We start from the raw sequence: 72,089 nt of genomic DNA on the forward strand, positions 1-72,089 counted from the left end.
TCTATGTCATTAAGGTTTATGAAATATTATATTACTATGTTATTAAAGCTATAATATATTTCAAGTTCAATAAGTCAAAAATTCCTGAACTATTAATGAAAATTAGTGACTTTCTTGGGCTGGGGATGTGGCTCAAGCGGTAGCGTGCTCACCTGGCATGCGTGTGGCCCAGGTTCGATTCTCAGCACCACATACAAACAAAGATGTTGTGTCCACCAAAAACTAAAAAACAAATATCAAAAATTCTCTCTCTCTCTCTCTCTCTCTCTCTCTCTCTCTCTATCTCTCTCTCTCTCTCTCTCTTAAAAAAAATAAAAGAAAATTAGTGACTTTCTGCTCTGGATCTCTCCCAGCATAAATTCTACCACTCAGAGAATTTCACTGTTAATGGGTTTCTTCCCCTCTTAAGTTTTCCACTTACCGATTAGTTATTGCCTTTTGAATATGGAAGATGAGCATTTGATTTTGTTATATCTACAAGCCCTCCTATATACATTGTCTCTGTATTTTATTTTGTTTTTCATAATAATTCTATAGAAATTATCAATAAAATTTGTACACTATTTTATTTTGACAGTACAAATATTCCTACCTGGGTTATATGCTTGCCTACATTGTTTTTTCATTTAACGTTTTTTGCTACCATTAGACTTAATATTCTCATCAAAATGATTGTACAGTTCTTTATATACTCTTCAGTTTTTCCCTCCCCAAGCTAACCCCCCAAAATATAGATATGTCCTCATTACATTCAAAGACATTAGATAAATTCTCACTTTCATTTTTTTTTTAATTTCTCAGCACTATCACAACTGGAATAATTTTTTCTCCCAGCAATCAGAATTAGTTGATTTCTACTCCTGGTACAAGAAACTTAAGTTTCTTATAATTGTGGGGATTATGTTTAGCTTTTCCTGTTTCATAATGTTGATTCAGGTGCTGTAGTATACTTAAATTTTCCAATATTAGATTATATTCTTTTCAAAAAGCAACTAAAACTTATCAATAAAAAATTTAAATACTAAATTAGGAAGAAAAATAAATTTTACAGAGAACAAAATGATAGTAAATTGCAAACTTAGTTATTAGAGTCATAAAAGAAATAAATTTTATGTAATGCCTATTATAATTTTATCTAACATTTTTCCTTAAATTTTGGACTATATTGTTTGTTGATGTTCTCATAGTTTCTTCTTTTTAACTGACCACATTAAATTGTACATTCTGCAGCACAGAGCACATTCCCAATGTTTGCAATCATGACCTACATTAAGTTCTCTCTTTCCATCAACCCCTGGAAAACACCAGTTATTCCAGCACCATTCTTGAAGACTGTTGTTGCTCCATTGTATTGCCTTTGCTCCCTCCTCAAAGATGAGTTGACTATTTTTATAGGAGCTTATTTCAGGCCTCTGTTCTGTTCCATTGATCTGTGTCTCTATTCTTTCTCTGATACCTCACCAACTTGATTATTGTAGCTTTATAATAAGTCTTCGAATAAAATGAGTATTCCAAATTAATTTTTCTCTTTTAAGATTTTGTTGGCTATTCTGGGTCCATTGCCTCTCCATATAAATGTTATGGTTAGTTTGTCAATGTCCTAGTAATAACTTCATGGGATTTTCTTGAGATCACGTAGACTCTATAGAACAATTTGGGAAGGACTAACACTCTAAATATATTAAATGTACTCTATGTGTGAGAGATTCCTCTCCATTTATTTAGTTCTTTGATTTTTTCACCAGAGTTTTGTAGTTTTTCTCAGATCATTCTTGATAACTTCATCACATATATGTAAGTTGGTAGTTTAAAAAAAAATACTGTCTACTTTATTCCAATACAATCCTGCTTTTCAAGAATCCTCTGGTGATCTCAAACTTACAGCTATAATTAGATGGTTCTTATCATTAAGTTTGAGTATTTCCCCAAATACCAAGGTATACAAGATGGTTTCTGCTTGAACATTTGAAACTTCACTCAGATGGAAGTGCCTACAGTGGTCACAGGATCCTTATCTCAGAAGGCATCCAAATGGAGAACTATAAATCATTTTCACGTTTTTACAACCATAAAAATCTTCAAAAATGATTCTCCTCGATGACCTCTCAATAGTTTTGTGTATTTATAACATTCCCATCTCCTTCTCATCGCTTTGTGGAAATGGGACATCTGCAAGTACCACAGTTCTGCCTGCTATGCCCTCCCCTGTCTTCCTTGTCTAGAAGTAGTTTTATGTAGGTCACTAGAATTTTTCTACCTTTTTACTAAACTTAATTGTTAGTGGTTCATTTTTAGACTTGTTTAAAGTTTTTCCTTTTTAAACATTTTCTAAACCAGTACATAACATTTTTTAAACTAGTACATATTTATGGAGTACCATGTGATGTTTTGATACATGAATACAATGTACAATGTTTCAATGAGTTTAAACTATCCGTCTCCTAAAATTTCTCCATGGGGAAAATATTCAAAATATTTTCTCACAACACACAGAACCGTGTCGTTATTATGGTCACCCTGCTGTGCAATGACACACCAGAACCTCATACTCTTATCTGACTACAACTTAGTACTGACTGACCATCCTCTCCCTGACTACCTCCTTGATTCGTTCTCGCCCCCGTTATGATCACTGAAATGTTTCTTTTCTTAACCTTTTCCACAGCTTAATTTGCTTAATAAGTGAAAAGCTTCACACCACACATATCACATATTTTAAACAATAGTTTCAGTGAATATAACATGAATTTCTATGATTAAGTAATGCTTTAATATCTTATGAAAACATGCAAAAATTACAATAGGTTTTTGTAATTTTTGAGATTTGTGGAAGTTCAAAAACTGGAGAATTCTGTTCTTAAAATTAATTTGGTTTTGGAAATGGTTATATCAAGTCATCTTAACTTAGAGAAACTGAGTTCTGGGCACCTCTCAAAGAAATAGGTGAATATTTGGAAAACATCTGGTTGGTGTCCATAACTTCTTTGTTTTTTAAATTCCAGATATACATACATCTTTTTCCTCCCATATGTTTTACAATAGGATATTTATAAAATGTAACTCAAGTTTGTCAAAGAGATCTCTTTCCAATTCTGTTCCTAGGAATTCAGTACTATTCTGGAATGCCAGAGGATTGAGGTTTGAGAAAATCCAGTAACTGTTTCTGGCATGATTATTGATTTCTTAATAATTTAATGGGAAATCAGCAAAGTTTCTGTAAATGGTTTTGCAAAGCAATAAGTATTTAAAAGTGAAAGCAAAACAATATACGACATTAGATGCCCCACAGTGACTGGCAGCTGTTGGCCTAGTTGTGTATGTGTGTAGAGGGAGTGCCTGTATGGTACTTACTATGTGTCTCAATAACAACTAGGAAAGAGCATTGGTTTGCTAATATATAGGAAATACCTACAGAGCCTTCATTCATTTGACTACTCTGAACATTCCTTCTCCCTAGGTAAGGACTATCCCATGTGCAATCATAAACACTCACATCATCCCAATAGGAGAGAGCACACATTCAAATTGTTTATTCAATCATAGAAAATACATTTATTTTTTCATCTTCTCACTTAAAGGTTCTTTGGTTTAAAATCTACAGGTATATCTTTTCTAGTTGTAATTCCATTGATTAAAATTCTAGGTTCTGATTATCACTATCCTGAAAGTAAGGACCCAAGTGATACTTTGATTGAAATAACTTTAACAAGACTATATACTCTGCATTTAGTACAGAAGCAAAAAATAAAATGGAGAAAAAAAAAAACAACCATAATTTGAAAATAGATTAATCAGGAAAAACTTATAAATAGTACTATATTTTATCATAGACCTAAAATTATGTTTGTATATACACACACCCCTGTCTTTTTTTTTTTTTTTTTTTTTTTTTTTGAGAATGATGTCTGCCAAGAAAGCAGCATGAAGCAAGCAGGGTCACGCCAAAAAAGAGGCCATGTGGGATGCAACCAACAAGGCCATAGGAATGGGGATGCCTAAGCCCTTTGTAGGACACATCTCACCATGACATGCCCTGAATGCCAGGCACAGAACTACTGAATATGTTTGCCCAGTTGGGTTTCAGTTTTATTTTGATCCCACCCTTTTATCTCTGGCCCTATTCTCCCTTTTGGAAAGGAAACATTTATTCTGTGTCAATGTCTATTGGATATATGTAACTCACTTTTGTTCTTTACAGGGTCTCACAGCTATGTGTTTTCCTTGAATCTCAGATGAGACTTTGGACTTGAACTACCATGCAATAATGGAACAGCTAAGACTATAGGAATCCTGGAGATGGATTAAGTGCATTTTGCTTTGTGAGATAGACATGAAATTTGGAAGGACAGGAGAGAATGCTGTGGTTTGCATATGAGGTATCTCCTGAAAAGCTTACATGTTAAGCAATGCAGGAATATTCAGGGGTAATATTATTAGATTATGAGAGCTGTAATCTAATCAGTGGATTAATTCATTTGATGGATTAGTAATCTGAATGGATTATTGGGTGGCAACTAGGCAGGTAGGCCATGGATGGAGGAAGTAGGTCATGGGAGTGTGGCTTTGAGGAATCATATGTTGTCCCTAGCTCCTCTCTCTGTCTGCTTCCCAGTTGCCATGAGCTGAGCAGCTTGCCTCTACCATACCCTTCACCATGATGTTCCTCCTCACCTCAGACACAGAACAATGCAGTCAGTCAACCATGGACTGAGTCTCTGAAACCATGTGCCCAAAATAAACTTTTTCTCATCTAAGTTGTTCTTGTCAGCATTTTTTGTCATAACAACAAAAAGTTGATTAACACACTGCTCAAGTCCTTCTAAGCAATAAAACTACACAGCCCAAAACAATAGGAGTAGGAAAAAAACAAGAGGGGTTTGAATGTATTGTTACATGTGAGATACACACACACACACACACACACACACACACACATATACGCACACATATATACATATATACACAAAAATTATATATACATATTAAAAACAAAAATATATATGCGTGAGTGTGTATAAGACAATTAGAATATTTAATAAGTAGCTCCTATAAAACACCAAAATATTTATACTGATGACTTTTCTAGCGAAAAAATACTTTATAATATCATTATATATTTCATTACTCAGTCACAGCACTGAGTTGTTACAATAGAGAAATAAATGAGTGACATTGACTAAGCTATTCAGTTTAATTAATGTGTCATGAGGGATGTTTCACTCATAAATTTGAAAAATTAGCCACATTTAAACATGTTCTATGTGAATATGTTCTTATGACTTTCTTTGACAGTCTTTCATCCATTGCTTAATTTTAAAATATTACATTTGTATTTATTAAGGCCACTCAGAGCAAAATTATAGTTTTAGACATCTAAAATAATTGTTGAAGATAAACTTGGGGTATAATAAGATGGGATCGATATAGATGATTTATAATTTTCTCTTATAAAATGCCCGTGTGATATATAGAGCTAGGTCTGAACTTTTGAAATTAAACTTCTATCCCCAGAGGCAGGAAAAGAACTACAGAGATATAATTTTATCCTACCAATTATTTATCATATACACCTATACTTCATCCTTTTTCGACATAACACTCAGAAGTAGACCAAATGCCTCTATAAACTCATAACATTTATTGACATAATTTTATATCCCTCAAACATTCTTATGATTTCAAGATCCAATACTAAATCCTTTCCAGATTTCATGTCTGAATCTGTCTATGAGGGCATTGCTGCAGTTAGCCGCAGAGCGTGAGTGTAAGGGGCAACACTCCTCAGGATCAAAGTTTCAGCAATGATTCATGAGAATAGGTATATAGATCCCTCAACCCACTAACTTTAGAGGTCAATAAGCTGTAGGATTCTGTTTTATATAATTTCCCCCACAAAATTAAATTTAGGGGCCATTTATAATACCTGACACCACAGTGGACACTTATTAGTTGTCTTCCCATTCTGATATCACTTTTCCACTTCTGAACCATTTCCAATGAAATTAATTGCACTTCCATGAGGGTTTTCATGTCAAAGGTTAGCTCTTATGTTTATAAAATGTCACTTAACATTCTATATTTTTGTCAATTATCTAAAGTTACCATAAGAAGGAAATATTTGTTTAAAATTCTTTATTTTAGTTTCTTTTGAAAGTCTATTTCTTCATTATTCTAAGAGTCAAAAATAGGTTAGTCAATGTACTGGAATAGATTAACAATGCCACAAGGAAATTATATTCAAACCAATAAAACTAAACAGGGTTCACAATATGGTACCATGAGTTAATGTCACACAGATTTAAGTTTTTCTAAAATGTTATTCATATGAACAACAAAAAATAGATGGGTAAGTGCAAAGAAAAAAAACTAGGTTTGGAAAAATAATAAATGTCTCTTCCTGGATATACTAGTTAAATATTTAAAGTCATGTATATACTATGCACAATTAAAATACTTAAAAGCAAAATAAGTAGCTCCTTTAAAACACCAAAATATTTACAGTGGTGACTTTTCTAATGAAAAAATACTTTAAAATATCATAATATTTCATTACTCAGTCACAACACTAATTTTTGGTGAAGGAAAGTTTTTTGGGGACTCACAGTTTCAGAGGTTTCAGTTCATTGCTCTGTGCCCAAGGTGTGGCAGAACATCAGGGTGTGAGAGTGTGGTCAATGAAAGTTTCTCAGAACATGGCCACCAGGAAGCAGAAAGAAACTCTACTCACCAGGTATAAAATGTTGATGTACCTCCTCCAGACACATCCTACCTGCATAGTTACTGAGTCCCTATTAGAGGGTTAATAGACTGATTACATCAAGGCTCTCAGAACCCAATCATTTCACCTCTAAACTTTCTCCCTTTGTCTCACACATGAGCCTTTTGGCTCATTATCTAAACCATAGCACCTACATTCAATACTAAAAATGCATTAATTTGTATTTATTTTTTAAATTTTTTTCTTGAATATGACATTTCATTTTCCTTGTAAAATACTGTGAAATGTACTGACCTTCATCCTATACCCAACAGAGAAGAAAAAGATGATAGTTACTACATAGGAGATACCCAGTAAATATAGTTGGATAGAGGCATGATTAAACAATTGAATGATTGCACTGCATTGAAAAGTATAAACCAAATTCAAGCATTGTATGGATATCAGATTAACAATGCCAGGATGCCAATAAATGGTGGCAGAGGAGTAACAAAGTGTTGGGTAACTTCCCTGGACAGTAGTAAAAGATTCAGCCATGAAAACTGGATTAGTCCACTTGCCTAAGAGGGTTCCTGTGTGCCACCCTTTGAAAGGCTTCCTTCACTTCCTTGTTTCTCAAAGTGTAGATAACAGGATTCAGAGCAGGTGTGACCACTGTGTACATGAGGGCAGTTGTCTTGTCTGTGTCTGGAGTGTGCGCACTCTTGGGTTGGAGATAAGTGAACAAGGCAGTGCCATAAAACAGAGAAACAACCAGGATGTGAGAGGAACACGTGGAGAAAGCTTTGCGTCTGCCAGTTGCTGAAGGGATTCTCAAGATGGTTCCAAGAATGCACAGATAGGAGCACAGAATGAGGAGACAGGGACCCATAATAAAGAGCACAGAAATAGCAAACAACACAATCTCATTGTGGGAGGCATCAACACAAGCCAACTTCAGGACAGGCATGACATCACAAAAAAAATGCTGAATCTCTCCTGTTCCACAGAAGGGCAGAGTGAAGATCCAGGTCATCTGAGCTGACTCCACCACCACCCCAGTGATCCAAGACACTGCAGCCAATTTCAAACAGACAACAGGGCTCATCAGGAGAGTGTAATGTAGTGGGTGACAAATAGCCACAAAGCGGTCATAAGCCATGGCTGCTAGCAGACAGCATTCTGTCAGTCCGAAAATGGCAAATGCATACATCTGGGCTGCACAGCCTCCCACACTTATGGTCTTGGTCTCCACCAGCAGGTGCACCAGCATCTGAGGCACCACACTGGTGATATAGCACATCTCCAAAATGGAGAGATTCACCAGGAAGAAATACATGGGGGTGTGCAGGAAAGGGGTGACCCAGATCAGGCAGATGATGAGGAGGTTTCCACACAGGGTAAATAAGTAGACAATTAGGAACACAACAAAGAGGACAGGTTGTAACTCTGCTAGAGAGGAAAAAGCCACAAATGTGAATTTAGTGCAGAGAGACTGGTTTCCACTCATTGTGGGCTCAGAGCCAGACATCTGTGAAAACAAAGAAGGCAGATAGTACTTAGGACTCCAATCATGTAACAGTCATCTACCAAACCTCAGCAAAGAGCTCTCTGGAATCAGTGGCCTGAGAACATACACACCTGGATTCCCTTTGATAAATCTATCTCAATTACTGCCCTATTAAAAGGGATGCATATTCCCTCCAAATATGAATTGGGAAGTTATTGCTATTTTCACAGAAATTTAGAGGAAAAAAACACCTTTAAGTTATATATTCTGATTTTTTTGTGTTTATCTTATCAATATATTAATTATATATAAAACTGTATTGTAATTAAACATGGAGACGTAATGGTAAAAGAGTCCAATAAAACCTACATGTGAAAGAAAATATCAAAGTGTTATATTCTCATCTGAATTCTACAAACTTCCTCAAAGCTAAACTTAAAAGCTTGAAAGGGAGTATATTTTCAGTCACTTATTTATACTTTCACGTACCTAGTTTCACTTTCTTGATTTGAACTGAAGAAGCCAATGACTAGGTATCTATGGTCAAAAGAAAACCAAAACCACAGAATCTGTTTCTCAAAACCTTAATGTTATTTTACAGGAAATTTTGAGTAGGAGGACATACCTAGAACCACAGGTAATCTCTCCTCTCCTTGTTGAATTTCTGGATCCTCTGTGATTCCAAGTCATAGCATGATAATGAAATAGGCAGTATTTTTATTCTTACTAGAGACCTTAGGGATTATGGCTTAATTATTAGTCTCAAGGGGAATTCCTTTAAAAAAATTAATGCTCAATGTCATTTTGTTCTTGAAACTATTTCTTTTATTACTGACAGTTATATAAGTTGCTTTTTTTGGTTTTTGTTGCTGTTGTTTGTTTAGCAACTATTTTCCCCCATTTATTCATGTTTTAATTGGTGCCTTACAGATATAAATAATGGTGGGATTTTTGTTACATATGCACACATGTATCTATGGGAGACATACTATATATTTCAACCAAAGTAGAATAGCAGGAACTTTACAGAAGATTGAATAAGGAAGCAGAATTGAATTTAAGAGATTTATAAAAACATAAAATAATGCCACTCTTATCACAATTTTTTATTTTGTAAAATACAGGTATTTATTTAAAATGTCTATTATGCTTTACAAATAATGGGTTTATTATCATTATTTTAAAGTGAATTAATATTTGCATTTTATCAATTCTGCCTTAATTTCTATTATGGTAAATATCAAAGGATATAATCTAATAAACAAAAGCCATTTAGAGTCCTCACCAATTTCTAAGACGGCAAAGAGATCCTTAAGAACTGTTGTTTTACCACTGTGAGGATAAATTACCTACTACTTCATGCAATGACATCAAAAGAATCTAACAAACATATTAACACAATGTTGCTTCATTTATGTAAATTTAAAATGTGAATTACTGACATACAGGATTAGATACCAGGAAAGCAGTTATTTTGGGCACAAAGAGCACTAGGGATTATTAATGGATTAAGGATGCTCCTGGAGTGCTGTTAATGTTGTAATGTTTTTTTTTTTAATGTAGGTGGTGGTTATACATTTACTTTGCTAAAAGTCTCATACTGTATATTCGTATCTTGAATACTTTTTTACTCTGTATATTGTGCTTCAATCAATTTTTTAAAAAAGTGTTTATTGGCAAAGATTGAGAAAAATTATTTAAAAACTGTTCCTCATTCTTAATTATCCCCTTTGCTTTAATCATAAATCATTTTTTTTCCACTCCAAGGTCAATATGGCAAATTCATAGAATAAAGAGAATAAAAATAAACATGAAAGTAGGGAAGTGCATTTTGAAGTTATTATGTGAGAGCTGCTGTCTTCCTCTTCCACTATTCCTTCAGGCAACAAAAAGATGGAAGTTCCTTATGGTATCTATCACTTCCAATAAAACATTTATGAGGAAAAATTGTGCTTTTTGTACTTCTCATGATGCCTCAGGCATGAGGCATGTGTTTGGTGGAGCAGTGTTCTCTGGCTGGCATGAAAAGTCTGCACCAATGAAGTGTCAAACTCATGGCCCAGCAGCTCAGAAACATGGCAACAAAAGAAACATCATGCATAATCAGTGATATTTTACCAAACTTACCTGTTAAAATTGTGATCTTAAATGTCCCCCAAAATCTCAAGTGTTAAACACTTGGTCACCAGCTAATGGCACTAGAGGGATGTAGTGGAAACTTAGGAGGTAGGGCCTGAATGGAGGAACTAAGTCATTAGGAAGCATTCCCTTAAGGGTTACATTGGAAACCTAGCCCCTTCCTTTTTCTCCCTTTGCCTCCCAACTGCCATGAAGGAAGCAGCTTTGCTCTATCACCTACTCCCTGCCATGATGCTCTGACTTGCTATAGGCCCAAAGCCATGGGGCCAACCAATTATGGGCTGGAACAACTGAAACTGGGAGCCAAAATAAACTTTTTCTCCTTTGGTTTTTCACAGGTATTTTGTCCCAGCAATGGAAGGCTGTCCAACACACCTCCAAAAGATCTTGGACCTTTAAAGCTTTATTTCTTTGATATATTTTTATAGCAAAATATTGAGAAAATTAAAAAAGATATGAGATTTTTCTGCCTGATCCCCACCTGGATCCTATGTTGTGTTTATTTCTTAATGTGGTTATGAAATCAAAGGAATATAGTATGTTAAGAAAAAATAATATGGGAATATGATGGGATACAAGAGAAAAGAGATATGAGAGAAAAGTTAAAAGTTCTTTCATGCTGTCTCAGAACTTGTTTTGAGCCTAGCAACAGGATAAGAGACAATTATACTCAAAATTTTCTTGTAAGATGAGAATATTCATAATTTTGCTGAAAAGAAATAAAATGGTAATTATCTTGCCTAAGATCATATAACTAGGGAGTGAATATTAGGATATCAATGGATATTATAGGCATTTGTATTTGTACTTTCTCTTGTATTCCTTTAATTATCTTTTCTGCAGGTTGATAGTTAAATACTGATGCTGAGTTTTATTGATTTGCTAAATATCAGCATTATTGAATAAAAGTCCACTCATGATTTTAAAAGAAGGGAAGCATTTATTTTATGTTCAAAGGCACAGACAAATAAATATTATATACTATTACAGTGTAGGGAGTCATGGAAGAGGAAGAGAGGCATGATTTGATAGTTTTCTGGATAGTGGAAATGGTAGAAATCTATTTTCAACCCAAGTAACTATAATTATTTTAATAATTTTTAGTTTCTGATTATTTCCTGGAGACCCAAAAGAATATGTTTTAATATTAGGAAGATGTTGTTATACTTTGGCATTAATTGGTAGAATCTCCAGACTCTTTGTTTATCCAGCTTATCTTATCTAAAAATCCATTATCCTACATCTTCACCCATCTCTAGTGTGTAAAGAAGGCTCTAACCCCATTTATACTATTCTTTTTTTATAATTTTACCCCAATTTTCACAAGCATCATAAAAATTTCTCTCCTGGGTTGAGGATGCAGATCAGTGGGACAGTGCTTGTCTAGCATGCACAAGGCCCTGGATTAAATCTCTAACAAAATAAAGCTAAACAAAAACAATAAAAAAAATAAAGCCCTCTTTCCTAGTTTTCTATAACTCATAGTGAGCATAAACAAATATAATTTATCCTTAAGCTTATTACACATTTCATATTATACTCATGCAGGCAACTTGTTACCTAAATATATTGGTAAATTGTAATAATTAGCAATGCTTTCTCTTTTATAGTTTTTTATTGGTTCTTTTTAATTATATGACAGCATAATCCATTTGATATAATTATAGAAGCATCTTATTCTAGTTAGAGTCCCATTCTTATGGATGTACATGGTGGTGGGATTTACTCTGTTGTTTTCATATATAGACATGGAAAAACTATGTCAGATTCATTCCAATGTCTTTCCTTTACTTATTAACCCTTCCTTCTCTCAATTCCCTATTGTCTAATCTATTGCAATTCTATTTTTCCCCTCACTTCACACCCCTTCCCCATTTGGGGTTAGCTTCCACTTATTAGAGAAAATATTCTACCTTTGGTTTTTTGGGACTGGCTTATGTCACTTAGGATGATAGTCTCCAGATCCATTAGGGATGCTTTCTTAAGCTTCTTTGATTCCTCAAGGCATACCATACATCCTCCATGGGTCTATAAAAATTGTTTAACATATACTAGTTTTTGAAAATGAAGATATTAAAAAATATTAACTGATGATGAAGTCATCAAAAGAGCTCTTCCCTCAAGAGATGAAACTATTTATACCTAAGGGGTTTCGCTTAATGGGATTTAGCTTAATGAGATTTATAAATTCTCAAGTATATAATCAACTCCATTTGAGTTGGATTGGCTTTTAATGGCTGCTATTATTTTAGGGTCATTAATATCATCACCTGCAACTGTCTAAACTCTTGCCTAGTGAGTAAAACTCTCTTCTGCTTTCTCCTAGGTAAAAGCACATTTCAGTTCTGCTGTAACTCAATCTGTGTATCAATTAAGAACCAAAGAGCTAGCTGGAAGTCACTGTCCAAACTTAATGGTAAGTTTCTCCTTTATCCTATTCCCTTTCTGTCTTTCCTTTCCTTAATTATTTTTTTGCTTCTGTTGTCTTCTCTTCTTTCCTATTTCATGTTTCTCCCTCTCTCTGATTCCATGATCAATTTTTCTGGCACTTTATTATTCTCATTTCATTTTCTGATTGTATCTCACAAAAATTACTAAGTCCATTAATTCTGTTTATGTCACATTTACTATGGAATAGCAAAAATTTAGCATTGGAATAGAAGATGGTAAAAGTGAGGAGGAGATGGCAGAAGAAATGAAGAGACAAAAACTTGAAGAAAACACTGACTTACAGGTGGAAAAAAATTAGAGAAGTCTGAGGGAAAGAATGCTGATTAGTTGAGTAGACATGGCAAAAGAAAAAATAAGTGAAGACCTATGGTCACAATTACATTGAATTTCTTATAGTACTTATCCTAAGTTAAAGTTACATGCTGTTTTCAATTAATATGAACATTTATACATCATCTTTTTAAAATAACTTAAAGGAGTTTACTGAGAAAATTATCTATGATTATCATTTTTGAATTTTAAAGATTTTCTTGTGTTTTTTTTTCTGTACAGGAAATACAATTAACATCCACATTTAGAATTTTGTTTAAGGATTTAAAACATTATTATTTATAATTATTATAATATTGAAAATGGACTATCGAGGCATAGTAGTTTCACACAATTATAGTTTCTTTATGGTATATTAATATGTGCATAGAATACAATTTGATCACTATTACTCCCCATTATCTATCTTTACCCTCTCTATTCCATTGGTCTCCCTTTTACTTTCGTGACATCCTTTTTTTTTCCCTCTCTGACTTCCACATATGAGAGAAAATATATGTCAACTTGTCTTTCTGAGTATGGCTTATTTCACTTAATATGATGCTGTCCAGATTCACCATGTTTCTGCAAATGGCATGATTTCATTCTTCTTTATGACTGAGTAAAATTTCATTGTATATGTATATGCCACATATTCTTTATTCATATATCTGTTGTGGACAACTAGAATGATTTCATAACTTAGTTACTGTGAATTGTACTGCAATAGAATGGGTGTGCATGCATCCCTAATGTTGACTTTTATTATTTTGAATGAATACTGACAAGTTGCATAACTGGATGCTTTAAAAATTTTTAGCTTTGGAGGAATTTCTATACTGATTTCTATATTAAACATAATAATTTCATTCCCACCAACAGATTTCTTCTTCCTTTGTTGTTGCATCCTCACCAGCATTTATTATTTGTATTTTTAATTATTGCCATTCTGACTGGTGTAAGATGGACTCTCAATGCATTTTTTAAACTTGCATTTTCCTGATGGCCAAAGATGTTGAACATTATTTTTATATAGTTGTTGGTCATTTGTACTTATTTTGAAATTTTAGCCATATCAGTTAGGCAAGAGAAAGAAAGAAAATGGACACAATAACCAGCATTCTTTCCCTCAGACTTTTCTAATTTTTTTTCTACTTGTCAGTCAGTATTTTCTTCATTTTTTTTGTCTCTTCATTTCTTCTGCCCATTTATTGCTTGGGTTATTTACTTTTGCAGGTTGAGTTTTTTGGCTTCTTTATATTCTGAATATTAATTCTCTGTCACAACAGTAGCTGGTAACAATTTGTGTTCCATTTTCAAAGCTATCTCTTCACTCTGTTGTTTCCATTGCTGTGCAGAACTTTTTAGCTTGATACTTTCCCATTTATAGATACTTAGTATTATTTCCTGAGATATAGAAATCCTATTCAGGAGCCATAATTCTACCTAAATGTTGGAGTGTTGACACTATGGTTTTTTCCCAGAAGTTACAAAGTTTCTGATTTTATACCTACATCATTGATTCATTTTAAATTGACTCTGTATAGGGTGAGAAATAAGATATAATCTCATTATTTTATGTATGGTTATTCAGTTTTCCAACATCCTTTGTTAAAGAGGCTGTCTTTAGTCTAACATTTGTTTTGGCATCTTTATCAAGAATTAGATGTTTGTAATTATATGGATTTGTGTGTGCATCATCTGTTCTGTTACATTATCTGAATGTTTGTTTTTATCTAGTACCATACTGTTTTTCTTACCTTGTCTCTGCAGTATAATATGAAATAGGTTACTGTGATGTCATTAGCATTGCTCTTTGTTAAGAATTGCTTTGACTACTTTGAGTTATATGGTCTTCCATATTACTTTTGTGATTGTTTTCTCCAGTTCTGTGAAAAATGTCATTGATATTTTGATGGGGATTGCACTGAATCTCTAGATTGTTTTTGGTAATATGACCACTTACCACCCATGAACAGAGGAGTTCTTCCAATATTCTAGTGACTTCTTCAATTTCTTTCTTCAGTTTTCTATAATTTTTATTGTAGATTTTTTTAATCTCCTTGGTTAGTTTTATTCTTAGGCATTTTTATGGTATTGTGGATATAATTGCTTCCCCTTTTTCTCAGCAGATTCATTATTGATGTATAAGAAATGTATTGATTTTTGTATCCGCTATTTTACTGAATTTGTTTATCTGATCTAAAAGTCTTTTGGTAGAGCCTTTATTGTATTCCAAGTTAAAGGTCATATCATATGCAAATAAAAACAATTTAATTCTTCCTTTGCTATTCGTATCCATTTTATTTATTTCTCTTGGGTAACTGACCTAGTTAAAACTATATCGAGGGATAAGAATAAGAGGGATAAGAATGAACATCTTGTCTTGTTCATGATGTTAGAAGAAATGCTTTCAATTTTTCCCCATTAAGTATGCTGTTGATTTTGTGCTTTCACACATAGATTTTATGTTTCTATCTCGATATTTATTCAAGGTTTTTATTATTAATGGGTATTGAATGTTGTTGAAAATTTCTTTCTGAATATACTGAGATGATCCTGTGTATTTTTACCTTGATTCTATTTATGTGGTGCATTATATTTATTAATTTACAACTGTTGACTCATTATTGCATGAAACCAACTTGATCATGATATACGATCTTTTTAGTGTGTTGTTGAATTCTATTTCCAAGTATCTATTTCAAGATTTTTGTATCTATTTTCAACAATGGCATTGGTCTGTAATATTTTTCCTGGATTACTCACTTTTGTTATCAGGGTGAAACTGGTTTCACAGAAGGTGTTTAGAGGCATTTCCTCCCTATGTATCTCATGGGATAATTTGGGGAGCATTTGTGTTCATTCTTCCTAAAGGTTTGGTAAAATACAGGTGTGAATTCATCTGGCACTTGGCTTTTCTGTTTGGAGTTTTTCCTTTTGTTTTGTTTTCTGCTTCAATCTCATTGCTTGTTTTTCTGTTTAATATTTCTGTCTTTCTGGTTCAGTTTGACAGATAAATTTCTTGTGTTTAGAAAATTATCCATTTCTTCCATTTTTTTTTTCAGTTTGTTGGAGTAGAAGATTTCAAAATCTTCCCTAATGATTCCCTGGGTTTCAGTACTGCCTATTGACATAGTCCCTGTTTAATTTGTAATGTTATTCATTTGGATTTTTTCTTTCATGTTATTGTTTCTGTCTTGCACTCACAGTCAATTCCTTGAGGTAATTACAATTAAATATCATCGTTCAGACTAAGGATAAACAACACAACATTCTAGTCCCACATACTGAAAAAAATGAAATCTATTTTTACATGCATAAAAAATCTCACAGCAAAAAAAATAACTCATAATTTAAAGATCTTTATAAGATAATGCTTTTATTTGTAGAAAATATGTTCTTAGTCTGTGTAAAACTAAATAGATTTTGCTGGAATTTTTCTTACATAAATCATTTCAAAACAATTGCCTCATTAGTGTATGAAATCAATAGCAGTTTCAGTATTTGGACATTGTTACCTTCACACACTACCATGCACACCTTTATATATTTTTTTCTTCAACAAATTGCCAGAACAGAAGATCAAGAAGCAGCAATGCGAAACCATACAACAGTGACAATATTTATCCTAGCAGGACTGACAGAGGACCCCAAATTGAAGATTGTCCTGTTTATCTTCCTGCTTCTCACCTACCTACTAAGCATCTCAGGCAACCTGATTATCATTACCCTCACTCTGCTGGATTCTCATCTCAAAACCCCTATGTATTTCTTTCTTCGAAATTTTTCCTTCTTAGAAATTTCTTATACAACAGTCTGTATCCCAAAATTGCTTGTTAGCATGGCAACTGGTGACAAAACCATTTCCTATAACTGTTGTGTAGCTCAGTTATTTTTCGCCTTCCTTTTGGGTGCATCTGAATTTTATCTGCTGGCTGCCATGTCCTATGATCGGTATGTTGCCATCTGTAAGCCTCTGCATTATACAACCATCATGAGCACCAAAACTTGTATCCAACTGGTCCTCAGCTCTTGGATCGCTGGTTTCCTCATCATTTTCCCAGGACTCATAATAGGTCTAAACCTGGATTTCTGTGATGCCAACACCATTGATCATTTCTACTGTGACACTGCTCCTCTACTGCAAATCTCCTGCACAGATACACATTTATTGGAAATGATGAGCTTCATCCTAGCTTTAGTGACTCTCTTGGTTACTTTCTTTTTAGTGGCTCTGTCATACACATCTATTACCCTAACCATTTTGAAACTCCCTTCTGCCAACCAGAGAAAAAAGGCCTTTTCCACATGCTCTTCTCATATGATTGTCATCTCCATCTCATATGGCAGCTGCATCTTCATGTACATTAAACCCTCAGCCAAGCAGCATATAACCTTAATGAAAGGAGTATCAGTGCTCAATACCTCTGTTGCCCCACTTTTGAATCCTTTCATTTATACTCTAAGAAATCAGCAGGTGAAGCAAGCATGTAAAGACTTGCTACAAAGAGTTCTGTCTTTATCTAACAAGTAGAATCACAGTGAGGTTTATAAAGGAAATTCATTATCAGTGAAATTTGCAAAGGAAGTAGCTGGATTGGATCCTAATTTTCTTTTCTGTTGCATTATTTAGTATATTACCATATTTGGCCTTTCACTTCTTCCTGAAGTGTCATGAAATTTACATAAGCTATTTTCCCCCAATGGTTTTCCTTTCAAAATAATAAACATTCTTTCTTCTATTATAAGTATTCTCACATATGACCCTTTTCTCTCTTTCTTTCATTGAAATGTATATATTTTAAATGTTTTATCAATTTAATGTATCAGTTCATTGAAAGTGTTATTTCCATATGAATGTAGTAGGTTTAATTCTTATTATCATATTTGATTTTATGTAAAATCTTAATGATTTCAAAATAGTTATATGATGTAACATCTTTGGGATTTCAGTTTTCCCCAGATTTTATTATATCTTGGTACACATTTTTAGTTTTCTTTTTGAATATATTTGAAAGTGGGAAATTGAGATTTAAAATAATAATAATAGTAATTTTTATCTTGAACATTTTTTTAAATATCATACTATGCTCATGAAATAAAAAGTCATATGATACATTTGTGTTATATTTTATTTGATATAGGTAAGAAAATATTAAATCATATAGCTATGAATTGAAAAAGAAAGGGATATTGCAATAGTAGTAGATAACATGTGGGTCTGAGCTACCTCCTCTCCCAGCTTAATGCACCCTCTGACCTTGCTGATACTCTGTCCTGATATACAACATTCATCTTTTAATGGATGACTTCAGGAAGAATCTCATTTCTCTTTGATGATAGAATTTTGCTTATGCTTAACCAGCTGTATGACTAGATGGACAGACAACATCTACCTCAAGTTGAACAGCTAACATCACATGGGAAGTTGGTCAAGCATTCATTCTTTACTAAGTCCCAACATCAATCTGAAAACAACCAATTGAAAGCACAATAGACATCTACAGAGGATGTCCTGGTTTTTCTTAGAAGTCTAGGTGTCACCGATATGAACCTCCAAATTCTACATGGAAAATGTGTCTGTCTACATTCATATGTCTGCTACTCCAAGCAGCATTGGATATACTAGGTGCCAAACAATCTTACATAGAAGCCAAGACCCTTTGCAAAGCCTTCTCTGGTTCTGGATCCCACCCAAAAGTACCATCTTTATCTGTCAAAGAAGTATGTGATTATTACTCCAAAATCCAAAGATGCCCAGTAGGTGGCGTAACACTTTCTTAGTAACAGGAGAGACTATATGTATTCATTTAGCACTTTGGAAGGGCCATCTCAACTTTCTCCTAACCAATGGATCTCTAGAAATTTCACTGAAGTAATGGATCCTTTAATCATAAAAGCTATTATCTACAGTTTAGTAACAAATGTATTTCAATGGTACCTAGATTCCTATTTGCTAGGTCCATTCAGAAAATTATCATCAATAAAATGGAATGGTGTTGTGTTGTGAAGAGGTGAAAAGCAATCAATTTCCTAAAGATTAGAATTCCCTAAATATTAGATCTTAATATAGTACTGGAGTTGATATGGCAGGGTGGAACAATGCTGCTGTGCTGCATTGTTGTTTCTGATGATGTATAATAAAAGATATAAAGAAAAACATTCTTAAGAAGTTTCCATGGGATATATTGATTTTTCCCAGCAACAAAACCACATCTTGAGTAGCAGCTGCCATGGAAGCCAACACCTGACAGAATTTATGATAATTTAATGTCACCCTCCAGTATTTATCATTCTTCTGCATAGGCCAAATAGGAAAATTGAACAGAGAAATGATAGGAATCAGACCTGTATCTCTTAAGTCATTAATGGTGATACTAATCTCTGTGATTCCCCTCAGAGTGGTACATATATGATTCACTATTATTGTTGATAAAGGTAATCCCACTGACTTACCCTTGGCCTTTCCTGCTGTAATACCACTTTAGCACTCTAACAGAAACCACTTCACAAAGCAGAGTTTTAAGGATATTGTCAAAGTTAAAAACATTTTAGAGAAGTCCTGTAAATAAATAAATACTCAAAGCATTCTCACAATGGAATATACTATATATTTGAGCTTGTGAATAACAAGATTACACATCTCATACATATTTCTGAGTTTCAATGTCTCAAAAACAAAATATTTAATATTAAATGTGTAATCAACACTTTATTATTATTTCCTAAATCATTTGGAAGCTGAAATGCTACATGCATATGACTTTGAATATTATTAATATCTGTTTTGCAGATTCAAAGAATTTCTGGCTGATAAGAATTTCAGGTGAACAGAATGCTATGCTAATTCATATTTTCTGCAATTTTTATTAGCTGCTATACTAGTTTTCCTCCAGATAATAGGCTATTTTCTGTTTATTTTATTTTTATTAACATGTATTAGTTGTTCATATTAGTGGAGTTCAGTATGATATTTCAAAATACAGGTATAGTGTGCACTGAGTAGGCTACTCTGGATTGACTTTTAAAATGTGTATTTGCATGCATTTGTGTGTTTTAAAGGAAGTCCTCTCTGTTATTAAAATGGCTAGCTACATATATAATTTTTTAATCTATCTTTTGAAATTGAGCAATCATCCTGGGGTGAAAATATGTTTGGGATAACTATGATTCATGTACTGAGGATGGTATTTAAAACAACAAATGAGTGCACTCATGCCTCAAACAGCTGTCTGTCTTAATCACAAAGTAACAAATTAACTACCTCACTAATATCAGTTTACCTAAGATATTTTGGATGACTTTTTAAATGTAATTATGGCCAGGCTTGCAGGAACTATCAGATTCTACATTTTAAATCAACTTTCTATTTCATGGTTTCCAACAACATTCTTTTAGTATCTCTTTGATGTATTAATTCTCCATTATTACTCTTTGGAAAAGTCAATTCAAGAGTACCAATTTGTCACTAGCCTTAAACTTTAATAAAAGTATTTCAACATCTTTAGAATTGATTTTTATGTGAATGTTTGACATATTGGAGTAAAAATATCTATAGACTAAATTTAAAGCAATCATACCACAATGAATTGGTCCATGAATTCAAAAATATCAATCTAGACAAAAAATATTCATAAAATGACAGCTTGTACTTGCTATGAGGTCCCTGCTTCAGGAAATCAGATTACAAACACTGTGTTAGCTTTACATCACTGTGACAAAATACTTGGGAAAAACAACTAAAAGGAGGAAAGATTTATTTTGACATATGGTTTCAGAGGTTTCAGCTCACAGTCAGCTTCCATCGCTATAGGACTGAGGTGAGACAGAACATCATGGTAGATATGACATGGTAAAGCAAAGCTGCTCACCTCAGGACAACAGGAAGGCAGAGAGAGGGAGGGGAAAAAGGAGAGGGACAGGGAGGGATAGAGAAAGAGAGAAGGGGAGAAAGCAAGGGGGTCAACACGATATAGGTCCAAAGGCACACCCCCAAGAACCAATGCCTTCAACTAGGTCCTACCTCCTACATTTTCCACCACTTCCCAATAATTCATTTACCTAAGAATCACTCAATGGATTCATCCATTGATGAGGTCAGAGCTCTCATGATCTAATCACTTCCCAAAAGCCTCACCTCCGAACATTGTTGTTATGGGAACCCAACCTTTTTAACACATGAGCCTTCTGGGGACGTTCCAGATCAGAACTATAATGAATACTCATGTCTTTATTTGATGAAAGAAAGAATTAGAATGAATATAACATAGACCTGTAAAATCATTAATACCACAAATAATATTAATAGGGGTTTATTGCACAATACCAATAAATGAATGAGCAGGTATAAGAACAAGTTATATGAAATTTTCTAAGGAGAATTGCTTCTAAGACCTCAAGCTTGAAACATTCCTTCATCTCTTTCACAGATTAGCTCAGTGAATGTTTGACATATTGGAGTAAAAATATCTATAGACTAATTTTAAAGCAATCATACCATCTGTGTATGAATCACCATGTACTATTTTCCCATCAATATTAAAACAAACGCATAATTATTCTGTTTTTTCATAACTTTCTTATATCAAACATTGACTATGCATTACGTGATTTTGCAAAAAGACTAAATTTAAATTTGAATTTGAAAATAACCTTGGTGTGAATTCACCAAAATATTATGCTATTATTTATAAGTTAAAGTAAATGTCCTTAGCTTGTGAAGTTTATTAAGTTACAGACACAGAGATCAAAGACCCAATGTCAATGCATCCATGTTTTAAAAAACAAATTACTAAAAGTCATATTCTCAATTCTGACCTTATTCCAAGCTTGTGCATTAAAAGTGAGGTCTAAATAAAGAAAAATAGCAATGAAATGCTAAGAGGTAACACACACATACACACATATCTAGATTTATTTAAGAACATTAAATTAAAATTTTGGTTTCATTAAATAAATAATTGTATGGTTTCAGTGTACAAATGGAAATATGAATTACATAATGTAGTAAATATATTTAAGCTACAACTGTGTACAACTGTGGTCTTCTACATGCTTAGTAATAATAAGCCTAAGACAGTTTCACTTTTTTGAAAAAATTATCTTACTTACCATATCTTGGAAGGCTATTTTCACTTGCTTGTTCCTTAGAGTATAGATGAATGGGTTCAATAGAGGGGCAATGGACGTATTTAGAACAGCCACTCTCTTATTAAAAGTTGCTGCATCTTTAACAGGATTTATATACATAAAAATGCAGCTTCCATAGGAAAGCAAGACCACAATCATGTGAGAGGAACAGGTAGAAAAGGCTTTTTTTCTCTGGTGAACAGAAGGGAATCGCAAAATGGTCCTGATAATGTATGTGTAGGAAAGAATCACCAGCACCAAGGTGAAGATGAGGGTGACCGCAGCAAGGACAAGCTGAATCACTTCTATGAAATATGTGTCTGAACAGGATAAGTGCAACAACACAGTGTAGTCACAGCAATAATGATTGATGATGTTAGATGCACAGAATGGCAGCTGGAGAGTCATCATATGTGGCACAATGACAACTACAAAACCAGAGCACCAGGAACAGAACACGAGTCCAATGCAAAGTCTCCTGCTCATTAAGGCTGTGTAATGCAGGGGTCTGCAAATGGCAACATAGCGATCATAGGACATGGCTGCTAAAAGGTAAAATTCAGTAGCTCCCAGGAGGATTGCAAAAAAGTACTGAGTGAAGCAACCAGCAAAGGAGATAGTCTTATCTCCTGTTCCAATATTGACTAGCATTTTTGGAACAAAGACAGAAGTGAAAGATATTTCCAAAAGTGCAAAATTTCGGAGGAAGAAATACATAGGACACTGTAGGCGAGAATCCAGCAGGGTCAGAATGATGATGGTCAAGTTTCCCACAACACTAAAGATGTAAGTTAGTAGTAGAAAGAGGAAAAGTGCCACCTGAAGCTTGACATCATTAGTCAATCCAAGAAGAATGAATTCTATCACTGAAGTTTGGTTTTCCATTGTTAACTTCAGGCAAGTCAAGGTGGAGAATACCAAAAATGTCAGAGACTGAAATAAAACTAAAAGTTCCAATTTTTTATTGAAATATAAAATCAAGCCACAAAACATTTAAAAGATTTTTAAAATCTGATTTTTTACACTTAATTTTGAAAATGAATGATACCTGAAATAACAATAAATTAACATATTTACCTATTTTACTATTGAACAACAAAAGTCCTGCTTCTTAGAGACAGTCTCAATTATTTCTTATACATTGTATCAATGTTCATTTTTTGCCATGTTATTTCTTGTTTATATTTTCCTTCTCTTTTTTTTTGTATTCTGATTTTCCTAAGTTATTGGCTCTTACCACATGAGCACAGACATGTCTAAAACAAATTTAAAGAAAGTTTTGAGAATCTTTTTCAATTAGACTAAATTGATTAATTATCCAAGTAAGCATAAACCAAGCTATGAAATAATACAAATAAAATTTAACTTGGTTGAATTTTTATTAAAATTTTTTATTGTTTTGCATGTTTTGCTTATTTACACTTTGTTGTTTTGAATAACAATAATTGCAGGCCTACTGAAGTTCAAAGGATCCATAGAGTTTTATGCTAATTCTTAATATAATATTTAGTACTTATGATATTTAATGTAATATATGAATTAATTAATCCTCAATAAAAGAGAAAATTTAAGTAAATTTTTTAAATAAAAGTGAAAATTTAAGTAAATTTTCTCAATAAAAGAGAAAATTTAAATAAATTTTTAAAAATTTAAATTTTTTCCTTAAAAAGTCAATTCAAGTTCAGTTCTCCATATAATTTTCTATAACAAATCCAATAATAATAATTGTTTCTTCATTTTCTTTATCAACATGTACCACCACCTTACACTGGGTCATAAAGTCAAATTATTTTCTAGTTATTTTAAATGTACATACTCACAAGTTTGACCTTAAAATAAATAAATCACCCACAAAAATAGGCTTCTATTGCATTCTATCTTTTTTAAGGACCAGAAAGTTGTACAGATTCAGTCAAATTTTTATTGCAAAATATAGTTTGACTTCTCTTTAAGTACATAACCCTATTTTGTTGAATGGTATACAGCTTTTATTCAAAAAACCCCACCTAAGTTCATATCTGCAATTCTTCAGAATTTTCTTTTTAATATTTTCCATTACTCGCCATGAAAAGATATTAATAAGAGAATGTTTCTTCTTGTGAAAAAATTACAAAGTTTCTTTGCATTTAACAATTGGTTCACTACATATATTATTGTCATCTCATAGTATAATATGTAATAGGTGAACAATAGCCACACATTTTATCTTTATGAAGGAAAAAACTCCACAAACATTTAAAAGATTTTTAAAATCTGATTTTTTACACTTAATTTTGAAAATGAATTATACCTGAAATAACAACAAATTAACACATTTACCTATTTTACTATTTAATGTGAATAAAAAGGCAGTTTTTGTCAAATTAGGAAAACTTACAGCCTAGTAGGAATATATCTTGAAATTTTCAATATCGCTAATATTACAACATGACCAGTTTTTAAAAAATATTTTTCAGTTGTATATGAACACATTACCTTTATTTTATTTATTTGTATGTGGTGCTAAGGATCAAACCCAGTGCCTTGTGCATGCTAAGCAAGCACTCTGCCACTAAGCTACAACCCCAGCCCACAACATGAGCAATTTTCATTTTTATAGAGAATAATCATTTTTATTAGAAAGTCACAAGTTAGTGGTAAGAACCAAATATATTAATATTTTTAAAAGCTAACATATGCTATGCAGTTAACAAATCCTGCTATTATGTAGAATTATAATACACAAACAAAAATGGAAAGTTATATAATAAAAATGTAAATTGTTACATTAATAAATAATACAAATTACTATACCAACAATATAAATTTAACTGTTAACTGAAATCAGGATATTTATGTTTTAATATGTTATCTCATATACTTTATAGTGAGTATAGCATAAGAGGAAAATTAAAAATTATGTAGAGATAATGAATTTTAAGAAAAGTTTTATATTTTGAGAATTATTAAATCAACTCACACTATGACAAATAGTTTATTAATTATAGTATTCTCAAAACTCAGTCAAGTAAATCTTGGAGACTTAATCAATTGGTAATAATATTTTTTGCTTCTACATAAAATATCTAGTGTCACATGTAATTTGAAATCCATTTTTTTGTTTTGTTTGAGACCCTAAATATTAGTTGCAATTTAAAACTCTGACTTAGAAAGAAATCAAGAAATTTAATTCACTAAATAATATTATTATTGTGAAATTTTTCTTGTTTAAATAATTTTTGATAGAACAACCTTATAAATGATTCTTCAGTTTACTGAATGAATGAATGAAGGATCAAAAATGAGAGCAAAACAACATTTTATATTGATAAGTGATCTTAATATATTCAATTAAAAATCAACAAAAAATTTACATAAGTAAAATTTATATTAAGCATTATTTTAGCATATTAAGGAATAATAGTCCTTCACAATAAAGATAAGTTATATATATGCAATAATATATGGTTGTATGTATAGTGATATATTATATATGTAATCAAATAATAAAAATTATCTAATTGAGTTTATTTGACAAAAAATAATTGACTTCCAAAGCTCTACTGCTAGGACACTGACTTTTTAAAAAAGATAAACTTTCTTCATGGTTAAATGGACATGGAAGACATTTCCCAAACTTTTCAGGACAAAATTTATTGTGAATAATTTATCTCAAGGTGAAATCATAACTCTCATGTTTAGTTTTTGTCTCCTTCTATAATGGACCTTAAATACCTAAGAATTACCTTTCAGTTTGTGAAACATTGCTCTAGGTTAAATTTAGGAGAAAGACTTAATAAAACATAATTGTCAAATAAGAATGAAATTAATGAAAGGCAGGAAAAATGTAATTTGATTTTACTTCTTTCTCTCTAATTGTGTGAGTATGGTGCAACATTTCCTGTCTAAAATACATGCATACAATGGAATTTTACTCAGCAATAAAAGATAATAAAATCATGGCATTTCAAGGTAAATGGATGGGGTTGGAGAATATAATACTAAGTGAAGTTAGCCACCCCCCCAAAACAAATGCTGAATGTTTTCTCTGATATAAGGAGGCTGGCTCATAGTGGGGTAGGGAGGGGAACATTGTAGAAATAGATGAATTCTAGATAGGGAGGGAAAGAGAGGAGGTGGGGATTAGCAAGGATGGTGGAATGTGGTAGACATCATTATCCAAAGTACATGTATGAAGACAGGAACTGGGTGTCAACTTACTTTATATACAAGCAGAGATATGAAAAATTGTGGTATATATGTATAATAAGAATTGTAATGCAAAAAGTACATGTATAAAGACACGAATTGCCTGTAAACATACTTTGTATACAAAAATATGAAAAATTGTGCTCTATATGTGTAATAAGAATTGTAATGCATTCCACTGTCGTGTATTTAAAAAAATAAAATCAATAAGAACAACAACAAAATACATATATACAATAAAAATTTTGCACTGGATTTTATTTATATTTCTACAAATCAATTAAAAATTTTTTTAAAAGAATGTATGTGCAGTTATGTTGATTAAGATTTTTAAAGTTGATAAAACAGTTAAAAAATATGAATTACTAGTTAAATGAGGCCACTGTGGACCCTCTCCTACCTCAGTCAGATGAACTAGTTCTGTTTGGTTCCAAATGAGGTCCTTTTGTGGTTGAACTGGTGCATATACAGGTTTAGCACCCATTGGGAAATGGTCCCTGGGCCATCAAGTAAAAATCTAAGCAAGCTATTTACATGAAAGTGAGATAAATATGAAGTTAGCTTTGAAAGTTTTAATTTCCATATTAAAAAGTATATGTGAGCACTTCAGAAACAAATTTCCCTAACAGTTACTGTATGGTGGTGGTAATGTAAGGAATTGTCAAATATTTTTTATAAGAAAAATTTTAAAAAAATCATAAAAACACAAGCCAACTCAACAAGTTGCTTTCTTAAAAACCTAGTAGTTATATTATTAGGAATTTATTATTTCCATCAGTGTTTCAAATATATAAAACTTTACTTCCAGTTGTAAGCTCTTGTATAGTTTCATGGAGAACTGGTGGTTTCCAATGCTGTAGAAGCAAAATACAAAGTGGTACTGCAACTTCTTTTAGTGATTTAGAATGACAGAGTTTCTCAAAGCCACATAAACAGCAATAAAACACAGCAACCAACTTTAAAGAACTAATACTATCCAAAGTGAGACCCATTTGAGCATCAAGATTCATAATTATAGTATCAAATTATAATTCATACAATAAAATAAATATGCCTGCATTGATTCTTCTTGAGTAATTAAAGAAACAATGGCAAAAGGACAGTTTCTTATAGTGAAATATCAATTAGGGAATTAGAAGGAAAGAAGAAAAAAGAAAACAACTCTGAGGCAAACATTGCATTAAAATTATTGCATATAAAATCTAAAATTTGTTAACATAAATTTGAAGAACAAGATTTACATTCCCTCAAACTTTCTCCCCCAAATATTGGCAACTATAAATAGTTTGTAATGTGGAAAACTGTCAGACATCACCCTAACCAAGTGCTCACAATTTTCAAATAATCAATAATAGATATATTGTCATCATGAACCTACTGGTGTGATGCAAACAGAATATTTCTATAGTAATTATGGCAAATGCATAACATCATTCCAGTCTTGTAAAAACTTGAGACCAAATCAAGCCAACAAACTTTCTACAAAATATATGATCAGTAGTCTTCAAAAATGTCAAACTCATAAAATACAATACTGAAGAACATATTGGAGAAGAGTAAGGAGGGGAAAAAACAACTTAATGTAATATGAATCGTGGAAGAGAAAAATGGACATTAGTGGTACAAATAGTGAAATTGAAATAAGAACTTTAATCAATAGCATTTTACAACATAGTTTCTTGTTTTGACGATCATATTATTATGTTATTATATCATGAGGGAAGTACAGTGAGAAGTATATGGATATTCTGTAGGGTGTTCTCCAAATAATAAACTGCTAAAAAAGTTTCTTTTTTATTTTCTTTATAATGCTCAGGAAATAGGAATAAAAAAAGGCAAAAGTCATAATTTGCTTCAGAATGTCCAAGAAATATCTTTCTGACTCAGCAAGCATAAGTCAAGTTAGAAATAAGAAGAAGGCAATCCTAAATTGTGACTTACAACCAGACTGTATCTTCTCCTGACCCTTGCTTACTATTTCTACTTAAAATTTACCAGTCTGGCTATTTTTGTTATTATACTCTATGAAACTTCTTAATCTTCCTATTCCTTAGTCACCCAAGCTCATTGCCAATTCAAAGTTAATTGCTGTTAAACTGAATAAAGTTTGGCCTAAAGTTGCCTCCATACATAGTGAACTGTACCTTAATGTATAAACACACTTCAACCTAACTTTACAGTATGCACTTAAAACTTGTCAGAGTCTCATCCAATCATGGACTGAAGGCTGCCAACACATGTCTAAATAGGGCAAACACTGGACTTCAGCCAATCAGGGTGCATTTCACTTCCATTTCCTTGACTATAAATATAGCTTGCACACACTGCAGGATGCTGCATTCTGAAATGCTCTTGCAGCACTGAGTGCTTCCCAGTTCACAACTTTTTTTTCTGCTCTATAAACTCTTGCTCAGTTTAACTTGTCTGAGGTTCTTGTCTTCACATTGTTCTTTCTGGGATGTCTTTTACACAGACAGCACATGACTAAAGTGTCTCATGTCCTTTAGGTCAGGATTGTGCAAGCCTCAGGAGCAGCTTTCCTAGCCATACTTTTCAAGGCAGCCACTGCTACTTCACTAATACTTGAACTTGCTTAATTTTTATACAAAGTACATATTTTTGTTCACATCTTTCCTTAATTATTTATCCTTTTATGTGTTTATTGTCTACCATATTCACTAAATTGTAAGCTCTACTTTTGTTTAATGCTACATTCTAGGACTTTAAAATGTATATTTGGAGTGCTATGAATATATATTAAGTGAATCTAATGTTTCCTGAATTGTACTGTATATATTGTCTCTGGGTTTCAACTATTCCAGCAGGTCATGTTGGCATTAGCCTTTTTTAATGGATCAAAAGTCTTTAACAGAACTGTTTCATTTCTCAGGGAAACCCAAAAACACTTGCACAGTTTGAATAAACTCCAAATAAATATCTGATTTCTATCAAGAATTTCAAATATATTAATCTGAAACGATCTCCTAGTTCTCAGTTAAAGAAATAGACTTCACTATTTCACTATAAGAGTACACATTAAAAGAAATTTGTAATTTCTGCTTGAAAACTTATTATGACTAATAGTTCTAATCAAATCATGTGGTACACATGCAAACATAACAAATAGTTTTTTTAGGGGGAAAAAGTCATTTCCAGTTTGGAGCTATTGCAAGTAATATTAATACTTTTTACACGTCTCTTGGTACACAGACACATTCATTTCTCTTAGGCAAATACCTAATAGTGGAATGTCTGGGCCATAGAGTAGAATAAGTGTATTTTTAGACACTACCAAACTATTTTCTGAGGTGGTGATATCATTAAATATTCACTACAGTTCTGTATGAGAGTTCCATGGTCTCCACATCCTCACCAACATTTATTATAGGCAGAAATCTCCTCCGTCTTTAATTTCCTTCAGCATTTGTTTCTTTTATTTATTTTTTGTGTATGGTTGTTGAAACTATTTTGTGAAATATATTCATAAGTATTTCACCTTTTTTCATTATTGCAGCTGTTAATTTTATAATTTTACTTCATTAATGTGCTTTAAAAGCAGCACAATTTATATAGTAACATAATTGATTATTTTATGTTGACTTTTTAGCATACAACTTTTCTAATTTGTTATTATTTCACTTACCTCTAAGCTTCAGACGTTCCCCGCACAGGCCAAATGCCGCCAAATGCCCCAGTCTGGCTGGGCACAAAATAACTGAGCCACCACAGAAGCCTTGTAGATTCCAACAGCAACTCTTTATTCCGGAACTCTCACCAGCACTGTACACACACTTCCCGTGAACACCCTGCCTCTCCTGCTCCGCGCCAATTCTCTCAGAACCCCGCCAATTCTCTCAGAACCCCGAGAACTCAACGGGAACTCAAGGAGCTGGTGCCTGAGGCAGCAGGATATGCCCTATTCCCAGCAGGATCCACCCTAAACCTGGAGCTGCCCTATTCCAGCAGGATCCACCCTAATCCCTGAGCAGGGTCACTTTTCAACCAAAAATGCCATGCGTCATTCTTACTTGGCTATGGCTCTCAGCAACTTCTTTTTTTCAAAACTGGATATTTAAAAGAAACATTTTTCTTTTTTTACTTTTTGCAGAATATCTTAAGAGTGCTAAACTGAGAAGCTGTTAGATATCATTGCCTTGTTTTAAATTTTAAGGAGAAAATCTTACATACTTCACCATTAAGTATGGTGATGGCAATAGGTTTTCTGATTTTTGTTTTAGTTTTGTGTTTTTGTACTGGGTTGTTTATCAAAGTTTGAAGAATTTTTCTTTGTATTCTGCTGAGAGATTTAAGAAAACAGATGATTTCTTTCAGTGGTTTTTGGATCTACTAAGATGAGCATGAAGTTTTCTTTGTTGTTCTGTTAATATGATGAATCACATTATTAAATTTCCAATATTTAATAAAATTTACAATTTTAGGAGAACCTATTTGATAATACATTCCTCCCTTTATATATTGTTAAATTTTATGTGCTTAATATATTTTGCACTTCTGCTTATGAGGAATGTTTCATTCTAGTTTTCTTTTCTACTAATGTTTTCTCATCCTTTTACTGTAAGAATAACAGTTATCATAGAATGAGTTTGCAAATTTTAACTTGATATTTTTTCTTCTTTAAATAGATAGTAGCATTCACCAGTGAAGTCATGTAGGATAAGTAAAGGGTTATGGAAAATAATATTTCTACAAGACAGCTCCCCAGGAAAAACAGAGAGACAGTGTGACTCAGGAGGAGGGAGGAGAAATTAGCCAAGCATTAAGCCTCTCCCACTACATCCTTTCCCAGTAACAATGGTTCCTGAGGGAAAAAGCAAACTTTCATCCCTTCCCAGGTTCATCCCCAACATCTCAACCAAAACGGAACATTCCTTCAACTTCTTCAAACACAATGGTTCCTGAAGGGAGGAGGTGAATACTGAAACACTAGGCCCTGGACTTTTACCCTTTGCAATTGTAGATGAATTACTGAGGGAAAAACAAATAGTGAAGTTCTAGGTACAGTGGGTCCTAGAAGAAGGAAGGATAAGCACTGAACATTGAGTTGTGAGCTTTTCCCAGTGACAAGGAGTTTCAAACTTTTTACAACTGCCTTTCTGAGTTAAAATTTTAACCTGCACAACTAGGTCCCTGACTGTCCAAACTGCTTGTCTCCTGTCTCCAATGATTAATACACCCTCATTGTAAACTATAAAACCCAGACTCCTTCTGGAAGCCAAGGGTCATCTCATACCCAGAAAATGAGCCCTCCCATGTCTGATCTTGACTTTGCTGCAGAATAAAGGAAAGCTTGCTTCCTGTCTCCTGCCCCCTAATTTGTGGGCCATGTACTCACAATAGGAGTTGGGAGTTTTAACAACAGGAGTGTTACAATAGGAGTTTTAACTAGTAATGTAATCTCATATGTGACTGTTCAGTTCATATATTTCTTCTTGAACTAGTTGTACCTAGAGGGAATTCCCTACAAATGTCAGTCAGTCAAGTTTGACTGACAGTGTTCAGATCTTCCCTATCTTTATAATTTCCTAATTATTCTATCTATTAATGAGAGAAGGGTGAGGACTGTGATATCTGCCTATAATTGTGGATCTATTTATTTTTTCTTCGTTTGAGTCTTTCAGTTTTTATTTAACATGCCTTAAAATTTTGTTATTAGGTGCTTTAAACTTTTAGGAAATCCTCGCAATGAACTGACCTCTTTGTAATTATTAAATGACTCTCCTTTTCCTAATAACGTTTTTGGCTCTGAAATCCACTTAATTGGTGTTAAGATAGCCATTCTAGCTTCATTTATTTTTTTTTCTTGAATATGTTTCCCAGAACTTCTGCTATTTGATTTTTCCTTCTTAATTGAAGCTCCACACGCCACATACCAAGACTTGTTATCTTTCATCTTTTAATAACAGAATTCTGATAGATATGAGATAATATTTCATGATGGTTTAAATTTACATTTCCCTAATTAGTATTGATGATGAACATTTCTTTTTCATATATCTGTTAGCCATTCTAATCTTCTTTTGAGAAAAGAAGGTCCTTTGCTCATTTTTAAATTGGGTTGTTTTCTTGCTTGTGGGTTGAGTTCTTTATATATTTTGGTCATATTATAAAAAGAATCACTTTGGGCTGTGGATATAGCTCAGTTTGATACTGATAGAGTGCTTGCCTCACATGCACAAGGCCATGGGTTCAATCCCCAGCACCACACACACACACACAAAAAAAATCACTTGCAAATGTTTTCTCCCAACCTGTTAATTGACTCTCCAATCTCTTGTTTCCATTGTTGTGCAGAAACTAAGGTTTACAAAAACCAGGGATTACATATAACTACCATTAAAAGGAAACTATAATCTAATTTCCTTTATATTGATTATTGTATCATAGTGTTTAGAAATCTTGTAATTTCTGCATAAACAATCAGACTAATATTTAAGACAATTTTGTCTTCATTTTCAGTTTTTTCAGCTTTTATTTTTATGTATTACTGCCCTAGATAATATCTCCAACAAGAAATTAAGTAGAGTGAGAAAGCCATCACCTAACTTTAATATTAAGGAGAAAGTGTTCAATATTTCACCAATAAGGATGACTTGAGATGTAATTTTGTTTTGTTTTAAGATGACTTGTTTTCCATTTCTAGTTTGCCTTTGTTCTAATATTTAATGAATGTTGATTTTTGTTTTGGCTAATGCTTTCTCTATATGTATTATGATGTTTAGACACAGAATTAAAATTTTATTATTTTTAAAAAATGTTAAATTGACATCATTCCTTGAGTAAATACTAACTTATGACATTTTTAAAATTTTCCATATTTCTAAAATTGACATATTTTAGATTTTTATTCTATATTTATGGCAGATATTATTCAATAATTTCTAATTTTATAAAAATTTGTCATTTAGATGTCAGAGTTGGAGTATATAAGATTGTCATATACATTATATTAGGCTATTCATATTTTCTTTTTTAAATCATACCTATTATTAATATTATATCATGTATATTATTAAGGATGTACCATTAGTTCTGTGGTAATTATCTGACATAACTTTCCTATCTACGTATATATGAGTATACTACAGTGAATCTCACCATTATGCACAGCCATAAGAAGTTAATTTTTTAAAAAGTGGCAGAAAAATCAATAGAAGGGAGGTGTTAAAAGGAGAGGGAAGAGGAAAGAGAGGTATGAGGATCTGAATTAGAACAGGATATATTCCAGACTTGTATAATTACATCAAAATGGATTCTATTTATTCATGTATAAATAAAATAAATCAATAAAAATAACTATTAAACATTAAAATAAAATAAAATATTTTTTAAAAAATTGCATAAAGAGATTCTAATCATAGAGACTCATCTGACAAACCAAACACAAGGACTTTCTGACATTCTAGAAACAACTGCTGAACTTTCCCAAAGTGGCAAGGTCAGGAAAGGCACAAAAAGACTGAGGAGCCATTGTAGGCTGGAGACTACAGAGACCATGTAACTGAATACAACAGATAATCCTGGATTGGACCCTGGGCCAAAACAATGACATCATTGGGAAAGTTGGCGAAACTTGATTCTGGCCCAAAGGTGAGGTAATAGAGTTGCCTCCTGGTTAGTTTTTGGATTTTTAGGATCTAATGTGGTATGTATGAGGATGTTTCTGTGAAAATAAACTTATTTTTAGGAATTTCATAGTATCTCTATCATATTGTAAAATGTTTCAAGAGAAAGAGAAATAGGAAAGACTCTGATAAAATGTTAACACTTAGGGAAAATTGGCAAAGGATATTTAAAATTATCCATAGCATTCTCTCATTTGACTGGATTTTGTAATTATATGTAATTATGTAAAAATAGAAATATGTAATTATGTAAAAATAGAAAATGTATATAATTGTAATTATGTAAAAATAGAAAAGTTAAAAGATGGGAAGTCAATAACTTACATTAAAATATATCTCAAAATAGTGCTTTTTAATGTTTTTAGAATTTTTTAAAAAACAATTAGGCAATAACTAAAACACCTACCATTAAAGTACTTTGCAGGATAAGAATGAAACTTTACTAGACATTATCAAGGAAATAAGTAGCTCTAACATAAAAGAAATGGTATAGTAATTTTAAAAACTCCTTAAAGAGTATCTGCAGTTGAAGCTTTGAGTCAATAATAGTATCATGCATGTTATCCTTACACAGCTTAGCCTGGGACAGTGACGATACCTGTAAACATGGGAGGGAGACTAAAAGAAACAAACTAGTTGTATATTCTGATTTATTTCCACTTCCCTTGGAGAAATGAATTTCCAGTCAATGTAAAATGCTGTAGAATTCTGAACCTCATCACAAAATCTTTCCAACTTTCATCCCCTAAGTCCACATACAGAAGCCTGCAATCCGTGACTGACTCCACCATGTTCTCATTCTCTGAAATGTATATGCAGTTCTTTCTTTCTTTGAAGTGGTTACAAAGCCAGTGAATCACTAAGATCAATGCAACACTGGGATTTAGAAGGGAAGTAGAAACCTAAATTGATATGCAAGAGAATTTTATATTCAAAATAAAAGGTAGAAAAAGATCAGAAACATGCATATGGGATTAAAATTCAGAGAGACAGGGGCTGGGGTTGGGGCTCAGTGGTAGAGCACTTGCCCCTCACATGTGAGGCATTGAGTTCAATCCTCAGCACCACATAAAAATAAATAAATAAAAATAAAGTTATCATGTTCATCTATGACTAAAACAACTATTTAAAAAAAACTCAGAGAAACAGATGAAAGCAGGGAGATTTCAATTTAAACAGTATCCCAAATTTTAGTCAGGAGAAATAAGAACAGGAGATCTATTGTATAATATGGTGACTGTAGTTAATAGCAATACCTTGTATGTTTGGAAATTACTAAGAGATTAAATTTTAAGTGTTTTCACACAAAAAATGACAAATACATGAAGTAATTCATATTTTAATTGATTCAATTTAACCATTCTACATTGTATATTTATTTAAAGATAAGTATTGTACACAATAAGTATACCCAATTTTTGTCAATCAAAACATTAAAATTAAAAATAATATTAAAAATAACAATCACATTGCACTTTAAGTAGCCAGTGAAAATTTTACAAGCCTGAACCTCAAGACAGTATAGAACCATCATTTGAATTTTTCAGAGGGAGCCTCTTCTCAGAACATGATGCCTTAAAATGATTCTTTAACTGAGACTAGTTAAAGCTCTGATAGACTCTTTAGTGCTCAGAGTAACTAGGAAAACGTGCATGGCAGTGGTTGAAAATTGACACAAGAGACAGCTTACATAAATCTTATAGAAAAGAAATTTTAAAATATTTAAATTTAAGTGAAAATTATTAGAACTGATAATAAATTAAGGTCTTATTTGTTTTACACAGGGAAAAAAAAAAGAAAGAAAGACAAATACCAGAGCTGCTCTATCTTCTCTATAGGATCTTTCATAGTAGGAACAATTTCTATCAAGGATTCAAGGATGAGTCTGACAGATGTGACTGATAACTTCATTATCTAGAGTAGACTAAATATCTTTTACCACTTAGCCATTTCTACAAAATAAGTCTTCCCTAACCTTAAGGTGTAAAGAATGTTAATTTATCATTGCTCCTGATTTAGGGGTCAGCTAGGCAATTCTACTCATCTGGATGGGGTTCTCCCACATTTGGGGAGAACTATTGGCTGTAAGCTAGTCTAGAAAAGCTCCATTGAGATGAATCAGCTCAGCTTCAAGAGGGTTGTCTCCAGCAAGATATTCTTTGTTCTGGTGAAAATTATGTGGGTTCCAGAGAGAGAACAGGTACATGCATAGTTTCTTGATTTTTACACTGTGGATGGTGCAACATTTCTCCTGTCCCATTAATTTTTTTTAAAAAAATTATAACTTATTTATTTATTTGTTTGTTTATGTGGTGTTGAGTATCGAACCCAGTGCCTCACACATGCTAGACAGGCAATCTACAACCCCAGCCCCTGTTCTATTATTTTTGTGAAAGCAAGTCACATTTAAAGGGAAGGGGAAATAGATACCATCCTGATGGGAAGACCAGCCAAGACACACGGCAAAAGGTACAGCCATTTTTCTATCCATCTACCACACAGCTCATGAAGAATCATCTAATCATCTAATCAGGAGGCTTTAAACAGCAGAAATTTGATCTGAAGATGCAGCTCAATGGTAGAGTGTTTGCCTAGCCAGAGTTCCTGGGTTCCATCCTCATTAACCTCCTCTCCTCCCCACAAACACACAGAGGGGGAAAAAAAACAAAACAAAACAGAAATTTATTCTTCACATTTAGAAAACTAGGAGTCTGGAATGAAAATGTCATCAGAGATCAGATTCTTCAGGAGACTCAAGATAAAATGTCCCATCCCTCTTTCCAGTCTTCTGGAGGTGACTGATAATCCTTGGTGTCTGTGGTTTACAGTTGTATCTCTACAGTTTCTGCTTTCTTTCACCTTCACTTGCCTATCTTCTCTGTGTGTCTGTCTCCAAATATCTCTCGTTATTTACAGTCATCAGTCATTGAATTTAACACAGAAGGAATGCTTCTTTCTCAGCTAAACTCCTTTTGCAAATTTGCCATGAATACTCCCAACCCACCTCCCAACTCCTCTGCCATTAATAATACATATGTTATTAGTTGTTGTTGTCAAAATTTAGTATCTTATAGTTTTAGAATTTTTTCATTTACATATGATCAAAGAGATTCCCAAATAGTGTCCATCTTGGCCATGATTAATAAGAAATGAATGAAATAACCAGAAATATATCTGAGTTTTCTCACTCTGAAAATTAAGTATTTTTTTCCTCTATCAACCATTTTCCACAAATTTGCCCTTGTTGTATATAAAGAGAACAAATCCAACTTCTCTGAAATTAAAAATACCATCATAGCATTTAGGCCCAGATTCAAAGACCCTTTGAAAAATTGTTTCTGTTCTCTCTTCAGATGCTGCCAAAACACACACACACACACACACACACACACACAAAAGTAGTCATGTATGATTCATGATGGAGTCCTGTCTTTACATACTGATGTCATGTATGTGTGTGTGTCTACATGTAAATTATTTATGCCTTTAGACTCATATTGTACCTTCTGGAAGACTTCTTCTGTGTGAGCCATTTTGAACTTACAAGTAATATGTATTTCTCCATGTGCAGTTTTGTATCCATCAGGATTCTTCATTGTCAAAAATCTGAAATTGCATCTTGCTGACTTAACACAGGAAAGAAATGCTGGAAAATACTGATAGCACACATAAAATGGGGAGAGAAATAGAAGAATTGGTAAAACCAGAACCACATGCAAAGTCCAAAACCACACTTCAGAATTGCTATAAGCAGCACTGCTTTGGCCACAGCTTAGGTTTGCCTTTCCAGCACTGGGCATTGAGGAGCACCATAGCAGGGATTTCTTCATTGCTTCTGGACTCTGGGAAATATTGGCATCACATGAATCTCTACTGCCTCATTTCCCTGCATCCTTATGCAAGAATATGATTGTTGAGTTTAGGTGACATACCCAAAAATTTTCTGTAAGAAATCTGGTAAAATACATATCAGGCCTTCACATCTTCTCTGTGGGAAATGTCTCTGCCTTCCACTAATGCTCATAAAATAGGAGATCAGAGGCTAAATAGCCCCATGTGGTCACTGCCCACTCCTTGCTGAATATACTGAACTGTCACAGCATGAAGAGAACTAACATGAGTTCACACTCATGGAGAATAAAAAAAAATATCTTATGATCATACTGGTACTGATTGGTTCTAAATTCAAATTTATGAATCTTCAACTACCAAGTGTGTGGGTTCATCCCACAGTGAAATCCTATTATAACCCTATTTTATGTAACTTTCTATTTACTTCATTATCTGAAAAATCCACAAAACCGTCAGGATTCATTTATAAAGTTTATAAGTGTGTATATCTTTGTGTTTTTGCAGCCTTTATTTTAGCACTGAAGAATTTTGCTTTATCACTGTAATTACATCATTTTATTATTTTACTTGTACTTAGACTTTGTCTCCAAGTTTAGAGCTCCATTAGGACAGTTTTATTTAGTGTCTGTTAAAGTACAAGCATAAAGTAAAGCTACATATCAGATTATATTCACTAATGTGACTTGAGTGCCAGTGAAATAAATTAAAGATGGAATTTTTTAATGTATTGAAATTATGAACAAATGTTTCCTCTTACTTCAGCAGGATTGGATACTGTGTAATCAAATTGATCTTCTAACCAACTTTTATCTTAGCTGTGCCAGGTTTGGCCTTTGAAAGTCTCATTTGACACTCAAGGAAGCTTCAAGGAAACATTTTCAGAATTGCTTGTAAATTAATATTAAATAATATTATTTAATATTATGAAAGCATACATTTGAAAGTGGCTTATGGAATTTTCAAGTACCTTATAAAGTGTTTTTTGGGATTGTTTTGTTTTGTTTTGGTTTATTTGTTTTCTTACTGTAAGCAAAAAGTCAATAGTATTATTATAAAAACAATGAAGAAATTATCTGCTCTAAGGAAAACTCTAAAGTTTCTGTTAGTAATAAAAATGTAAATTAGATGCCACTTATTTAGGAAAATAATTTAATGAATAAATCTTTTCAATCATCTCTCTGGACATAGTGTAACAATACTATTAATAAGCTGCTAGAACTTTCAAGAAAAAAATCAAATAATTTGAACCTAAAAAGTGAGTCCCATAAAGACTTTGTGGTTCTGTGATTTTATAATTCAATTTTAATAAAACTAGTTGAAACATAATTATGCTACCAATTTTCTGTTAAAAGCCTCAGAGTTTAAATTACACAGGAGATTCAATAGGTGCATGATTTATGAATATTTTTTGCTTGCATCTAACAGGAATAAATTAATTTTATTTTTCCATCAGTATTGTATGTATAACTAAAATGTAACATTTTAATATGGAATATCTACTATGTGTTTTCTTTATTACTGTAAGAATAACATCAAACATTTAGCTAGTATTTGCTATATGTCAGGTACACTCATAAGGTCTTCTCACATACTACTTACTCTATGTTTTACTGTGCTAGTTTATAACCATGTACAAATACACTAGTAAATTGATTTTTACAGTCTCACCTGTTTCTCATGAGCCCCATCCAGCTGGTAGAAAAGCATTGTGATAGAGTCCTCCCAAATGGTCATTAAACTTAGCATTCATTTAAGAATATTTGTATTACGCTTTAAAAACTAAAAGACAGTTAAAGAAGATATAAAGGAACATGTAGTTCCTACCTCAAATTTCCATTATACTCAATAAATATGTACCTTGCCATATCACAATCAATCTAAAATAGCAAAAGTTACAAATTTTTAGTGACTTACATTTTCTGGAAAATTGACAAAGAATTATGGAGGGTGATTACTAATTAAAGAAAAAGTCATACAATTAATAGAAGCATTGGTTAATAATGACACAGAAGAAGAGATATCATTATGCCCAAGTTGTATATTCAAACATGATTATACTACTTGAAATATGAGATTTTTGAAAATTAAATTTGACTCAATATGAATTTTTATCTTTGCTGTTACTTTCAAAGTCAAGTTCTCATGTTGGTAATGATTTTGTCATGATGAAAATGCGACTAAATTTTTTATTTTATTAATTAATTTATTTATTTTTGGTACTGAGGATTGAACTCAGGGGCACACAACCACTAAGCCACATCCCCAGCTCTATTTTGTATTTTTTTAAATTTAGAAACAGGGTCTCACAGAATTGCTTATCACCTTCCCTTTGCTGAGGCTGGGTTTGAACTCACGATCCTCCAGCCTCAGCCTTCAGAGCGAATGGGAATACATGCATGCGCCACCATACACACATTTTCTAATGCTAATTTGTCTTTTCTGAAAAATAAAAGATATAATAGGATCTATCTCTTGACTTATTTCAAGGGTGCATGTTAAAAACTGTGCCTGAACAAATCATGTTTGCTGTTATTATCTCTTTTGCTTTACTATGCTTTTATGTAAATGTTTGTCATTTAAATTATAAGATCAGCTGACTACCAAATAATTAATGACTGATTTAGCCAATGATCAAAAGTCGAGAATCACGTCACCCAATACTAATATTATTTATATTAAATAACCTCTTTAAAGAGGTTATAATTTAAAGAGGTTATAATCTTATAATTTAAATGTTAACATGCAACCCATATAAAGAATTTGCATCATGAATTCTTGGCAACTATAAATTTAAGATTTAATGAAGTGTTTAAAAGTCACTCAAAACATGCTACAAGATTCATCTTTATATAACATCAGCTGCAGAATACGTAGTGGTTAGTATAAGGTATTTACATTCACCTTTGTAATTTTTCTTACCCTTTTCCATCCTGCTGGCTATTCCACAGAAGGCTAATCTTTACATACTGTATCAAGGAATATTCTCATCCTCCCTCTCAGATCTGGTTTGGCCATGAACAATAGACTTGAGAGAGTCAGAACAGAACACTAGGAAGTCTGCCTTTCTCTCCCAAAAAACACAACTCCTGCTAGGTAGATTTTTTTTTATACAGATGATCCTCCCCAACTTGATATGCTATTTTGACTTTGCAGTGGTGTGAAAGCAGCATACATTCAGTAGAAATCATGATTCAGATTTTGAATTTTGATCTTTTTAGCAGACTGGAGATATGATATATAATACTCTTTTCTGATGCCGGGCTGCTCAGCAACCTGCAGCTCCCAGTCAGCCATATGATCCTGAAAGGGAGCAAGGAATACTCTATAATGTGCTGTACTGCTAAACTAAGAGGTTCAGTAGATTGGGTGTATCAGATATTCTTTCAATTTATGATATTTTCAATTTACAATGGTTTTTTCGAGACTTGTTCTCATCAAAAGTTCAAAAGCATCTGTTGTACATTTACCTGGTTAATACTCCTTCTCCTTGCCCACTAATACCAAAGGTGTGAAGTTTCTACTGGTGGAATAAGAGCAACTCTTCCACTCCCTTTTGATCTTTTCAAGTGGACACCACTGCCCCTACTTTCTTTAGAGACACTTTACATGACAGAACTTAAAACACGTCTAACTTCTGCAAGACTTTCCGAGTGACTGCTCTCTTAACGGCTCCTTTGACTTCATTGTTCCTCAAGCTGTAGATGATGGGGTTTAACATAGGTGTGATGACTGTGTAGGACAAAGACATTAGCTTCTTGCTCTCAGGAGACTGGTTGGATTTGGGCCGCAAATAGGTCAGGCTAGCTGTTCCATAGAAGAGGGATACCACAATGAGATGTGAAGAACACGTAGAAAACGCCTTCTGGCGACCAGTAGCTGAGGGCATCCTCAGAATGGTCGTGATAATACGGGTGTAGGAAACCAAAATAAGGGAAAATGGAAACATGATAAATAATAGGGTGGAAGCAAGAGCTTGCATTTCGTACATGGTTGTGTCCTCAGTGACAAGTTTCAAGACTGGAGGACCATCACAAAAAAAATGGTCGACAGCATTTGGTCCACAGAAGGGTAGAGCCATCATCCAAGCTGTCTGTAGCATAGACACAGGGACACCAGACATCCAAGAGCCTATGGCCATCCACAAGCAGAGGGACCTGTTCATTATAACTGAGTAACGGAGAGGGTTACAGATAGCCACAAAGCGATCATAAGCCATCATAGAGAGAAGAAAACATTCCGAGCTACCAAAGAAGAAGAAGAAGTACATCTGTGTCCCACAGCCCACAAAAGAGATGATTTTCCTTGGTGATACTAGATCTACCAGCATCTTGGGCACCATGACCAGGGTGAAACAAACTTCGAGAAGTGATAGGTTTCGTAGAAAGAAGTACATGGGTGTTTGAAGAGCAGGATCCATACTGGTAACTGTGACAATAAGAAAATTCCCCAACAAGGTGACCGTATAGATGGCCAGGAATAAAATGAAGAGGGAAACTTGCATTTTAGGGTTGCTTGTAAAACCAAGAAGAATAAATTCAGTAACTCTGGTGTGATTTTCACAAGCCATACCAGAGGCAATTTCTCTCAAATAATCCAGTTATGTGCATCAAGAGGCATCCAATCAACAGATATAATTTCAAAATAACAGTAAAATTCTTAAACATACCTCTCTTCTCAGTTGTCTTACCCTTCTCTTTTAGTAAAGCACTGAGAAGTTTTACAGTAAGATAAAACTGTAGGGAAAGGAATATTTTGTAGAAATTTTATCACCTTGGTGCAGGTTTTCTCTCATCAGTAGTTAGGTCTGCAGCTCATATTCTTCACTAGAGACATGATATATTGGAGGAGTAAATAGAAGAGTTTAAACACATTAGAATTAAAATAGAATCATTTACTAATTTTTTAAATGATATCATAGAGCAATAGGGATAAATAATGAGCTAGTTTGCCTTTTAAATTTTGATTATATAAATTATGTTTCTACTAACTGAAGTGCATTTTACACCATTTTGTCCAGTATATGCACACATATACTAACACACACACGTGTGCACACACACATGAAACAAACTTAGTAAATGAACATAATGTATACTTATGATTTTGATGCTTTTTTGTAGTCCTTAATGGGCCTTAAGGTTTATGTGATTTTTAGTTATTTTCTCTAACATGATTTGACTTCACTGGGACTTCATTTTTTAAATATGTACATGTTTATAGACATAGGTTTAAATTGGGATTTAAAAAATTCTGAAAATAACTAGTAATAGAAAAGTCAACACTCATCTTAACTGATAGGCACCAAATATCTCTGCTCATGTTCATCCATCTTCTCCAAAACTACATGGTCAGAAGGGGGACCTAGTCACTTTCTAATGTATTTCTGCTCATAAAAGAGCAAATCAAACTAGTATGAACTTAATTAAACACTGTATCTTATTTAGATTAACATATCTAACCAATAGTAGAATTACACAAAAAAAATTATAAAGGTCACATAGCAATAGAATACCAAACATTAGCAATTGAAAAAACAGGTCTTTGTATTTGAAATGAATGAATTTTGAATTTTTAAAATATTGAGCGTAGGTAAATATTGTGTCAATTATTATACATTTTTTCTAATTTAATTCAGAAAAAACTTTACAGTCAAAATAATATTTGAAATCAATTTTACCTCTTGATAAAAGAAGCTGAAAACTCACAGCATATAGGGTCTTCTAAAATAAATGCTCATTGGAAGGATTCTATGCTTTCATTGTACTGTAAAAATATGCTATTTGGGAACATTTTACCTGTTTGTATATTGAAAGTTCTCAAATCAGTGTCCTCTACAGCACAAGAAAGGATCAACTCGAATGATCTCAGGCTATACACTCCTAAAATACCCCATTATTTGTTTCCAAAAAAAGTTGGTGAAGATGTCAAGATTTCATAGTACACTTACAATAATTTAGTGTATCCTAAAATGCCTCAAATTTTACTGCATCTCAGAATTCTGATGTCAGATAGCAATACTAAGATGATGGCTATGATTTCTTTCATATGTGGAAGCTAGAGAGGAAAAAGTAAATAAAAGGGCAGGGATCTCATGAAAATAGAAGGGAGACCACTAGGGTAAAAGATAGAAAAACAGGGGGATTGAGGTGGGGAGGTAATGGATAATGAAACAGACTAAATTATGCTATATGCAAGTATGAATGTATCATAATGAATCCTAATATTGTGTATAATTATAATGCATAAATAAAAAGTTTTAAACAAGATAAAACTCATATGAAATGCTATCTGAATAATCTAACCTTCATATGCTTTCATAGAATCAGATTTGAGCAGTTTTAATTTGATTTATTGGGACACAATAATTTTGACCTTAAAATATTAATTTATGCTAATTATTAGTTTAAAATATTACTTTTATTTTTAAAAGTAGGATAAGTAGGGGAGCAATTGCTCTGAGGAGGCATTAAAGGACTTTTTGCAGAATAAAAGGTCCTATTTGCAAAAACACATCTCTAAGCCAGATTACAGTCCACATGGTTCTTATCAGCACAAATATTTATTTCAGTTTTATCTTTCATGAGAAACTGTTTATCTATTTTAGTTAAATTAAGGTGTAAGAAGAATCACAAAGTGCTTCAAGAAAACTGGGCAATGTTTGGGGTGGTTCCTTGGCACCCAGTGTTAATAGAGTCCAGCATCTAAATAATGAAATAGTTCCATCACTACCATTATGTGTTATTTTTGCATTATTCATACTTTATTTTCATCCCTTTAATGCAGCACTGTGCTCATGTGTATTCACTTAACATCAAATTGAACATGGTATATCACAGATGAAACTTTAGAATGACAGGTGGAGAAGCACACAATATTTAAGCCAATGAAGGTAGTATACTTATCTCTTAGTTGTTTTATGTACAAGGGAGTTTAAATGATGCCTTATAGTAAATATTGTCTTATATCTAAAATCCACATAAAAATAAATTAATGTAACCACTTATTATGTAATGTAATGTGAGTGTAGGAATAATAGTATAGAAGCCAAAAAAAAAATTCTTATCCTTCAGTAATCAGGTCTACAGTGTACCAATCTTATTAAATATGAAAAAGCTACACACAAGTTGTCAATTTCTTGATTTTTGAAATTAATGCATATATTCTACCTTGCCTGGCATATTTAGATTTAATAAAGGTTTGGAGAACTAGAGATTCATAAAATCACAGAATGTACCTCCAAATGTCCTTCTCAGTCTTTCTGTGGCTTAAATACCTTATAACACTGAATATATCCTTCAATCAAAAAAAAAGAGATTCTGCAGTATTAATGTTACAATCACTACTGCAAATTTGTACTGATGGCTTTTTTAAACTTTCAAAAGTTGTTTAGCTGCCATATGTATCACATAGCAAAATAGAGGCTGTTTTACTTGTTGTGTGGTGTTTTAATAATGTGACAGTCATTTAGTTAACTCCACTAACTTAGTTGCCTAGGTACCAAAGGGGTCAAAAAAGATTTTTATGTCCCATTAAGCAATCCAACTTTGACTGGTTTTTCCTAGGAAATATATTTTTTGCCTATAATTCTAGATAAACATCTTAAATGTATACTCATAAAAATCATAATGGATTAATGTTATTACATTATCAGTATTCAGGATGCAATGTGAAGCTAGATCGTCATTAAATTTGTCTAAATGGAACAACATTTCTAACACACTATATGTAGATGAGTAAATAACCCCAGTGGCTATAATCTATAAAATTACTTAAATACATAACAATTGTTATGTATTAACATTCTATAACTTTTCAGACAATTTAAGGGTTCCATTATCTTTTGTCTATTTTTGTTTTAATAAAAAATAAAGTCATTACTTTTTCTGCAATTAAACAGATTTATTATTGATTTGGAGGGGAAGTATTTGTAATATAAAATGCAAGTGTGTCTAAAAATTGAAGCACAAAATAAAGCATAAAGAAGTACCTGGATATCGCTTACCAAATAAAAACTCATACTTCTTCTTTAATTAGAATTCTGCTCATTTTTTAAAATGTGACATTTTCTGAAAAAACATTAACTGATCTTGAAATGTATAGCTCAAATCTTCAGAATGAATCAAACAGTCTATCCGTGGAAACTTGCTTTCCATTGGCACTAAACGGTTGATACGTTTTAGTAACAGTATTTAAAAATGTGACTGGCCTTGGGGAAATGATCCCTGGAACATTAAAATGACTACTGTTAATTAAACAACTTTTTATCTCATAGGGGAGAATGTAAAATGTTCATAGAATCATCCATATTTTCTGTGTAATGATGGCACTTCAGTACCTGTTTGAGGATACTGAGCTACTGGACACACTGTTTAAGCCTCTTGGGACTATCAGTATTAATAAGCTGAGAACATGTGAAGAGTATAGAATTTAATTTTCCCTGAAAGATTTTCACACATTTTTCTGGGATAAATTCTGATTCAATACTGATAACAGATTGAGAGCATGCACTTAAATTTTGCAAGATTTTCAAATTTTATTTTTTTAAATTTTATTGGGGCATTCTAATTATACATAATAGTTGGATTTATGGTGATATATTCATACATGCACAAAGCATTATTTGCTCTACTTCATTCCCATATCTCCCCTTTCTTTCTCCAGGTCCCCTTTCTCTGCTTTCACCCCCTTCATTTTTCTCTGTCTAGCTTTCATATATGAGAGAAAACACATAACCTTGGAGTTTGGCTAATCTCACTTAGCATGATGTTCTTCAGTTCTAAATCTTTACCATTTTCTTGCAAATGCCATAATTGTAATTCATTTATTTTTTTTATTTTAAGCATAATTTTGTAATAATCCTTAAAGTTATTAAATGCACTAAACTCAGCTAATAATTGGCACATATTTTGTTGTTGTTTGAGACCTTTAGTAGGTTAACTATTGGTATGTTTTACTTGGTGAACAAAACCAGGATTCATATATTATTACATGGCAGTTGTACCTTATAATGTCTAAATGGTTAAAGTTACAAAGAAGTATTGGAAGTTTTTTATCCTTGGCCATTTTTATTCTGAGGCTATTTTAATCTAGATAAATAACATTAAATTTTGAAGTATAATGAGCTAACAAAACTATAGAAATAACTCATTTCATTTTATTTATTGCATAATCAAATATATTAGGTATATACAAACAGTATAGTCACAAATTAGTGCAGTGGGGTAATTAAAAAAATTCTAATGAAATCTTTAGAGGGGAAGAAAAGCCATGAAATACCCCCAGGAGTTTAAGGTCAATATATGCATGAACAGGGGCCTTCACAAAGGCTAGATAGGATGGCTTATTACTTTCATTTTACCTCCCTCCAGAAAAGAAATGGATGCTTCCTAAATGTGTAAAATTTAAAGGAAAAATTCCTTTATCTTTATTTTCTTGGGAAACCAAATAAGAGTAGTATAATAGGTTAATTATTTTTACTTTTTTAAATTCTCCATGGAGTACATGTATATATATATATATATATATATATATATATATATATATATATATATATATTTAAGTTATATATATATAACTTAAATACGCAAACACACACACACAAATGTGTGTGTGTGTATGTGTGTGTATCCCTAGCCATTTCAAAGTTAAGACATATTTGGAGCTGGGGATGTGGTAGAACATTTCCCTAGCATGCATGAGGTCCTAGGTTTAATCTCCAGCGTGGACCAAAAAAAAAAAAAGAAGTATTTATTCTGTCTCCATTCACATCAGTCCCAAATACATAATTATACACCATACTAAAGGGAATGTTTATAATACTGAGCAAGAAAAATCAAGTAAAAAAACAGTCCATTCCTGAACCATGAATCAAGCTTTTATTTTATTTGTTAAAAATCAAACAAAATATTATTATAACCTCAGCAAGAATTCCATGAAAATCCCCTTCTGAAAAACAGTTAAAACTTCAGTGGAGCCAGTTCCGCATTAGCTACTCCTAAATAATAATCACACATGTATCCTTCACATAACACAAGTGCACACACATACACACACACACACACAAAAAAAAAAAACAGAGCACAATCATCACTACAGAGCAGCACATTCCTTTATCAAAAGTTCCCTTGGCCAGCCGCAGTGGTGGGGGCCTGGTGCAGTGACTCCGGATGCTGAGGAAGGAGGGTAGAAAGTATGGTAGACACCAGTCTCAAAAAATTTAAAAGGCTGAGGATGTGGTTAAACACCCCTGGGTTCAATCCCCAGTACCAAAAACAAAATAAGTGAACAACAAAAAAGTTTCCTTAAGTTAAAGTGTATGATTCATTCATTGATTACATATTACTGCCACCTTGTGGGTGATTCATCTTAATTATTTTAGCTAAAACTTTTTCACATCAAGATTTTGTATTTCCCTGGGAGAAAAAAAAGTCGATGATTCTTTTCCTATAGACATTTTGGTTCACCTACCAACTGGTAGACAGACTGTTAAGTGGTAAATTTGAAGACTAACAATAGAAAGACTCCTATCCCCAAAAGACTGCATTGTCAAATTCTCCTTTGGTGAAATTCATTTTTGAGAAAATAAAGGATGAAGAAATGTCAGCAAGAGAGGCTATTTAATGGCTTCATGAAACACATCAAAAAGTGACCTCACTTGTTCTAGTATTTGGTCCACAGACTTGAGTTTCAGAAAATAAATTTAAAGTTATTTCAAAGTTTGTCTTCCATTTGGGAATAAGGAACACAAGTCAAACTCATCTAAAAGTAGAGTTTAAACACTAAAACTTTATAAATAAAAAGGGTATATAAAATACCATTTTGTACTTTAAACTGGGGAATGTATATTTTTAATAAGCTGACTATCCATTCTCTACTAACTTGAAAGTTACTCTTTTTTTTAAAGAGAGAGATTTTTTAATATTTATTTATTTATTTATTTATTTATTTATTACTGTTGGTAGTTCAAAACATTACATCTATTTTGATATATTTCACAGTTTGATTCAAAAGGGTTATGAACTCCCATTTTTACCCCGTATACAGATTGCTGAATCACATCAGTTACTTCAATTACATTTCCATTGATTTACATATTGCCATTCTAGTGTCTGATGAATTCTGCTCTCTATCCTATTCTCTACTATCCCCCCTCCCCTCCCCTCCCCTCCCCTTTTCTCTCTCAACCCCCTCTACTGTAAAACACTTCTTCCACTTGTATTATTCTTTCCTTACCCCTCACTTCCTCTTGTATGTAATTTTGTATCACCCTGAGGATCACCATCCCTTTCCATGCAATTTCCCTTCCCTCTCCCTTTCCCTCCCCCCTCTCATCTCTATTAATGTTGATCTTCTTCTCCTGTTCTTTGTCCCTACTCTGTCCTTAATTACTTCCCTTATATCAAAGAAGTCATTTGGCATTTGTTTTTTAAGGATTGGCTAGCTTCACTTAGCATAATCTGCTCTAATGCCATCCATTTCCCTCCGAATTCTATGATCTTGTCGTTTCTTAATGCAGAGTAATACTCCATTGTGTATAAATGCCACATTTTTTTATCCATTCATCTATTGATGGGCATCTAGGTTGGTTCCACAATCTTGCTATCGTGAATTGTGCTGCTATGAACATCGATGTAGCAGTGTCCCTGTAGCATGCTCTTATTTTTTAGTTTTCGGTGGACACAACATCTTTATTTTATTTTTGTGTGGTGCTGAGGATCAAACCCAGCACCCCACACATGCCAGGCGAGCATGCTACCGCTTGAGCCACATCCCCAGCCTGAAAGTTACTCTTTAGTAGTCAATTCACTCAAGTAACTAAAAACATCTAAGCATAACACCACATAGCCCACTCAATAAATGGGTAAATAAATGAAACAGACATTTTTCTAAAGAAGAAATTCAAATAGCCAACAAATATATGAATAAAAAATGTTCGACATCTTTAGCAATCAGGGAAATGCAAATCAAAATTACATTAAAATTTCATCCCACTCCAGTTAGAATGACAATCATCAAGAATATAAATATTCATAAATGCTGGCAAGGATGCTGGGGAAAAGGAACACTTATACACTATTTGTGTGATTATAAATTAGTACAGCCACTATGGAGATCTGTACAGAATTTCCTCAAAAGACTAGAAATCACCATATGATACAACCATATCACTCCTCAGTATTTATCCAAAAGAATTAAAGTGGGCAAACTATACAAGTGATACATGGATAACCATCTTTATAGCAGGGCAACTCACCAGAGCCCACTCATGAAGTCAACCTAGATGTTTGTAAAGAGATGAATGGATAAAGGAAATGTTGTGTGTATACACCCTGGAGCTTTATTCAGCCACAAAGACCAAAATGATGTGATTTATAGAAAAATGGATGGAACTCAAGAACTGTATGCTAAATGAGATAAATCAGACTCAGAAAGTCAAGATTATATGGTTTTGCTGATATTTAGAAGATAGAAAACGGAAAGGCAAAGGAACCTCATGAAAATAGAAAAGAGACTAGTTAGCTAGAGGAAGGGGATCAGGAGGGAGAAGGTAATGAAAGTGGGGGGAAGAGGACAATGAAACTGTGAGTTGTACACATATAAATTTATTACAGTGAATCCCATTCTTATGTAAAACTACAATGCACCAACTAAAAAATAATAAAATAGAATTTAAAATACTGAATGCCCTTATGAGAACTTTCTCATACAGGCTTTGGAAATTTGTGTTTATCGTCAATTTACAAGAATAGTTAATATCCCTTTTAAAATATCAGAATATTTTTGTGTTCTTTCCATATTCTGTCCCTCAGACAGCATTAAATAAGCAATTCAGTATACAAGTACTATAGAATTTTTCTTTTAATATGCTTACGACAAACAGTCAAATCCTAACCATCAATAGTAAGGAAAGACAGTTAAGTGGATATAAGACCAACTGCAAATATAGATGATTTGGATGTCCATTGACATTTCATTATTTTTGCCTAACTATATAATTTTAAACAAAGTAATTAGCAATTATTTCCTTTAAAGCAAAGTGGTGACTATCCTTGTTTTACAGGAAAATTTTGAGGGTAATCAATAATTCATCAGTTAATAAAAAATAAATGATTCTAGTCAAGCATCTACGACAGAGCTCTAGCACGATGAAGATCATAAGCATTAGGTTCATTTTCCCTTGGTAATCCTGTTCTTTTTTCATAATAGAGACCACTGTATCTTCAAACCAGATGAATATAGATAAGCACCAATTCTTCAAAATTATTCCTAATAAAAATTTTTGTTAATAATAAGACTTATGGATTCAAATAATGTTCTAAGTGTTTTTTGTTTACTTATTCCTTTTTCCTTTTCAGTGCTGGTGATCAAACTCAGGCCTCCTGCATGCTGGACAAGTGCTCTGCCACTCAGTGTCATCCCAATCCCTGTTTACTCCTTTCGTTTTCACAAAAGTTTACTGAAGCAAAAAATATTCATATTTCCACTTTATAGATGAAGACATGGACACAAAGGAAGCTTTTTAATTGCCCCAAATCAGTTATTAAGCTGAGAATGAGGGTAAATATTTAAGCATTCTGACACCAAAAACCATTTTTTATTTATTTTGTAGTCATTCTTTTTAGTTATACATGACATTAGAATTTAGAAATATCATGCATACATGGAGTATAACTTCCTTTTCTTGTGGTTGTACATGATGTGGAGTTACACTCATCATGTATTCATATAAGAACATAGGAAAGTTATATCCAATTCAGTCTGTCGTGTTTCCTATTCCCAATGCCCCCCACCACCCGGCTTCCTTTCATTCTCCTTTGTCTAATTCAGCGAACTTCTATGCTTCCCTCCCTTCCCCACTTATTGTGAGTTAGAATCTGCATATCAGAGAGAACATTTGATCTTTGATTTGAGCGGGGATTGGCTTATTTCACTTAGCATGATAGTCTTCAGATCCATTTATTTTGGCAAATGACATAATTTCATTCTTCTTTATGGCTGAGTAATATTTCATTGTGGATGTATACCACATTTTTTTATCCATTCATCCATTGAAGGAAATTACTCAATGGCATCTGTTCCATAAGCTTAGCTATTATGAATTGAGCTGCTATAAACATTGACATGCATATGTCACTATAGTATGCTGATTTTAAGTCCTTTGGTATAAACTGAAGAGTGGAATAATTGGGTCAAATGGTGGTTCCGTACTGCTTTCCAGAGTGGCTGCACCAATTTGCAGTCCCACCAGCAGTGTGCTTTTCCCCCACATCCTCACCAACACCTAATGTTGCTTGTATTCTTGGTAATCCCCATTCTGATTGGAGTGAGATGGAATCTCAGTGCAGTTTTAACTTGCATTTCTCTGATTGCTAGAGATGTTGAATTTTTTTATATATACTTGTTGACCAATCATATTTCTTCTAATGTAAAGTGCCTGTTCAGTTTCTTTGCCCATTTATTGAGTGAGCAAAAACCATTTTCTAACAGCTAAATTACATTGACATGAAATTGTTCATATTATTACTAATTTCCAAAATTATCAGTTTCTGATTTCTTTTCATTTAACAGTTAATGGCTCAACATATATATCCTTCTCCTTCTACATTTAGTGCAAATAGCAAGAGATTTCAACATTTTGCTGGGAAATTTCCTCAGCTAAACATTAAAATTTTATCATTTTCAAGTTTTGCTTTCCACACAAATGCAAAATGTAGTTCTCCTAAACTTACTGCCACTGTGTAACAAGCATCCCATTCCTGCATCTTCCAATAATACATCCCTCATTTCCTTCCAGTCCTCACCAGCAGTGTCTTTAATAACTATATCTTTATCAGTGAAGTATTCATGGAAATTTAGGTATTCTCACAATTTTTGTTAACAGTTTTTTTTCATCTACTACACTGAAATTTATCTAGGAGAGCTGAAGACAGTAAAAGTAAAAATACTGTACATGTTGTATTAAGGCAAACAGCTGACTTTGAATCCCAGCTCTACTCCTCTGTACCTATAATATTTTGGGAAATTAATAGTTCTGTTTAATTTTCATGGATTTTATAGTGGAGATAGCAATAATAACTGTTCCAAACAGTTTTTACTAAAATTAAATAAAGTAGTATGTATGTACACATTTATTTTAATATGCAATTATATAGAGAGAATTATATTATATATATACTACTCATTTAATTCATATATGTATAAATTGTCAAACATTTAACTAAAAATTATAAGCACCAAACTATTAGCTTCTGTTATTAGTCATAATATTACTATTATTGTTACAAAGGTGATATTAATATTATAATTAATAAATGAATTTAAATTCTCTCAAAAATTTTTTGGAATAAATTACAATGAATTCTATCTCAAGTCAAACATTTTAAGTAATAGATCTCAATATGACAAACATGTCTATTTGTAAACATGAGGAATAGTGTTTGAATTAATATTTAAATTCCAAAATTAAAAGTTATACAGGTAAGATTATACTATTATATTTCCAAAATGTGGGAAAGAAAAACTCTCTTAGCTGGCTCCTTTGCACCAGCCATTAAACAGGTTTATGGTTCGCTCATCATAAAAACAGCAAATAGGGCTGGAGTCATAGCTTAGTGGTGGAGCACTCGCCTAACGTGTGAGGCCCTGAGTTATATCCTCAGCACTGAAAACAACAAAACATAGTGAATGACAGTCATAACTAATCTCTTCCTGTTCTTCTTTTTCTCTAGCTACTTATTCTTTCTCTTGTCCTTCATGGCCAAATGTCTCTAAATTGTTGCTTCTGTTAGTTTTCTTAACTTTTTAAGTTTCATTTACTCAAGAATAACTTCAATCTGATTCATGCTTTTGCCTGTCTTTCAAATTCATGTGCAAGTAGAAATCAAAGGATTACTGAAAAGTATCATTTCACAACTTCTCAGAAATATTTGGCACAGTTAATCATCCCTGTTTAAGTATTCTCCTTGCCTTCAAAAACAGCACATTTCCACAATCTACTCTTTCATATCAAGGATCCCCCCTCCTCCTCCCCCTCCTCCTCCTCCTCCTCCTCCTCCTCCTCCTCCTCCTCCTCCTTCTTCTTCTTCTTCTTCTTCTTTCTCTCTCTCTCTCTCTCTCTCTCTCTCTCTCTCTCTCTCTCTCTCTCTCTCTCTCTCCCTAGTAGGACCACTCACAGCCTCATGCATTAGAGAAGGAAAAGAGGTATGAGAGGTATCATAATGGGATCTGGAGCTTGTTTTGTTGGCCATTATCTTACCAAATATCCAAGGCAGATCTAAGGCAGCATGATGAGACTTTTCTATCTTTAACACCTCACATCCAGGCATATTCCCAAATTATTATTTTTTTAATATTATCCCTTGATTTTAAAACAAGATTGAGAAACAACACAGGGTCCAGGTGGAGTTAAAGCAAGAGACCTAAAACAATAAAACAGCAAAGATTCCGCTCAACTGGAAGACTGCCACCTGGCCACTTTGGTATCGTCATACCTCTGAGTCAAAAGGCTATAGAGGAAGTTATGGTGTTGGTTGGTGATTGACTCAAACTATTTGGCAAATGAAAAACAATCTGACTTTCAACCTTGAAAAGGTTAAGTAAGGTTTAAGAGATAGGAGATGACATTATCCATAAAAACTACTACCCCAAGTATTGGTGCCAATTAAAAGAGAGCAAATTTGTGTCTCTATGATAAAGAAGTGGTTTGAATATAGAATAAGAATTTATCTCAATAATTATTTTTCTATCTTTCATTTTCTGACTCTGGGGAGTCAGAAATTCGAAAACTCCAGGGTAGAGCTGTATATCACACAGACATTTTACACAAGAGAAATATAAATTATGTCCTGTCAACTCCTTTATTATTGTTCAACTTTGCCATGAATCATTGATTTTTTAAAATCGATGCTAAAACTATTATTTTTCTTAGAGTAGCCTTCACAAAAACATATGTAACATTTTTTTTTACTTAATCAGTGCTGAAGACTGTTAGTGGAAGTTCCAAGAATATATTCACATGGAGCATGTTTAGATGTGCTTAATTTTTCAAAATTATGAGTAAAACATTCCTCATGTCCCACTACTTAAACTGAATTGGTTAGACTATTTTATTATTTCTTTCTCTATTTATGTTCACTTAGTCCTGTGAGTAAACAATGAAATATATGATCAGGTTTTAAAGTATTTGTTCATCAGAGAATCCATTATTTTAAATATTTGAGTCTTTCATACAAGGTGGTAAGAAGCTACTAAATTTACCCTTATAATTAAAAACCTCCAATACCCTTGAAAATGCACATTGAGGAATATCTTTGGACCTCTCTTTGTTTCTTTCTGCATACTTTCATTGACTTGAAGCAGTTGGTTATTTCCTTTATTTGTTTTCCAATACAAAACGCCACCTTTGTAATAACATAAGAGAGATTTGGATTTGAAGATTTTCTCTATGGAATTCTGTTCAAAATGCTCTTTATCTTTTAACATGCTTTAATATGATTCACTAACAGGCAAGGCAATTATTTTATTTTTGGCAATGCTAAGGGGTAGTGGTGATTACTATTCCAACTGTTGTTAACAATCATGTGGTACATGTCCAGACACTGAATAATCACACAAGAGCAGTTGTTATTTATTTTATTAATACTGATTAACTTTGATAAAAAAATTGTTTTAAGTTACTTTGAGACATTAATCTATACTCAAAAATTAATTTTTCAAGAGAATTTATTGTATTTCTTGCAATTGTAATTCTACTTCCAGCCATATTTCAGTGTTTCTCATGCTCTGACTCCTTATAATCAAGTAAAGAACATTAATTAAAATATTATTGAGAAGCAAGTTAAGTCCTACAGACAGGTATAGTGTGCATAATATTGGCTTTCAGTCCTGAAAAACAATTTTTGTGGTTGTTGTTACTATTTTTAGTGCATTTTAATTGTACAGAACAGTGTGCTTCACTGTGACATATTCTTTAAGCATGTCCACTCCCCTTAGTCTCTCTTACCCTCCTTTCATACCTCACCATGACCCCCTTGCTCTTCCCTAATAGTCTTTATGTTTTGGCATTTTAACATCAATGTGATGGAAATTTCCTTCTGTTTTTGTCTGATTGGAGTTCTAAATACCTCCAATACCTGGATATCCATCTCATTCACAAGATTTGGGAAATTTTGTGTTATTAATTCATTGAACATGTTTTCTATGCCATTAATCTGTATCTCTACTCCTTATTCAAGACCTCTGAATCTTAAATTGTCCTAGAGATCTTGTAAAATCTGTTTTGAGACTTTTTCCCCCTTTATTTGTCTGAATGTTCTAGTTTATCTGCCCTATCTTTAAGTCCTGAAATTCTTTATTTTGCTTGATCTTGACCATTACTGAGGCTTTCCACTGAACTTTTTTATTTGATATATTGAGCTTCTTATTTGAATATATCTGGTTCTTTTTCAAAGTCTGCATACTTTATTGAATTTCTCACTCATATCCTTTCTTCTCATCCTTAATCCATTCAGTGTTTTCCTGAATTCTCTTAAAATTCATTGATCTTTTCCATAATCATTATTTTCATCCTTTATCAGATATTTTATTCACTTTGATATCTTTGTATTCAGTTGCTAGCAAATTATGAGTTTTAAGAGGAATCATGTTAATTCACTTGGAAAATTAAGAGGCCTAGTATAGCCAGAGCAATCCTTAGAAAAGTGAAGCAGGAGGCATCACAATACCAGAACTTAAATTATCCTACACAGCCATAATAACAAAAATGGTCTGGGATTGGCACCAAAACAGACATGAAGACCAATGGAACAGAATAGAAGACACAGAGATAAACCCACATAAATACAGTTATCTCACACTAGACAAGAATCACCAAAAACATACATTGGAGAAAAGATAGCTGCTTCAACAAATAGTTTTGGGAAAACTGAAAATTCGTATGTGCTAGAATGAAATTAAAAAGCTATATCTCACCCTGTAAAAAACTTGAAGAGAATCAAGGACCTAAGCATTAGACCAGAGATCCCTTGCTACTATGAGAAAAAGTAGGCCCAACTCTCCATCATGTCAGCATCGAAATCAACTTCCTCAACAAGACTCCTAAAGTGCAAGAAGTAATATTAAGAATCAATAAATGGGATGGTATCAAACTAAAAACATTCTTCACAACAAATGAAACAATAACATGGAGAGATTGCCTACAGAATGGGAGAAAATCTTGGCCACCTGCATCTTACATAGAGAGTTAATTCCAGGACATACAAATAACTCAAAACACTCAACACCAAAAAAAAAAAAAAAAAAAGGATAACCCAATAAACAAATGGGCAAAGGAACTGAACAGAAGAAGAAATATAAATGATCAACAAAAATGAAAAATGTTCAACATCTCTAGCAATCAGAGAAATACAAATTAAAGTTACATGATATTCCATCTCACTACAGTTAGAATGGCAATTATCAAGAATACAAGTAACAATAAATGTTGGCAAGGATGGGAGAAAAAGGCTAACTCATACATTGCTGGTGGGACTGCAAATTGGTGCACCCGCTCTGGAAACCAGTATGGAGAGTCCTCAGAAAACTTGGAATGAAATCATCATTTGACCCAGTTATCTCACTTCTTAGCATGTACCCAGAGGATTTGAAATCAGCATACTATAGTTACATGGCCACATCAATGTTTATAGCAGCTCAATTCATAATAGGCAAGCTATGGAACCAACCTAGGTGCCCTTCAACAGATGAATGGATAAAGAAAATGTGGTATATATGCAAAATAGAATATTACTCAGCAAAAAAGAATGAAATTATAGCATTTTCCAATAAATAGATGGAACTGGAGACTATCATGTTACATAAAGTAACCAAATCCCAAAAAACAAAAGGCCAAATGTTCTCACTGATACGTGGATGCTAACACATAATAAAGGTAGGGGAGGAAAAAATAGAAATGTATTGGATTAGACAAAGTAGAATGAAGAGAAAGGAGGTGTGATGGGAATAGGAAAAACAGTAGAATGAATCAGACATAACTTTTTTATGTTCATATATGACTACACCATCAGTGTAACTTCACATCATGTGCAACCACAAGAATGGGATCCTAATTAGAATCAGTTATACTCCATGGATGCATAATATGTCAAAATATTCTCTATCGTCATGTATATCTAAAAAGAACAAATAAAAACGAGGAGTCGTTTTGGGTTTTTATTTTCATGTTGTGTATTTCTATTTTGAGATTTGTGCACCCATTGGATTGGGTTTCTCCCTTACTTCTGTATGAGGAATACTGGAATAACTGACAGCTCCATAGGCACTTCCTGTATAATAGCAGAACCTATTACAGCACAGCCTTCCCTTGTCAGTGTGTCCTGGGAGATCGGACTGTTGTGAACTATTGAACATACTTCCAAGTGAGTTTTGTAGTATACTTTCCCTGTTACTTCTTTGGTGTTTATTAGCGTATTTTGACACAACACATACTCTGTCAGAGCCTGAGGATCCCACTTTCCCTACAGACCTCACCAGAGTAAAGTCCTTCTAGTGGATAAGGCAAATTGTTGTGTATGATGGAATATATGGAAATACCAGCTGTGATTACTCTAGTATTGTCAAAAAGGTACATTCTGAAAGGATACAATCATGCTGAGTCTCCTTACAGGTGCAGTGCCAACAGTCTTTGTGCTCTTTCTCTGCTATTGCTATTGGAATGGATGTCCATAAACAGATCCTTACCATTACCAAATGGGGCCTGGTCATTGGCTGGATATTGTTATCCCCTCTATTCTTTATGATATAGTGTTTGCCAGAATTCTAGAGGGGCTTGATTGTGTGTGGAACAAGGTGTGCTGTCTCTTAGCTGCACAGCGATATAGCTGAGCAGCAGGGAATCTACCCAAACATATTTAAAATGTCTTGATCAATCCCCAGCACCTTGACCATGGTGTGGGAAGCAAGAACAGTCAGAGGGAGAAAGTGAGCTATGGTGACAATGCCCCAGAGAACTGGAACTTGAATATTATTGTTGCCTTAGTGATTATTTATTTATACTATTTTCTAGTGAGAAATTTGTAATAGTCTTATCATGGTTGTTTAAGAAAAGCCAAGAATAAAGTATTTCAAGTGCTCAGAGAGTGAAGGAGATATTTGATTATCAAGAATTGATTCTATATTAGAATATAGGATCAAACTGATACCCCATTGCCATTTGTCCTCAGAAAATAATTGCAAAAATGTGGGGTTTTTTGTATGTGTATATAGTACACATATATATGTATATATTCACTAGGCCAATGATAAATAATATGACACTGGTATCCAAGGTTTTCATATTGATTTTATTATGATAGTTTTTCTTCCAATATTCTTGTCTTTTTCTGAATGCCAGAACATTGTTTTCTTAAAATTATCAACTTAAATGCTTAAAGGTTAATTTCCACACAAATCATGAGAAACCAATCAATACTGGCTGTTTGTAAGAAAGTTCCAAAAAGCAATCTCAAAAAATCAATCTATTGTAAAATGTGTGTGTAGATCTGGAATGTAAATAACAAAAAAATATGGACACCAATGGCATATTTTCTTACTACATGCCTACTTCTTCAGAAGTTGCGTAGGACTCAGTTTCCCTATATTAAAACTACTTCACTTAGCCATTTTCACAACCAAACTGATTTCAAGTACCAGAAATCTTCAGAATGCAGTTACTTTCACAAACCTCCAAAATAATAAAAGTTGATATATTTTTATTGCACTTTTTCAGATGTTAGATCATTTTTAAAATCACGTAGTGCAATTGATGTTATATTCAGTGAAACTTAAATATGTAAAAAATGTGGAGTGAAGGCAAGACTGAAGAGTGAGTTTAAATTCTAAAGCAGATTGCAAATGAAGCATCCAAATGGCATCCAAATGGATGCCTGCTAAAATGTAGAAATTCTATTGCCTTACTTTCCCCCATAAGAGTGAATATTCAAATTGCCTAATGTTTAAATCAGAACTTTAATTGTATAACCCAGATTTTGGGAGCATATGTGAACATAAAGGATAGTATCATTTCACATCCGAATATTACTGAAAGTTGAAGGTTCACTAGACGAATGATTTTAGAAGGTTTGGGTCAGGCGCAGTGGTATGTGTTTGTAATCCTAGCAACTCAGGAGGCTGAAGTAAGAGGACTGTGGGTTCAAGGCCAGCCTGGGTAATTCAGAAAGACCTCATCTCAAACAAAGAACAAAAACTAAAAGCTGGGTTAGGAAAATACTGTCATTTGTCTGAGGACAAATGACAATAGGGTATCAGTTTGATTCTATATTCTAATATAGAATCAATTCTTGGTAACCAAATATTTCCTTCACTCTCTGAGCACTTGAAATATTTTATTCTTGGCTTTTCTTAAACAATAATGATAAGACTATTACAAACTTCTCACTAGAAAACAGTAGAATGAAATAAGCAGAACTTGAAAACAGGTTAACAACTTAGCTACAAATATTTTGAAATGTTCAAGATCGATTTGAGGAAAACTACAAGACTATATGATGAACAAAATCAAAGAACTAAGTAAATGAACCCTAAATAACCTTGCTTATGGCAATGTCTCTTTAGATACAAGATCAAAGGCGCAATCTATGAAAGAAATAACTGATAAGCTAGAGTTCATTAAACTTAAAACTTCTACTCTGTAGAAGACAATGTCATAAGAATGGGAAGACAAACCACAGACTGGTAAAAAAAGTATTTGTAAAAATACAGATTATAAAGACAATCATGCAAAATATACAAGGAACTCTTAAAACTACAAAAAAGAAAACAACAACTTGATTAAAATATTAGCCAAAGACCCTAAAAAAAAAAAAAACTAAAGGGATATATGAAAAATCTCTGTTCTCAATTTTACCACAAACCTAAAATTGTCATAAATGAATATGATATATTTCAAATGATAAAAAACACTCCCCCAAATTCAAACATTTTCTGTGATAGTTGAAGGATATACAACAGGACCCACAAACTTCCTACAGCTGTATCTGAAAGAGTAAGGAGGTTAGAGGCAATGAATAACAAAGCCAACAGGAGTCTTAGGTATAGACTACTATAGGGACCATAGAAATGGAGTGTTGGACCTTTTATATGGAGGTTAACATTGGATAAAGGAAGAATTAAACAGAACAATACTGCAAGGAAATGATGGGAAACCGAATGGCTTTGGCGGAATAATCTGCAATAATTCTCGGCTACAGAACTACATTGTCAAGTGGACCTCACCGAGTAAAGAAATTTGCTCTTTTCCTATCCTTCCTCTCTGAGTTTTGCATTCACTGGAGAAAGTAGGGTCTAGAAGCCATAAGGTACTGGCTTGATTCTGAAATAAATGAGCCTGAAAGTTAAAATTTTCAATTGCTGGAATTTTAACAACTAATATATATCTGAGAGTTCTAGAAACTGATAAAGATAATTAAGGAATTAGAAGAGGGTATCAAAATGGCAAGGTTGGAAAAAAAAGTAGGCTTTTTATAATTTTGTTCCTAAAGAAATAATAATTCTGTTACAAATGTCTTATTGTATTATTTGCAAGTCAGTTATACAAGTGGTATTTATGGCATATATTGACTTAAACAGAGATTTGAATGACTACAATCATCTATCCTCATGTTATTTCCCAAACATGAGAACTCACCAAATCTATGAGTACCTCATTTTTTAATGGAAAATTGGTAGTCACTCTTAAAATTAATATATTGATTCACAAATGCATGAAATGCAATATATAAAGAATCTGTGTATTTTATCTGTTCATTCTCTTTCAACATTACGTATGTGTGTATGTATATATGTATGTATTTTTTTATTTTTGTAGGACTGGGAACTGAACCCACAGCCTTTCATATGCTAGGCAAATGCTCTACCACTGAGCTGCATCTCCAACCCTTCTTATTTTTTATTTTGATGCAGGGTCTCATTAATTTGCTGAGTATGGCCTTGAACTTGTGATACTTGTGTCTCAGCCTCCCACTGGGATTACAGAAATTTCCAAGTATTTTAGTAAAAATTATCTGAAGTTTATGTTTAAATTTGTATAACAAATCCTTCAATTTTTAGAACAAAATGTTTTTCATTCTTAAGGAAACAGCTGTATTTTTAAAAACTGACACTTCAAAACAATGAAAAGAGAATACAGAAAGAAATTGCAATGCAAATGTTTGAAATAATAAAAAATGTAGAAGTTATTATTGGAATTTTTCTTATAAAACTTTTAAAAATATTTAACATTTTTGAAACCTATTCCATTCTCAAAAGCAAAAATAGCTGGGCATGGTGGTACATGCTTTTAATTCCAGTGGCTTGGGAGGCTGAGGCAGGAAGATGGAGAATTCAAAGCCAGCGTCAGCAATGGTGAGGTGCTAAGCAACTCAGTGAGACCATGTCTCTAATAAAATACAAAATAGGGTTGGGGATGTGGCTCAGTTGTTGAGTGCCCCTGAGTTCAATCCCTGGTGGTACCTCCTGCCTCCTCCCCCACCCCCAAAATAAACAAAAACATACATACCCACCTCCTTCAGTAAATGATCTGTAAAAACCTAAAGACCAATTCCTGAATGTGGCTCTAATTTATGTTCCAATGACATATGCAATACTCCTCTATTTCCTTTTGAGTTTAATACCATGACAACTAATATCCCACAGTACCAATTACAAATTGGAAATCAGTTTCTAATTGATACCTCGTTTGACAATTAAAGGAATCTCAATATAGACATATTCAAAGTAACCCTGAAAGTGAACCCAACCCTGAAAAATACATGAAAAAAAATGCTATTTTATATCTTAGCATAAATTACTCCACCATCCATTGTTATGAAAGAACTATTAAGGATTATTTTTGTAGTATGCTTCTTTTTGTCACATATAATTCCTCTTACATGAAATAATGATAATTTTACAACTGAAACTGATGAAAATCTATCTACTTCTTATTTCCTCTGGCATAGTTCAAGGGGTTCTCATTTTGGACCCTTCAATTAACCTCCCTATGTCCATTAGGATAAACATCACTCAGTCTTTTCCAGCATGGAGTCAGGGTAATAGTTTCAAAATACAAATTTCACCAACCTGTTTAAGTGCATACGATGGTCTCTGTCACACTTAGAATAAAAACCAAAATTATAATCATGACCCCAAAGGCCTTTTTTGCCCTCATCAGTTGAGTCCAGTACTATGATCTCTTTGTTACAATTTTGATGAATTAATTTCAGTTGACAATTCAGGAACTTTGAACTCTGAGATTAAATTGACCAGGGCAATTATGCTTCTTAAGCATAAAAGAAAAAAATGGTGAACGTTAAGGAAAAAACAATGTAAATGTGGAATATTAATTCAGTCATATGGTATTGTTGTACCAAATCCTTCCCTAAACCCAAAATCAACTATTCAATATGTATTTTTAATTTCAGGAACTGTTAGGAAATTAGAAATATACAAAATACACAGGTCATTTGCTTGACATCTACCCACCAAGAATTAGAGAAAAGAAATCTATTTATATATCATTATGCTTTTGTTTCTATGTCTTGTATTATTCCTAATGTATGAGGCTCTTTTTAGAATGCTTACCATTCCTTTGCCTTGTTTCTCATGGAGAAATACACCTTCCCAATTCTCAAACTACATGTTAGCACCTCAGAGCACCAGGGTGGGCATGGACCAAGGCCTCACAAAAGAGGTTGGCTCAAATCTTGACACATGACTCAGACGGTTCCAATCAAACTAATTGTTGGGTTTTTATTTAACCAAACAGGAAGAACATAATATCTTTCCCATTAAACTTGAAGTTGGAAAGATATGACTTTGACTCATGATGACATAGAGGCCTGTGAACTCAATTTTAGTAATATACTGGAATCTTCTGTTGTATGAGATAATAATTCTTATGATTTGCTTACATCAGTCTGTGGAGGTGTTTCTGCATTAGTCAGTATCACATTACTACAGTGAAATATCTGATACAGGCAGATACTTATAAATAAAGATAAGTTTATTTTGGCTCACGAATCTGGAGGTTCAAGATTGAGCATCTTCACTGGTTTGGGCCTCTAGCAAGTGTGGCACATCATGGTAGGAGTGCTTGTGGTAGCATCTCTAGCTAGGAAGCTGAGAAGAGAGAAAAGGCAGAATCCCACAAATCTATTATGCATACATATATCCTTTAAGAATAATTCAGGTGGGTCAAGATGGTGCATGCCTGTAATCCAAGTGAAATGGGAGTCTAAGGCAGGAGGATTGCAAATGTAAAGGCAACCTCAGCAATTTAGTGAGGCCCTGAGCAACTCAGCAAGACCTGTCTCTATATAAAAATATTTTTTAAAAAAGTACTGGGAATGTGGCTTAGTGGTTAAGCACCCCTGGGTTCAATTCCAGGTTACCCCCCCCCTTAAAAAAAAGAATATTCAGGAATGATATAAATTTATTCAAAAATAAGTTCCATATATTATGAGATGAACAATCAAGAGTTATCCATTATTTGGCTGAGTTTCTAAGTATTTTAATTTTATTTTATAAATTTTTCTACTGTCCTGATAAGTGCTGGATAAATTACATAATGCAAGAATAATCTTGTGATCAGATTGTCAGAACTGAAGAAAAACTTTCCAAATGCCCAAACAAAAATATATGATCAGTGCCTGGACTTTTCTTCCTCCAGTGCTGGGTATCAAACTCAGGGCCTTACACATGGTAGGCAAATGCTCTACCACTGAGCTACACCCTCAGTCTGGACCCTTTTTAAGATGAAGATATATGCATTATCGTTATGTTTTAATTTTTTAATTTTTAAAACTATAGTGAAATGAGATTTAAAATATGTTTTTTAGATTTTCACTACTCAAAATGAGGTGGCAAAAAGCTGTTAATAATTTTTGATTGATCTGGCAACATTGATTAATCTGATAACAATAATATAACCCAGAATAGGATTTTGTACATCTTTCAAAAATCATGCATGTTTTCAATTAAACACAATAAATTCAATTTATTAACTGCCAAGTAAATGCCTTAGAAGAAAAAAAAATGACTACATAACTATATTCACACTGTTCCAGCTAAAGAAATGTAGAGGCAGTTTATTTTACTGTGTAAGCCTCAGCTGGACATGTCCATGAAAAGTTTACCAGCAGTGCCATCTGGTGGAGACAACTTGCAGTGATTGTATCTGAATGTGTGTCCTGTTTTAAAATAAAAAGTTTTATTTCCCCTACATATAAAATATTTAAATTTATTTCATCTTACAAAGACAAACTCAAAACTGATGTAAAATATGTGCTTTACGATTCCTTATTAAATGACATAAACTTAAGCCCAGAGAATACAAAATGTCTATCACATTTTTTAAAATGAACATGTCATGTATGAGCCTTTTTTTTTTACCCACTTAACTTTATTTTTCTCTGAAGCATTTATAGAACCCTGGCATGTCTCTCTCCAGAAATTTGTGAAGTGTTTAAGAGAAGGAGCAAATTCGATGATTTCCATGATATTCAACCCAAGAAATCCATGAATTACATCTGCATCATTAAAGGAGGATTCAGATAGCACTAAATTAATACTTTTAAAAATAAATGAACGATTATTGTGTTAAGTTCTAAACTTTACTAACATTTTAAATACCCAGATAATATAATAAATTGAGTTCACAGGAAGGGCCAGTATTGTTATGTTTGGCTACCATTTGACAAAAATCATTGTGGAAAGTGCCCTTAACATTTAAAGGACTTATTTAAGAAATTTGACTTATTTTCAGGAACAAAATGGTAGAATTAAAAACAATGGGAAGTAAGCACATTTCTGCTCAGTGTGAGGAAAACAGCTTTAAGAGGCAGAGCTTTCTGAAAATAAAATGGATTTCTTTCAAATACATGAAATTCTCCATTGATGAAACTATTCAAGTGTACACTAATTAGTTATTAGTTTAGGAAGCATACAAATATGATTTATTTTATTTTAATAAAATATATTTAATAATTTGTTAAATTATTTAAGTCATATCCATGGCGCAAAAAAAAAACACCTTTTGCATTTGAATGTGTTAAACACTAAAAGACAGTATTTACAACTTAAATATCTAGAATTTCTCAATCAGAAAGTTAAAAAATAATGCTTTTTTTAAAAATCAACAGTTAACATAGTGCTTACATTCCTTTTCATTTATTCTGGAAATGTAAGTGAAAGGATCAAATTGTACTGTTTTAGGTGGAGTACACAAATACAGGTTTTAGGTGGAGTACACAAATACAGCAGTTTTAGCATTGTACTCTCTTCTTTCACATTTGCCAGATTGTGTCATTAGAGTCAGGAAATTCATCCCTAATTTTCTTCCCAGTTATGGGAAGAAAAAAGTTTCTTTGCCTCATGTGACAAAGAAAAAAAAAACTTCAAAGATGATAAAGTTTAATAAGTGTCTTTGAAAAGGCTTAAACAAAAATAAATTTTGCAACCATTCTCATTTATTATATATTGCTTGTGATGTGATTTCGATATCTAAATGATATCTTTAAAGAATCATTAATGGTAAAATTAATTCATATTTCTGTTGTGTGGCTGCTTTGGCTGAAAGTACTAGCTGAGATCTAGAAGTGTAGTTTAGTGGTGGGGAGCCCTGATTTCTATCCTCAGCACTGCCAAAAAAAAAAAATAGTACTAGCTGAGAACAGTGCATTGCACCATGCAGTACCTAATATAATTCAAAACAGAACTACTCTAATTATCAAACAATAGCTATGAGGATGCATACATATAGCTGAAGGAACTACAAACAATGAAGAGGGTTATTTGGATTAAGTAAAGGTTGTAACATTCTTATTGACCAACTAGTGGAAATAGTGTCTTCAAACTCTCTCAATAAAAATGATAGTAATTTCTCATGAGAACTTGTTTAAATTGTATCTTGCCATTCAAACTGATCTTTTGATAGGAAAAAAGTATTTAAATGCTAAGGAATTGGCATTATTATTTTACATGAGTGTGCTAGAAGCTAAAGAAACTACAGTTTGTCTATGAAGAAGGGAGACAGTTTTAAGAGCTTTATTTCCCCACATTTATACTAGGTTACATGTGTTAAACCTAATGAATAAGAACATTTCCACTGAAGCAATAATAAATATAAATCAATTCTAAACTAACTTCCAGTGCTTAAGGAATGTAAATAGTGTAAAATAGGAACTATCAATTACCCTTTCAAACAGATTCAAAATAAAGAGAGAGAGAGAGGGAGATACATAATTACAGGCAGATGTAATTCTCTGTGGAAGGAATCAGAAATCTGTGTTTGCAGATATATTAAAGTTATTTTTAACATATGAACTCTAGAAATTAGTCTACTAATATTGACATTCACCCAAGAGATTCTTAGTACTACATGCGCATGTGTGAATATAAGACAAGTATGGAATTTAAATGCTTATCTCTGACTCTATAATTGTTAACATTTAATATACCACTCAAAATGATTTCAAGCTTGAGTTGCACTATAGTCATCCATCCAGGGATTTCTTAGGGTTATTTCTAATTTTGTTCCTTACTAAATACACTTTTTAACAGGGCCCATGGAGACTGATTAAAAGATTGTGAGATATTTTTCACAGGGTTTATTTAAGGTAATTCACAGCAGGATATAAAAGTTTCACTTCACCATTGGGAATCATCTAGTTACCCTGGTACAACCTATAACTAATTATAGCAAGACCAGATCATTTTGTAAGTTTGGGAAATTAGCTTCCTTACATTCAATTGTGCCTTGAGACCAATGGGGTCCCCTCTCACATTAACCTTCTCAAAGACACAAACTATCTCATAGTTTTCTCTAACTAACACACTTGTCTGTGCAATAGAGCTTAAGCATCCAGTGGGAATCACACTATTTGGAAACTATCAAAGTAGAACTGGCTCCAAACATACTACCTTGAGAATGACTTCATCATTAATTAAAGATATTTATATAAATATTCTCTGTGGTACAGATAATTAATGGCAACAATAGAGGAGTGTTTTGGAAGTTTTGCTTTGTCTCCAGGGTTTGCTGCATTATAGATGTAAATTTCTATTGATTACTGACTCCAGAAGCCACCCTAACCACTTTAGGAAATAAAAGAAACTTAATGAGATTATGTCCTCTTCCATAATTAACATAAGACTTTCTTCCCCAAAAAATAGAAAATAAAAATTAAGAAATGCCATTCTAAATTTCACAAATTCTCAGAATTAAACTAGTCAATAAGAAATATTTCTCTCTTACCTAATTTAAATATGGGCAAAATATTGTGAAAAAAAATTATAGAAATGAAATGCAGTGATGAATTTGTACCAATAAATGTGGAGGTGAGCTAATGATTTTACATTGTGTGAAGTTCTCATTTTTACAGTTTTAACAGTAGCCTTGTATGACAGTCTAAAGACTAAATAAGAATCAATTCAAACTAACACATACTCTATTTTTTATTCCATTTCCCAAGTTGAACCATGTTCAACTCATGTACAAATATCTATCATAATTTTTAGAATAAAACAAATATAAAAAATAAAAAATGTGTCAGTTCCCTCAAATTGTTCAGTGTAGTCTTACAATCTTCCTTGAAAGAACAAGTCATCATTATCGAGTGATTTTTTAAATAATTTTAAATAATTTTTTTAAATTATCATGTTTTTCTTCTTTATACTGTTTTTTGTTTCAATCCATAGTAATGAAATGTAATCAAAATTATTATTATGAACAGCATGACAAAATATGTGCTAGTTCATTTTAAAACTATAAGGAGAAATTTAATACATTAGATAATATTCCTATATACCTCTCATTGACGTCAGAACAAGTGGAAAATTGATTAGAAATATTAGTAATAATAAACTTCAATAAATGCTTTTTTGCCAAAATATTTTATACAAACAAATAAAGCACATTTTTTCTCAAAATATCCATACAAAATTATTGATTTAATCAGATATTAAGCAAAGAATAACATGAAATAAAAATATGGGGTAAAAATTAAGTTTCTAAAACAAACTATAGTAAAATAGAAAATAGCCACAAAAGGAAAAAAAAGAAGAAAAAAGACAACTAACAAATTTGAAAATGAAAGCAAACAAAATCTTCTAGAAGGCTCTTAAATTTAATAGCAAATAAAACCCAGAATTTTAGATACTTATAAAATACTTTTCTATGGTAGTATGCAAAAAATTATAAAATGAAACTATGCCAATACTGAAAATATTATTAATTTTAAATAATTTTTAAAAAAAAAATTAAATTACACTAAATGTTAAATTTAAGATAAGGATAATAATGACAGCAAGTGTAAGAAATTGTGATGCTTGTCATTAATGAACCATTTATTTTTCATAAGTATATATACCTAGTCCCAAATTGCCCTGAATCTAGTTATCTTATATTGCAGATAGAAGACAGGGTACCAAAGTTGAAAAGTCTGGTCAACATTTTAGTCAGCTTTTCTACCACTGTTACTAAAATACCCAACAAGAACAATTTAGAGGAAGGAAAGTTTATTTGGGATTCATAGTTTCAGAGGTCTCAGTCCACAGAGAGTCAACTCCATTGCTTTTGGTCCATTATGGTTTCGATATGTTGTGTCTCCCAAAAGCTCAAAAGTTTGTGTGTTCAACAATGCAAGAATTTTCAGAGGTAAAATTATTGGCTAATGAGAGTCTTAACATAATCTGGGCATAACAATAGACAGGGGCTGTGGCTGGAAGACTTAGGTAGGTCACTGGAATTGGAATTTATATTTTGTCCCTGGTGAGTGAACATCTGCTTCCTTGTTGCTATGTCCTGAACTTCTTTCCTCCTTCATGCATGCCCTTCTGCCATGACAGTCTGCCTAGAACTATGGAGTCACCATCCATGCACTGAATATCTGAAATCAAGAACCCCAAATACACTTTCCCCCCTCACTGTTGTCCTTGTCAGGTCTTTTGCTCACGAAGATGAAGAAGAAGGAGGAGGAGGAGGAGGAGGAGGAGGAGGAGGAGGAGGAGAGGAAGAAGAAAAATGCTGACTAGAACCGGAATTTGGTACCAAGAAGAAGGTGCTACTCTGACTAAACTGACCACGTGGTTCAAAAAATTTCAGAGCTTTTTGGAGTTTGTGGGAAGAATTTTGAGACAGTTCAAGATACAAGCCAAAAAAGCTTTAGAAAGTTTTAAGCAGAGCTAAATGGGCTATTCTGGTGGGAGTTTGGAAAACCAAAATTCCAATAAAACAATGGACAATAAATACTGGGCTTATGAGGTTTCAGTGGAGGAGAACTCTATCAGAAATTTAACTAGTGGCCATTTATGTTACATTCTGGGGAGAGGGAGAATTGTCTACATTTTTCCTGTATTCTGACACTTTCTCAGAGGATATACTTAAAGGGGGAGTGAATTAATTAATCTAGCAGAGAAAATTTCAAGACATCACAGCATTCAGGGGTGGCATGGATATTGCTAGAAGCTTATAACTAAATACATGGTGATAATCAGGATCAGAAAGATTTGAAAAACAAAATTGGACCAGGAAAGTATTCATAAAACTAGGGCTCAGGAAGTTATGGTTGTTAAAGATATTACAGCCTCTAAGACATGATGCTAAGTACTTTACCCAGAAAACATAGAAAGGATGGCGTGAGGGCATCTCAGGAATTGCCAAGAACATATTATCTCGGGCACAATGGTGTAAAAGTAAAAATACCTCTGAGAAGAAATCATGAGGGCACCTGGCTTGCTTGTTGGGGAACCTATAAAGTTGTTTTACCAGGCTCAGGTGTCCAGGCACTCAGAGGCTGCTACACCCAGGGTCCCAAGAGGCTTGGCTACTGCCCAAGATGGCAGCAGACCTTGGTGTCAATCACTTTTTGCTGGTTGTGCAGGATTTCAGATGCTGGAGTGAGGTGGTTATGAGGCTTCCACCAAGATTTCAAAGGAAGGGAGACCAGGCAAAGTACCTCAGGGCTGGAGTCCCTGAGTTCAGCCCCTAAGAGCTCACTACGTGAAGATACGAAAAGGAAGTTGAAAAGATGCCAGTGTCATGTGATTTCTGCAGAGGAAAGCTGCAGGGATTGGTCGAAAGAAGCCAAGAGAAAAGCCACGTCGGCTACAATCAGCAAGACCATAGGGATGGGAGTGACAGAGTCCTTTGAAGAGAATGTCATGATACCATGTGCTCCAGATGCTGGAGATGAAGCCCAGCACATGATGCCAAGTGTTCCACTTCACTTTGGAAGAGTAATGGACTCCAGACTTCTGAAAAAATGGACTGAGACCTCTGAAACTATGAGGCAAATAAACTTTTCTCCCTCTATGCTGTTCTTGTCAGGTCTTTTGGTAACAGCAGTGAAGAAGCTGATTAAAACATGGCTCAAGATGAAACAGAACATCACGGTGGAAGGTCAGGGCAGAGGGAAGCTTTTACCTCCTAGCAGCAATGAAGCAGAGTGGGGACAGGCACCATAGGGAAGATGCCTACTGGCAGGATGTGTCCCCTGTGACCCATCTCCTTCAGCCATGCCCCATTTTCTACAGTAATCACTCAGTCTATTCAAATTAAGAAGGACTGATTAGGTTATAGATCTTATAATCTAATCATTTCATCTCTGAATATTCCTGCAATAATGGGAGCTTTGGAGAAGACAACTCATATCCAAACTATAACAGTTACCAAGATGATATATCCCACAGTGGTATAGGATAATAACTGTTATGTTTTGGTTCTGAAATATCCCCCCAAATCTCATATGTTAGCAAGGTCTTCAATTAAGCAAGATTCAGAGGTAGAGAGCTTTGGTAATGATTAGAGTTATGACCTCAGCAGTAGATTAATCCATTTGCTGGATTAGTCCATTGATAGCTGAATGAACTCCTGGGAGGTAGGATTTAATTGGAGGAATTAGGTTATAAAGGACAAGATATTGAAATATATATGTCCCTGGCTCATTCCTCTCTTCCTCTCTATCTCTGTCTTTATCTCTATCTCTCTCTCTCTCCCCCTCCCTCTTTCCTTCTCTCTCCTACTCAGCTGCAAGCAGCTTTCCTCCATGATGCCCTTCCACCATGATGTTTCACCTTACCTCAGTCCCAGATCATCAGAGTTGGTCAATCATGGACTGCAACTTCTGAAACCAAAAAC

The 72,089-nt window shown here is 33.2% G+C and overlaps 4 protein-coding genes across 4 annotated transcripts; 1 reads left to right on the plus strand and 3 right to left on the minus strand.

Annotated features, from left to right (window-relative positions):
* Positions 1 to 7,265: 7,265 nt before the first annotated feature.
* On the minus strand, positions 7,266 to 8,228 carry LOC113180987 (olfactory receptor 10C1-like). Its single transcript, XM_026386232.2, has one exon. The coding sequence runs from the start codon at positions 8,226 to 8,228 to the stop codon at positions 7,266 to 7,268; it is 963 nt and encodes a 320-aa protein (XP_026242017.2).
* An 8,467-nt stretch (positions 8,229 to 16,695) lies between these two features.
* Positions 16,696 to 17,643, plus strand: LOC113181114 (olfactory receptor 6C74-like). Its single transcript, XM_026386495.2, has one exon. The coding sequence runs from the start codon at positions 16,705 to 16,707 to the stop codon at positions 17,641 to 17,643; it is 939 nt and encodes a 312-aa protein (XP_026242280.2). The 5' UTR covers positions 16,696 to 16,704.
* A 4,547-nt stretch (positions 17,644 to 22,190) lies between these two features.
* On the minus strand, positions 22,191 to 23,123 carry LOC113181164 (olfactory receptor 2AP1-like). The gene has a single exon (XM_026386566.2). The coding sequence runs from the start codon at positions 23,121 to 23,123 to the stop codon at positions 22,191 to 22,193; it is 933 nt and encodes a 310-aa protein (XP_026242351.2).
* Positions 23,124 to 41,537: 18,414 nt separating this feature from the next.
* On the minus strand, positions 41,538 to 42,488 carry Or10a7 (olfactory receptor family 10 subfamily A member 7). Its single transcript, XM_026386563.1, has one exon. The coding sequence runs from the start codon at positions 42,486 to 42,488 to the stop codon at positions 41,538 to 41,540; it is 951 nt and encodes a 316-aa protein (XP_026242348.1).
* Between the last annotated feature and the right edge of the window lie 29,601 nt (positions 42,489 to 72,089).

The sequence above is a fragment of the Urocitellus parryii genome, chromosome 5 (assembly GCF_045843805.1).
Source record: "Urocitellus parryii isolate mUroPar1 chromosome 5, mUroPar1.hap1, whole genome shotgun sequence".
NCBI classification, from domain to species: domain Eukaryota; kingdom Metazoa; phylum Chordata; class Mammalia; order Rodentia; family Sciuridae; genus Urocitellus; species Urocitellus parryii.

Coding starts and splice junctions, on each gene's coding strand:
- Or10a7 (XM_026386563.1), bottom strand. CDS start 42,488: ATGGCTTGTGAAAATCACACCAGAGTTACTGAATTTATTCTTCTTGGT.
- LOC113180987 (XM_026386232.2), bottom strand. CDS start 8,228: ATGTCTGGCTCTGAGCCCACAATGAGTGGAAACCAGTCTCTCTGCACT.
- LOC113181114 (XM_026386495.2), top strand. CDS start 16,705: ATGCGAAACCATACAACAGTGACAATATTTATCCTAGCAGGACTGACA.
- LOC113181164 (XM_026386566.2), bottom strand. CDS start 23,123: ATGGAAAACCAAACTTCAGTGATAGAATTCATTCTTCTTGGATTGACT.